This window comes from Suricata suricatta, chromosome 1, assembly GCF_006229205.1.
Source record: "Suricata suricatta isolate VVHF042 chromosome 1, meerkat_22Aug2017_6uvM2_HiC, whole genome shotgun sequence".
Lineage (NCBI taxonomy): Eukaryota > Metazoa > Chordata > Mammalia > Carnivora > Herpestidae > Suricata > Suricata suricatta.
The window spans coordinates 50,301,598-50,373,686 of NC_043700.1; the positions used below are offsets into that span (position 1 = coordinate 50,301,598).

Here is a 72,089-nt window from a genome sequence, read left to right on the forward strand (position 1 = left end):
ACATTGGTTGAATTTTGCTGTTTAATGTGATGTTGTTCTTTCTGTATCCCCAGCATGTAACAGAGTGCCTGGCACATGGTACAGAATCAGTAAATATTTATTGAGTGACTATCAGTGAATGATGTGGGCCTGGAAGGTTCAGTAGGATATTGACTTAATTTGCCAGGTTTGAAGTCAGAGGCTCAGGGAATACCCCTCAGAGGTTATAGAAGGGCCTGGGCCTGTAGAGGTAGAAGCCATTCACCTGCTGAGCCCCTGGAAAAGAGGACTAGGTATATACTCAACAGACATGAAAACATCGGTCTTCACAAAAGTTTGCGCTGAAAGTTGATTGCAGCATTATCTATGGAAAAGTCCAGTGTCTGTCCACTGGTGAACAAAATGTCATACACCTGTACAAAGGAACATTTTTCATTCACAAAAAGGAATGAAATACTTGTGCATGCTACAACGTCCATAAACTTTTAAAACACTTACGCTAGGTGAAAGAAACCAGTCACAAAGGCCACATATTTTTTAATTCTATTTATATGAAATGTCCAGAATGGGCAGCTCTATATATAGAGTAGAAAGATTAGTGACTGAAGCTGAAATAGGAGATTTGGGAGGTGAAAGATAAGGTATAGGATTTCTTTTCAGAGTCATAAAAATGTTCTAAAATTGTGATGATGGTTTTATATTTATACTTTTATTATGTATATATAGTATTTATATTTTTAAAGTTTATTTATTTTGAGAAAAAGAGAGAGTGGAGGAGGGACAAAGAGAGCGACTGTCAGTGTGGAGCCCAATATTGGGCTCAAGCTCACAAACCATGAGATCATGCCCTGAGCTAAAGTCAGAAGCTTAACCAACGGAGCCATCCAGGTGTCCTCCCCGCTTTAAAAAAATTTTATTTATTTATTTTGAGGGTGAGGAGGGGCAGAGAGAAAAGGAGAGAGAATCCCAAACAGGCTCTGCTCTCACAGCAGACATGGGGCCTCTGCGCTGACATGAGGCCTCTGTCTCACAAACTGTGAGATCATGACTTTAGCTGAAATCAAGAGTTGGATGCTTTAGGAGCACATGTACCCCAATGTTTATAGCAGGGCTTTCTACAATAGCCAAATTATGGAAAGAGCCTAAATGCCCATCAATTGACAAACGGATAAGGAAGAGATGGTTTATCTATACAATGGGATACTACATGGCAGTGAGAAAGAATGAAATCTGGCCATTCATAGCAACGTGGATGGAACTGGAGGGTGTTATGCTAAATGAAATAAGTCAGTCAAAGAAGGACAGATACCATATGTTTTCACTCATATGTGGATCTTGAGAAACCTAACAGAAGACCATGGGGGAAGGGAGGGGGGAAAATAGTTACAGAGAGAGAGGGAGGCAAATCACAAGAGACTTTTAAATACAGAGAACAAACTGAGGGTTGATGGGGGGTGGGGGAGAGGGTGATAGGCATTGAGGAGGGCACTTGCTGGGCTGAGCACTGCGGGTTGTATGGAAGCCAATTTGACAATAAATTATATTCATAAAAAAAAAAGTTGGATGCTTAACTGACTGAGCCACTTAGGTGCCCACTTTGGGCTGTCCTTTAAGGAGTCCTTTTTCTGAAGAAATGCCTGATTTGTTTTCATTTTATTTGTAAATGCTTGTACATTGGTTTCCTCTGGCGTCTCTCTGTCAGCTTCTAAATCCCAGGGAGTTGGACCCTGTAGTTGAAAATTTTTTCACAAATGGTCTCTTGCTATTGAGTGGGTTCTTTAGTTGTTGACAGTGGTTTCTGATGGTACTGTAAGCAGAAAGAGTTAGGGTTCCCCAGAAAAAGAAAGACAGACAGAGCTCTCTTGACATAAGAAAGATCATTTTAGGCCTCCAGCTGACTGGTGAAAGAATGTGAGAACAAACAGCCACTGGCAGGTCAGCAGGTAGCCTAATCATATTCAAAAGTGAAAATTGACCTGACACACTGGTGAGTTATCTTCACAGGATCTAAACCCCTTTGAGCACTCAAATACCAGACTAACTAGAGTCAGAGAGCTGATCATGCTGACCCTTACTGGCCCTCGTGACTTTGATCTGGACTCCTTCACTTTAAGATGACTTTTGCCCCAACCTCGTGCCGTATTCCTATTGCACAAGCCCGTTCATGAATCTGTATGCACACTTAACTTAAAACTTCTCCAGTCCCGGGGGGGGGGGGGGGAAGGGGGGGAGGCCTGGATTGTTCAGTTGGTTAAGCCTCTGACTTTGGCTCAGGTCACAGTCTCAAGGTTTGTGAGTTCGAGCCCCGCGTCAGACTGTGTTCTGAGCGCTCGGAACCTGGAGCCTGCTTTGGATTCTCTCTCTGTCTCTCTGTCTCTCTCTCAAAAATAAACAAACCTTTAAAAAATTTTTTTTAAACTCCAAACACTTCTCCCATTCTATTGTTGGGGAAGACACTGATTTGGGAAAGATCCTAGGTGTTCTTCTGTACTTGTTGCAAGCAAAACCCTTCCTTTTCCTATTCTTTGGCTTGGTTGTTCCTTTAGGCTCAACATCCACAAAGGAGAGAACCCAGTGTCAGGTAACAGCGTTAGCAGTGGTCATGTCAGGTCCTTCTCCCAGTGTTGGCTCAGCAGTGATGAGTGAATCCCCCTCCCCCCATCTTTCCTTTCCTCCCAGTTAGTGCTCAAACCTGTTAACTCAAATTTGCCTGTAGGCTTCGAGTTGCAAGAGTCTTCCAAGAGCAGACCAACCTTCCTACCCAAACTTACTTGAAAAGACAGGAGCTGGACAAGAAGGTCATAGGCCCAAGGCAAAAGGGGGACAGCATAGAAGTCTTTTCACAATCCCCAAAGGAATAGGATTGTACTTTACACAACAGAACAAGTTAACTTTCTTTTTAACAATCGATTTGGCCAAACCAGAGGAAAGGAGAATAAAAAACAATAATTGATTTCCTATTCTGTAATACATTTTATCATATAATACATGTCTTTTAAAGAATATTCTCAACAACTCTGTGATGGAAGGATAAGTTTTTACAGATGAAGAAAAGGGGACTAAAGACATCTTGAGACAATTTACTGGGGACAGAGCAGCGTTTATAACAGGACTTTGTGAATCTGCGGCCACAGCCTTTCTCCTGCCTCAACAGGCAATAAGAGGGGCCACAACTTACACACCTATGAGCCACAGGCTGTGATGGGATTTTAGGAAGGGACAAAGAGTGCCTTTTTTTCTGGCCAAGGTGCTGTGTCCTCAGGAAATTGTTGCTAAAATGCAAATAGGTAAGCTGGAGAAATAAGTGTCCGTGACACATTTTCTACTGAGAATTACTTTCCCTTTGTTGGGGCTCTGCCGTGTGCCAAGTGTCCCTCTGCTGGGGAACTTCCTGCCCCATCAGCTTCAGGCTCTAGTCCTATTAAGACCACTTGGAAGGCACTGCCTTCCCTCAGGATCCCCACGCTTTGGCATTTCCGTCTCAGGGGTGGGGTCTCAACACAGAGTGGGTGTCGTGGAAGCTGAGGCCACCTTGTTGAGAATGTCACCATAGCGTGGATTCTCACGGGTGGTCTGACAGGTTATAAAGAGTGTTCTGTCAGTCCTTCAGCTCCAAGCCTGTGACTCTATAGCCCCTGCATCAATCATTTCCACTCAGAGGTGGATGGAGTTTGGAATCTGCCATGTAGAGCTGTATGACTTTAGATAAGTGACCCTGAGCCTCTGAACCTTGGATTCTTCATCTGTGCTGGGAGCTGCACCAGCCTTGCTGGATGACACGGTCACAGTAAGGAAATGGCAAACGTTGCATGGCTCCTGCCATGAGACGCAGAAACTGGCATCTCCTTCTGCTACTACTGCTCATGTGAAATTAAGCCTGTTGCTATTGATTAGGCTTCACAATGTTCCAAGTCATACGGATATTCCCCACACAGATACCTCATGGGAAGAAGCATACTCCCACCTCTATAAAGAGGAATTTAAACAAAGCACTGCAGATGTTTGTCTAAAGGCTCTTCTATAGAGCTTCACAAACTTAAGATAAATAATAAAGGTGGTTAAAGAACACAAGAATAATATTTACTCTGGCCCAGAGAAAAAGAGCCTAATTTAGGAATCAGAAACAAACCAGAGCCAGGCATAAGTTACTGTGCATACATATGCTAATTTGGTGCCCATTGTGAGGATGGGTAAGAGTAGTTACAACTTGAACTCATATGCAAAGGCCCGCTTGTCTAGGGCGCCTATGGTGCTTACACCTTCAACATCAAAAGAACAAGATTGAGAAATGGTTTACTTACTAACCATCACAAATACATTCTTCCTCTTGTGAGCCAAATAGAATGCCTCCTAGCCCTGTTTATGCCTGAATCTTAGCGTTACTGGTATAAAATGTGTTTGCTATCTGCTTCTCACTGAAAACATCCTGCTATCTTCCTAGTTGTAAGATTTACTACTGGTTCAAACAAGTATGTATGTTATCTGGTTTTCATTGAAAATATCCTGTTATCCTATGATGTGTAAATTACCTCATTGTAATTAGAGTGGTTCTGCAAAAATGCCTCTGTAAAACCTGTTTCTGCACACCTTTAAAAGTGTCTTTATCACTGAGAATTATTTGTAAAAATTCCACTTTTTGATGTCATAAATCTATAAATAAAGGCACAAAACCTGGCAAGATAGAGATGCCAGAGGGATGCCAGACTGGTGACCAACCAGGAAAGAAAGAAACTCCGGGCTCTCTCGCCTCCAATTTTTCACCATTTTCGCTGCCGCCGCCGCCTCCTTCAAGGGACCCTGGACCAGCTGGAGCGGGACTCCGGAACATCTGGCTAATGAAGATGTTTATATTTACCTCATCCCATTGTGAGGACCAAATGGACAGGGCTCCATGCATTCCATTTCCTCTCCATTTGTACCCCAAATCCCAGCAATGACATATTTCCTCAAATCTGGGAGCTCCCCAGGGACATCATTGGCTCCCAGTGGATCAACCAGCCCATTTTGTAGGATATTATTTAAGCAAGGCGGAACTTTAACTGGGAGTAGAGCTGCAAGCAGAACAATGTAGCCCCAGAGGTTCCTTCTCTCAGGGATTAGGGAAGCAGAAGACTTTCGAAAGTTCTTTCTAGGCCTTTTATGAGCTTGAGAGCTTGATTTCCTAAGACCTCTAGCAGGTGGAAGGAAGCCAGTGTTTGGAGAATGATTTTGTTCCCCCCTTATTCTCTGTTCCCAAGTCATCCAAACCTACAGGGCCAGAAGCATCAGCTTCCAACATGAACCAGAATCTTCTGAGCTTCCTGGAGGGCTCTGACTAATGGGAAAAGGTTGACAATATTCCTTTGCACAGAGATCTCCCTTTTAAAACCTTCTTGTTTCTAACCAAGCTGGGAAAAAAAAGAGCCAGTTCTACAATTATTCCATTTCTCCCAGCCACTGAATAGGTGGCTATGAGGAATAAATACAAATTGGATCCTGTAGAGTACACCAACCACAGTGCCCACAGATACAGGCTCAGGGATGGCAAGCCCCTCCCATTTCCTAATGTCTAGAGCCATGTATAGAAAGGTCTAGTTTTATTAAAACACTGACAACGCCAAATGTTGGCAATGATGTGGAGCAATGGGGTAATTGGATATTGTTAGTGGGAAAGTAAAAGGATGCAGGCACCTTGGTTTAAGAAACATTCAGACACTTTTTTTAAAAACAAAACTAAACATACCCTTACCCTAGGACCCAACAATTCCATTTTTATGTATTTATTCAAGAGAAATGAAGACACAGGGCAACAAAAAGGCTATACAAGAGTGTTTATAGAGCCTTTATTCATAATAGCCCAAAACTGGAAACAGGCCAAGTGTGCATCTATAAGAGAATTTATCAACAAGCCCCCGTATATTTAACAATACTTCTCAAGCAGAAAAAGAGGTCAACTTACTGCTACACTCAATCACAGGATCAGTCTCAAAAACATTATGCTGAGTGACAGAAACTGTAAGCAAAAGAATGCATACTGTATAATTCCTTTTATTTATTTTTATACTTTTAAAAAATATAGTTTATTGTCAAGTTGATTTCCATATAACACCCAGTGCTCTTCCCCACAAGTGCCCTCCTCCATATCCATCGCCCCCTTCCCCTTTCCCCCTCCCCCTTCAGCCCTCAGTTCGTTTTCGTTTTCGTTATTCAAGAGTCTCTTGTGATTTGCCTCCCTCCCTCTCCCTACCTCTTTTTCCTCCTTCCCCTCCCCCTGGTCCTCTGTATAATTCCTTTTAAATGAAGTTATAAGGCAAGCAAAACCAATCTATAGTGGAATGAACATTACAATAGTAGTTGCCTCTGGGGATAGTGAGAGTGGAATTGGCTGAGAAGAGGCTTGACCACTTTGTGGAGCGATGGTTAATTTCTACATGGTGAGAAGGGTTTGGGTTATACAGCTATGTGAGCAAGACTGACGCCATCTTGGACAAATCTGCCACCTTCATGACCGTGAAACCTTCTTGACGTCACCCCCATCCCATTTTTTCTTTTTGTTTAAACACACCTTTAAGCACACCCTCAGGGCATGATATCCAACATCTTCCCCGAGAGAAGACTGACAGACACCTATTTCTAAACATCCTCTTTTTGAGGGGTCCCTAATGAAGGACTCCCAGCTTCTAAGGGCTATAAAAAGTAGGTTTTCAGGGAGGTGGGGTTGCAGAAATCTACTAGGCTTGCATCCACGCCTTAGTCTTTCCTAAGTTCTCTAAATAAATCATTTCTTGCCTCGATGAATTTGTCAGCCTTTTTCCTTGGTCATAGGGATCCTTTGGCCTTTGGAAGTCTTTTGCATATACCACCCTTTCACAGAACAGCAGATGTATATTCTTGTCAACCCTGGGGGAAAATACACTTCAACTTTGTGAATTTCCTCATTGTTGATACATTTTACGTGAAAAGAAAGCATTGTAAACAAATGCTGGATTCTAGTTAGTGATGTGGATGCTGAAAGGGAAGTCACAGATAACTGCAACTTACTCTGAAATGCATTTAAGATGATGGACGGATGCAGAAGTTGAAGGAGGGGAGGGAAAATGGGCAAATGTGCAATAAAGCAAATGCAGTAAAATATTCATGGTTGTATACTGGGTATACATATCAGTGTTCATCATAAAATTCACTGAAAATCCTTCTAGGTTCGTTGTCTTTGAAATTTTTCTTAATATCACATTGGAATAAAGTTCTGGTCTTAGAACTATATGAAACAAAACATAGGATAAGTTGAAAACAACACCACAAAAACTATACTTAAAAGGTGGGTTGAAATATATCTTTTTTTTTCTTTGCTCACACAATCCCTGGTGTCTCTTTTTGTGTCCTAATATCCTTTTCTTATAAGGACAACAGACAGATTGGATTAGGGCTTCCCCTAAGAGAATCGTTTAACATAATCACCTCTTTAAAGCCCCTGTCTCCAAACACAGTCACATTCTGAGGTCCTGGGGATTAGGACTTCAACATATGAATTTTGGAGGGATATAGTTTAGCCAATCACACTGTCTTAGAGGACAGGGCTACTTTGGACTTTCCCAGAAAAGACCTCAGAAAAAAACCTGGGGACATTCCTGACTGAACAGTGTTGTGAGCAGAAAGCAATGAGGGAGCAAAGGCCAGCCATTCTCAACAAATGTTGACAGTTTCCTATGGGACAGGAGCCACACTGACTACTGAAAGTTAAAAGGAAACTGCTATAGAACATCATGGATTAGGTAGCACAAGTGTTGGTAATCAAAATAAATTTCCTTGAAGACAAACGCCACAGCAAACGAGCTTTCCTATATTCCTTCTAAAAGTAGCCTATGATTGGGAAACCTGGGTGGCTGAGTCAGCTAAGTGTCTGACCTCAGCTGAGGTCATGATCTCTTAGTTCATGAGTTCAAGGCCCATATAGGGCTTTGTGCTGACAGCCCAGAGCCTGTTTCTGATTCTGCATCTCTATCTCTCTGTTCCTCCCCTGCTTATGCTCTGTCTGTCCGTCTGCCTCTCTCTAAAAAATAGATTAAAAACCTTAAGTATCAATGCACCTGGTGGCTCAGTTGGTTAAGTGTCCAGCTTTGGCTTCGGCTCAGGTCATGATCTTGTGGTTCGTGGGTTCGAGCCTGGCGTCAGGCTCTGTGCTGACGGCTAGCTCAGAGCCTGGAGCCTGCTTCAAATTCTGTATCTCCCTCTGTCTCTGACCCTCTGACCCTCCTCTGCTCTCACTGTCTCTCTCTGTCTCTCAAAAAATAAAAACATAAAAAAACTAAAGTATCATATGATTTCACTCAGATGTAGAATTTAAGAAACAAAACATGGTAACATACAGGAAAGGAAGGAAAAATAAGATAAAAAAGAAAGGGAGCAAGCCATGAGAGACTTTTAAATACAGAGAACAAACAGAAGGTTGCTGGAGGGGTGTTGGGAGGACGGATGGGCTAAATGAGCAAGGTGTATTAAGGAGGGCACTTGTTGGGATGAACACTGGGTGTTATATGTAACTGATGAATCACTTAATCCTACTTCTCAAATCATTATTACACTATATGTTACCAAACTTGGATTTAAATAAAATTTAAAAATGAAAAAAAAGTATCATTATTACACTATATGTTACCAAACTTGGATTTAAATAAAATTTAAAAATGAAAAAAAAAGTATCTTTGTCTTAGCAAAAACCAGTTTCCTGGTTTACAGTCAGAGGTGGTATTCAGGTTTTTTACCTTGCAAACAAATATCTTCATCATTTTCATGTAAAATACTGGTTTGGTTACCTTGGTGTTTAGAAGTCACTTTATATAATTAGGAAGGACTACTGGGAACATATTAGTCAGGGTAAGTAATATGAGCTTCTATAACAAATAGACCTACCCTAATAATAGTTCATTTCTTTCTTTCTTTCCTCTGTCTTCCTTTCTCTTCCTTCCTTCCTTTTTCTTTCCTTCTTCCTTCCTTTTTCTTTCTTTCTTTCTTTCTTTGTTCTTTCTTTCTTTCTTTCTTTCAACAACAGTTCATTTCCTATTAAAGCTGGAGGCCAGTGATGGTTGGTTGGGGGAAGGTGTGCTCCTTCATGATGTCCCTGAGAGACCAGGCTACTCCCTTCTTGTTGCAGGGCCATCTCCTACACATGGACTCTGAGGTCTCTTCCAAAGAAAGGGAGAAAATGGGGGGAATGTCCATGTCCTTGGCACCACCCTAGCTTCTGAGCAGTATACTGTGCTTTCAAATACATGCCACTGAAGAGAACTCTCCTGGAAGCAGGACTGGGAAACATGGTCTAGCTGTGTGCCCAGGAAGAAGAAATGGTTTAGGTGAACTCCAGGTAGTGTCTGCCATGAATTCATAATCCTGATTCCACCACTTCCCAGTTGGTGGCCTTGGCCTTGGACAAGTTGACTAAATTCTCCAGGTTCCTTTTCCCTCATCTGTAGAATGGCAGTGATGATACAGATGGTCTCGGGATTGTTAGGAGATCAAGGGAATGTCTTAGCTCAGGCTGCATAAGCAAACACCATAGACAGGCTGTCTTAGAGAACAGGACTTTATTCCCCACAGTTCTGAAGGCTGAACGCCCAAGCTCAAGGTGCCTGCAGAGCTGGCATCTGGTGAGGGCTTTCTCTTTGAGTTGCAAATGTTTCTGTGTTCTTGCTGTGTCCTCACATGGCCTTTCCTCCATGAGGACAGGCATAGACAGACAGGAGGCCACCTCACTAGTGTCTCTTCTTATTCTTATGAAGAACCTAATTACTTCCCAAAGGCCCCATCTCCAAATACTGTGCCACTGGGGATTAGACATTTGAAACTGGGGAAGTGGGGGGGGGGGGGAAATTCCATCCATGGCAGGAAGTTAGTACCTATTCAGCACTGGGTGCCCAGCACAGAGCAAGCTCAGTAAACAGTCTGCTCCAAATCAAAGTACTAGCAATACACGGAAGCATGTTTGTACTCATATGGCTTCTTACAGTTTACAACATATTCTCACCCTCACTCAACCTTTTCTACTTGGAGCCTCTTAGCAGCCCTGTGAGGTAGGCTTTTTCCAGATGACAAAACCAAGGAGAGGCTTGGCGATTTTCCAAAGTCACATGCACATAAGCAGCTAAGCCTCCTGACTCAGTCCAGTGTTCTTCCTGTCTCGTTTTCTGAGATCATAGTCATCATCTTCGGTGCCACAAGGTTCCCTGGACCTACTCCAAGGCTGCTGAGAAGCTTGCAAAGAGAGTCTGAGGTAGAATTGATGAGTCTACTTTGGGTCTCATACTTTGGGCTCTCATGGAATGTTTCAGGGTATTTTTGTCTTAGGTGCTAAATTTCTCCAAGGGGCAGACTTACTTACTTAGCTTTCTGTGAAAAGGCAGCGCCATGCCACCAGCAGTGAATACTCCCTGTCCAATAGGAGGAGTGACAATAGGGAAGTACCCCAATTTAGGGTTTCTCAATCATTGGCCATAATCCAAATGAAGGAAAGGTGAAGAGTAAACTCTTCCCAGTTAAATGCATAATCATTGCTCTGGCTCATTTTGATATCACCGAGATGGGCGATGCAGAATGGTCTAATTTCTCTATCATTTAGAAACATTGGCTCATTTGCTATCAATAGCCAGTAAGTTATTTTCAAAAATTAACTAATCTCTGAAGAGTGCATTTATTTTTCGTAAATTCTGCTTTTGCTTGAGAATGTCTTCAGATTTTAGAACTCCACGGTAAGACATGAAATCCTTTGTTTCCTCCAGATGTTTATCTGTATGAGCTTCTCATCCTTGTTTGTTTATCTAGAGTTATGTGTGGATGAGGAGACCTCCTCTAATTGATGTGCGTGGTTGTGATTAAACATAGAGGGCATTTTTCAATGGTTAGTCATCTCATTTGTGCGAGTGAAGGGAAGTAGTAGATCAGTCATCAGAGGATCAGGTGGGGGAGTTGGTGAATTTAGTACCAAGGGCTGAGAAGGGGCTGGACATCCAATGAGGGCAGGGTACAGCCTTAATCTGAACTCTGTTTACTGCCATTCACTCAGCCAAACATGGCCTTCAGTCCTGGAAAGGAGCTTCCTGGAAGGTCGGCCGAGCTTATGCGCTGTGAATCTATAAAAGAAAGGAAGCTCCTGCCAACAGAAAAGAGTTGACATGTAGGAGGCAGGGTTCTAACATGGCCAGACCTATCATCAGAGGGTGCTCGTAGCACTGAGCCAGACGTGGGTCAGGTAGCCTAGGGCAAGAGGATAGTTTTTGCTCAAGCCTGAAGGCAACCTTCATGGTGAACCAGCATATCAGCTGAAGACCACGGGACAGGAGGGGGACCATGGTCTGTGTAGCTAAGATTAACTGAGTTAGTCAGAGCAAAACTACCTGTGCTCTATCAAATTGTTTTCTATTTTTGTGCTTTTGCTTTAGGTTTTCAACTGGGGGTTTTCCCTTTCTTTAGAACCAGGCAATATGAAGGGAAACATCCTCCTTTGGATGTTTAACGCTGTCCCTTTCATGTTTGCATATTTGTGGGTGGGGGAAGCGCATTGGGGGAGGGGGGTGTGCTTGCTTTCTGAGGACATCAAACTCCATCCCATGGTTGATTTTTGTACACATCTCCACAAATCCTGGGGAGTTTAGTAGAGCCTAGAGCCTTCTGGAGATTTGGGAGTGGGCAGTGAGGTGGGCCAGAGGCAGCCAAGAGGTGGAGAAGGGTTTTACTTTGCAGAAGTGAGGCACCTAGGTGGCTCAGTGGCTTAAGCATCCAGCTTCAGCTCAGGTCATGATCTCATGGTTTGTGGGTTTGAGCCCCATGTCGGGCTCTGTGCTGACAGCTTGGAGACTGGAGCCTGCTTTGGATTCTGTGTCTCCCTCTCTCTCTGCCCCTCCGGCATTCTTGTTCTCTCTCTCTCTCTCTCAAAAATAAACATTACTTTGCCGAAGTGCATCCAGAACATGAGGCATCTCCTTTCAGATAATGTTCTTTAGTGGCCCCACCTGTGCTGGATTCCATTTAGTCTCGACCTCTCCATCTTTTTGGCCCTCTCGCTGCTTTACATGTCTCTGCCCTTTTCTTTCAGTGACCAAACAACCCATTTCTTTCCTGTATCCTTGGGCACAGCAGCTTCCCCATTCTCTGAAGTCTCTCAAGGCTTATCTATCTCCACCTGCCCTCAGGAGGGCCTGCACCAGTTAGAGCTCTGGGACCAGTCTTATGCTCTCTTTTCAATTTCATTTCTCAGTGAAAGTTCCTTTAGGAAATTCCAAACTTGCTCAGTTGAACTACGTGGGTCAGGGCATGACTGCAGGCGGGATTGTACGTGCCTGGAAACCCAGTGTTGCACTGATCTCCCAGTTCTGGGGTGTGGCTGCGGAGGGGACCGAGAGGACCAGCTGGCTAGCAGGTCGCCTGGCCACTGGGTTGGGGGTAGGGATGTGGCTCCTTCCCAGGTGCTATAATGGCTTTGTCGGTGCTCCAGACGCTCTCCTGGGAGAGGGAGCATGTTCTAGACACACCTACCCAGCCAACAAACTTGCCCTGACGTTTTTTTTGGTTACTTTTGGAGCCATTTTGGATTCACAACTGTATTCAGAGAAGGGAGAGACATTTCCAATATACCCCCTGCTGCCCCCATGCACAGCCTCCCCTCTATCAATACCTCCCCCAGAGTGGCACAGTTGTTGCAATTGATGACTCTACGTTGACACATCATTATCACCCAGATTCCAGGGTTAACATTCGAGTTTGCTCCTGACTCTGTACACTCTAGGGGTCTGGGCAAATTTACAATGACATGTATCCACCATACACAGAGGAGTTTCACTGCCCTAGAAAAACTCTGTGCTCCATCTGTTCGTGCCTCCCTCACTTTTGACCCAAAGTTTTCATCTTAAAAATGCATGTAAGGGCGCCTGGGTGGCCCATTCGCTTAAGTGGCTGACTTCTCCAGTCATAATCTCACAGTCCGTGGGTTCGAGCCCCGTGTTGAGCTCTGTCCCAACAGCCCAGGGCCTGGAACCTGCTTCAGATTCTGTGTCTCCCTCTCTCTCTGCCCTTCCCCTGCTCACTCACTGTCTCTCAAAATAAAATAAAGATAAAAATTTAAAAAAAGAAAAAAATGAATGTACAGTTTGACTTTCATTTGTAATTTCATATTCATGTTTATATTATAAAAATATGTATTCTTCAGGTTTGTGCTGTTTATTGTATATTTACCTGGCTACTATAAGCCAGGCACTGTACTCAGCATTGAGAATCAAGTGGCAAGCATGATTTATGCTTAACTTAGGATCTGAGTGGAGAGACAGATGAGTCAGCCCACCAACAAAAACCACCACGGCTGTGGTTTTTATCTAGAGGCTGCAAACCTGTGGGATCTGATGAGCCAGGTTGCCAACTGCAACTCTTTTCCAGTGATTTTCTGTAGCTATTCCAACAGGTGGCTCACAGAAAGCACTTAGCAGAGGTCAGCTGAATGACTGAGTAAAGGGATAAATGTATGGATTATAAAGGTTGACTCTGATTCTCATCTAGGAGTGTGATGGTTAATTTTATGTGTTAATTGGATGGTCCTGATGGATGTCCAGGTAGCTGGTGAAACATAATTTCTGGGTGCGTCTGTGAGGGTGTTCCTGGAGAAGGTTAGCATTTGATTCAGTTGACTGAGTAGAGATCAGCCCTCTTCAGTGCAAGGGGACATCATCTAGTCCCCTGGGGGCCCAAATAGAAAAAGGCAAAGGATCAATATTTTCTTTCTTGTTGAGCCGGCATAACCATCTTCTGCCCTCAGATATCAGAGCTACTGGTTCTTACTCTTTGGAGTTCCGGATTTATACCAGTGGCTCCTTTGCTGGGCCTTTGGCCACAGACCAGGAATTATACCCCGGGCTCCCCTGGTTCTCAGACTTTTGCACACGGACTGAATTATTCCACAGGATTTCCTGGTGGTCCAGATTATAGCAGATTGTGAGACATTTTGGCCTTTATAACTACATGAACCAACTCAGAATAAATCTCTGTTTTATCTCTCTCTCTAGATATATATATACATAGATATATTATCTATAGATCTATGTATATATATCTATAGAACTATGTGTATATCTATACATAGATGTATATAACATACATACATATATGTATATCTATATATACATATATCAATATATAGATATATATGTAATATCTATATACATAGATCTATATACAGATATATATTATATATATACACATATATGTGTGTGTGTACATATATATATATATATATATATATATCCTATTGGTGTGTTTCTCTGGAGAGCCCTGACTAATAATAAGAAGCTTGGTACAGCCAGACTGGGATAGAGATGAAATCCAAGGAATGAAATCCAAAAACTCAGGTGCTTTGATGATATTCTGAGATATATTTTTCTTACTCTCCTGAGATAATTTAGCTTAAGCCTTTAATTGGGGTTTGAGGAGGATGAGATATAGAGAAATAACACAGACATGAAACTATCCGAGCTAGAACAGGTAAGAATCTGAGTTCCTGGAAGGCACTGTGAATGTGAATGCACTGCCCATGCTGTCCATCCTTCCAGACACACACAGATCACAGCACCACTGGACACGGATGTCAACAAACAGGACATTGGCATTCATCTGATAGGGATCAGCATCATGCTGGTGTCTCCAGAGCCAGAGTTAACACACACCAAGATTATAGTGTGGATGCTAGCTGCTTCCCCGCCCTCATGGCCGCCTCCTGCAGTGTGGGTCAAGGGCATGGGGTAGAGAGACACAGGGTGCTAGAAGCTAAGGACATGGCTGGATGGGAACGTGCTATGTGTTAACCCTGGGTTCCCACTTTATTAGGTGGACTGATGAGACAGTCTCCTGTCTCTTGTGGTGAGGCTACAAGAAGAGGCTTCTGTGGGCTTTGGAGCATGTCTTCTTAGGGGTCATGGGACCAGCACTAGTGGGTGCATAAGTGTGTCTCCATGTGTCCTTTGGTTTCTGTTAGCATGAGGCAGGGTGGTGGAGAGGAAGGACAAGTGTTTGGGAGCTGTAACTTGGGCTTCGTGCCTTTTTAGTTGGTGCCTCCTTGAGCAAGTTACTCAGCTTTCTAAGCCTCAGCCTCATCCTCTGTGCCCTCTGTGACAGGGCATAGTATTCACCTCCTAATACAAATGGCAAGTGTCTAGCATAGTGCTTGGCAGGTGGAAGTTGTAGGTGATGGTCATCAACCTGAGTACTAGGGAAGGTGCCTGACTCTGCTATCCGTCAGAGAAGGGGGCTGTGATCAGGGTGTGTAGAATAAAATCTATTTGAGAGAGTGCAAAGGGCACTTCCCCTCTCCCAACTGCTTCCTGTCAGCTCCTGTTGGACATCACGTGGCTCGAATACCATGAGAGGAGCCGACGGAACTTCTCCTGTCAGGTTGTCATCAGCTCTGCTGGTCCAGATGACCTTGCTGTGGGTGGTGGCAAATCTCCCAGGAGATTAAGTTGAGTAGAGCCCAATCTCCCTATGGTACCAGCAAGAAATCCTTTCCACTGGAGCATCTTACACCGATTGGTCTGGTCAGGACCAGTTGTAGAGTATTTTCAGTAAAACATTAATTTTACTAGACCACGTGATGTGGTAGAAAGAATGTGGGTTTCACAGCCCACAAACCTGATACAAAATTCTGGCTCTGCCACTCACCCACTGCAAGAATTGGGGAAAATTAACTGACTTCCATGAGCCTCGATTTCTTCTGCAAAATAGGAAAAATAATTGGAGTAGTTATAAGGATGAAATGAAATATCCCAGGTACAATGGTTTGCTAGGGCTACCATAACAATATACTAAGGTTGGGGGGCTTAAAGAACAGAAATTACTTTTCTCATAGTTCTGGAAGCTAGAAGTCTGAGATCAAGATGCCTGCAGGTTTGGTGTTCCTGAGTTCTCCCTCCTTGGCTTGTGATGGCTACCCTCTCTCTCTGTCCACTTACGGTCTTGAGCACCACTGATGTTTCTCAGTGTTCCAATTTCTTGGGCTTATGAGGACATTGGCCATCTTGGATCATGGCTCACTTTAATGACCTCATTTTAACTAAATCACCTCCTTAAAGGCCCTATCTCCAAATACAGTCACATTCTGAGGTACTGAGGCTCAGGGTTTCCATATATGAATTTTGTGGGGACACATTCGGCCCTTAACACCAGGTGAAGCTTCTAGCTAAGTAGTGGCTCTCCTAGATGCTCCCTGTGATGAGACTCGGCATCTCTTTTCCCAGCTCCCATTCTGGAAGGTTTCTGTGGTTTGGGAGTTGGCAATTATGCAGGGGTTGATAGTATATTTTTCACAGAGTTCAGTAGTAAAAGCTAATTAATGGCAGGAAGAGAATCACAAAAAGCCTGCTCAGCATTGCTCTCTAAGCAAAGAGTCTACCCTCAGGTACTTTTCTTGGGATAGTGTTACTGAGAAATCATTTCCTAGTTCTGGAATATGCAGAAGATGTTGCGACCAGGTCAAAAGCATGCTGTGGTCACCACCCACCTCTTGTGCCTTTCGTGACGGGCTGTTCCCTGTAGGAGTGAAAAAAGGGTGTTTAGTGGATATTTATATGCCCATGTAAGTAAAGCCTCTTTGGTGAGAAGGTCTCTTTCAGTAGCATTATTATTTATTTGTTATAGTCCTTGAAAGAATCTAAGTAATCTTAAACCTGAAAGGCACTTCAAGGGGCACCTGTGTGACTCAGTCAGTTAAGCGTCCAACTTCAGCTTAGGTCATGATCTTGTGGTTCATGGGTTCGAGTCTCACATTGGGCTCTGTGCTGACAGCCCAGAGGCTGAAGCCTGCTTCAGATTCTGTGTCTCCCTCTCTCTCTGCTCCTGTCCTGCTTGCATTCTAGCGCTCTCTCTCTCTCTCTCTCTCTCTCATAAATGAATAGATGTTAAAAAAAAAAAAAAGAAAGGCACTTCAAACGATTGTATATACCAGGTGCCATACTGGATATTGGGGATAAGACTGGGCCTTGACAGGCTCTCTGCTCTCAAAAAGATCAACTGTTTTTTCTTTTCTTTCTTTCTTTCTTCCTTCCTTCCTTCCTTCCTTCCTTCCTTCCTTCCTTCCTTTCTTTTTTCTTTCTTTCTTTCTCTCTCTCTGTCTCTCTCTTTCTCTCTCTCTCTCTCTTTCTTTCTTTCTTTCTTTCTTTCTTTGAGAGAGAGCATGCAAGACGAACAGAGAGAGAGGGAGAGAGAGAAAGAGAGAGAGAGAATCCCAAGCAGGCTCCCCATTGTCAGTGTAGAGCCCGATGCAAGGCAGGGACTCACAAACCCTGAGATCATGACCTGAACTGAAACCAACAGTCAGTCACTTAAGCACCTGAGCCACCTATATGCCCCAAAGAGATCAACTGTATCCGCATATAGCGTGTCAAAAGTTTACATAGCACTTTCCGTACATAAGGAGAACCCAGGCCAGTGATCACTGGCCCAGTGCTTGCTTGCACACTTGAGATGCTGGAATCCTTGCAACCTCACAAATCCTCTCTGATTTTGGAATTTCCTGATATGGAGTTGGATCTCTGCCCTACCTTCCCTACTCCTCAGCTTCAAATATCACTTTCTGCCCAGGCGAGGCTGCCATATCCTTTGGTGTAGAGCCAAATGGCTTTAGTTCCATTAGCTCATGCTCTTGGGACACAGTGCCCAGACCTGATATCATTCTGGCTGGGTCTCTTACCATTTGCCACTATCTTCCTAAAAGCGGAGCCTCTGGAATGGACCCAATCCCGGAGGAGGACAGCAGCTGGAGGTGGGGGGAGGGTAGCGCTCCCCACTCACTAAGTGCTACTTCCTCTGGAAGAAGTGAAGTTATAGATAGTTTCTCTAAGGGCAAGAGTCTTTTTTCTCAATTTTCTAATGTTCAGACTTCATTTAAATCACCTGAGTTCTCTCTTCTGCACATTAGGGTAGCATAACAAAACCACCTGTCTTTCATCTTCGTTATTATAATGAATAATAATATTCATTTATTTATAAAAATGTTGACCAGCTGGTGCAAGTTTGGGGTCACAAAACTCCCATCCTAAATATTTGATGAATTTCTGTGGTCTGAGCTGCAAAGAGGATGACAGGAATTCCTTTGTCTTTCCAGAATCGTCCCAGGTTGCTGTGAGCTCAAGGACAAATCAGTCTCTTTTGCTCAGTTTCAGTCATTGAAGGAAATTCTTATCTCTGGATTCAAGGTGAAAAGGACCTTGGAATTCTCAAAGACAGATTTTAAGGTATACATGATATATACATAACTAAGAGATATAAATGGTAACAATAATCAATATGTACTTTCAGTGTGTAATGTCATTCATCCTTTATGTCAACCTTAGAAGACCTCTTAATAAATGAGAAAACTGAGGCACAGGGATTGAGGTAATATTTCCATGCGTCCATAAAGCCAGGATACAGACTGAGTTCATCTGGCCAGGATTCAGCAAATCAGTCAGGAGCAGTAATCAAGACTAACCGAGGGGAGTTCAAGGGGACAGAAAGCAGAGGGACCCCAGTGCCCACTCCAGGGAGGGGGTGGTATTCCAACTGGGGAACCAAGGAGCTGCACTTCAGTGCGCGCGCGTGCGCACACACACACACACACACACACACACACACACACACACACACACACAAAGTCAGGCAAAGGATGGAGAGAAAAAGGTATAATTGGAATTCTGACTTGGAGAATCAGCGAAGGCTTCACCAAAGAGACCTCTGAGTTCAGACCTCTAAAGACAGTAGAATTTCAACAGGAGGAAGAGTGGGAAGCAAATGCCTCAGACTCTTCTAAGTGAGGAATCAGCATGAACATTTGGGGAGGAGGGACACGGCAGGGCACGTCCCTGAAGATGGCTGGATGTGACCAGAATGCTGGACTTGGGTGAGGGGGTTGAGTACCAGGAAGGAGTAAGAATAGACTCTGCAGCCTTGTGACGTTTGTTTTTGCGGTGCCCTTTGCTTTAAATGCTCTCCCTCCCTCCTTTTCCACCTTGGAGTTCCAGGCTAAGAATCAATGCATCTTTGCCCTGAAGTGTTTATTGATCATGGTGGAGGGAAGTGCACTCTCCCTCTCCCGAAGCTTCTAGAGTCAGTTCTCAGTTCTCTGTAGTCACCTTGCCAACAGCCTTGTGGTTATTTGGTGGTAAGCACCCCGGGGGAGCCCCAGGAGGGGGAGGTGGTGATCTGCTCAGCTCGCCCGTTTTCAAGACCTTGTTTCTGGCCCTGCACATGGGCATCTCAGCACTCATGGAGGCCTCCATCCTCAGTCCCTGTCTTCCCAGAAGCCTCCTGCTAAATTCATACCCGGTTTTGTCCCCTCAGCCCCTCAGCCAATCCCAAGAGAACTTGACACTCACTGGGCAATAAATTCAGTATACTCTGGGAAGCAGGTGGAACCTAGCTGGGGCCATTGTCCAGTCTTGACCCCTCACCAATGTTTACATTTCCATCTCGGAAAATATGCCAGGCAGAGAAAGGAGAAAGTTTTGAACCCGCAGAACCTTCTGAGACTATAAAGTAAGTTTGCTTTATAATGTTTTAATTTGCATTAAAAAAATCAAAGCACTGCCCCTCATTATTATAAATGAAGTGAGTGAATTGTGATAGCAAGTCTTGTGAGCCCACGTTCTGCTCTAGAGAAAGGGAAGAGGAGGCTTAACGCTACTATATGGTGGCTTCTCCAGATATGGCTGCAGGACCCATCGAAGGTCTTGTGGCTAAGGGCGGGCCGCCCACGGTGAGGAAATAAAAGAACACAAAATGTTTTGTCTAGTCTCTGTCTCTTACTGTCTAGAAACTTCTTGTTTTCTACAATAAAAAATATCAAGTTGAACCTAATCTAGAGAAGTCAGTTATGCCTCATTTACCCCTGAGACTGGAGCCCTCTTCAAGTCCAAGTTTCCAGCCCATCTGACAAGTGCAAGGTGTATATTGCTAACCTTGGACTTCAGAGGCCTCCTCATGTTTGGTTTGTGTTCTCCCCTTGGAGGATCATGTCCTTTCCTGAAGATGAAAGGAGGAAGAGTGAAGTGTGTCCATTTTTTTCTGAGTCGGCCGTCATAATTGATCCCAAGCCTTCATCATTTCTCTTCTCTCTTCTCTCTTCTAGTTAAGCTGAAAGGGCTCCTTCTGTGGACTTAGGGTGCTCCCCTACCCCATTTGGGGCCATACCCTGCCTGCCCTGTTCTCACAAGTCTGTGCCGCATCTGTATGTTTCTCAGGCCTCCAGAACACACTGAACAGCTGTGTAGGTTGCTCACTGCACAACCCTATGGGGCACCATTCACAGAAGCAATGAGGTGAATTGTACAGTGGGCCCCCTCCATCCTTCATACACTGTCCTTGTCATGTCAGAGATCATCAGAGCCTTCCTTGAGTTGGCAGCTCTGAGTTCCTTTCCCCATTTTTGAGAGTCCTGCACAGAGAAATATTTCTCTATTATCTTGGAAAAAAGTTTATTAAGATGAGTGGTGATTATTGTGTGTCTCAGTATTAGGGAGAAGCTTGGGAAATGGAGAGGAGAGGGACTAATAGAACACTTAGGCCTTACATAAAGGTATAAATTCTATTCAGTTCTAGTGGATTCTTGTCATGCAGGAGATGCCAACAGAATGTTGCTCTATCTTCTGGTTTATTTGATAGAAGTAGAAATCTGGGTTCTCAGGGGAACCCAACTGGTTCAGTCGGTAGAGGCTAGGACTCTTGAACTCTGAGTCATGAGTTCAAGCCCCACATTGGGTGTAGACATTACTTAAAATAAATAAAATTTTAAAAATCTGGATTTTTAATATTTCCTTTTTAATTTTTTTCTATTATTTATTTATTTTTTGAGAGACAGAGAGAGACAGCAAGAGCAGGAGAAGGTTAGAGAAAGAGGGAGACACAGAATCTGAAACAGTCTCTAGACTCTGAGCTGTCAGCACAGAGCCCAACATGGGGCTTGAACCCACGAATGGTGAGATCATGACCTGAGCCAAACCGTGAGATCATGACCTGAGCCGAAGCCAGACGCTTAACGGACTGAGCCACCCAGGCACCCCTTTATTTACTTTTTAAATAGAAGATTTTTATTTTCTGTACAAAGAGCTATTAGCATTGAGGTAGAAATCTGGGAGGACCCCTTCAAGGTAGTTCACTTAACCCAACTTAATGGAGCCTCTATTCTTCACGTACTGCCATAAACACTGGGGGCACACATAGAGGCTGTATTTCTGATCAGACCGTGCTGGTGTGAGCAGAGGAGGCACGAACGAGAACCCTAGAGCAAATTTTTCTCGGATGGCTACAGCAGAGCTGCAGGTGACCCCACCTCCTTTTCTTGAAGGCAACCAGGCAAAAGGGGAAGAGCTCCCAAAGGTGCCGGGAGGAGAGACCGTTTACCCAGAATGTGGTGCTGACGCCTGAGGCGTGGGCTGTGTGCTAACTCCTTTGTGCATGAGAGTGAAAGAAATCGGAATTTTTAGATGAATCCTCCAGTTTTTGAAACGCTAGCTTGAATGAGGAACAAATACCAGATGGGACCAAACAAAAATGATTGTGAACTGTTTTTGTCCCACAGGCTGCAGATAGTAGTGATTTCTGCTTTGCATGGATCCCAAAAGGCAAACTTGTGGCAGAGAAAGAAAACTGTTATCAGAGGTTCTGCCTCAGGTTCTGGGGACTTTCTTCTGGGCAGCATTTTGCAGTTTTGAAGGCTCTCTGTCTATGGGATTTGCAAGATTTTTGTACGATGTTGGCACCTCACTCACTCCCCTTGGTTCCATAATTTCCTGATGAACACGTCTTTGTCCTTATGATAAGGCGGGGACGTTTGATCTCCAGGGATGGACCCCCACCCCTTCCCGTCTCAAGGCCTCTTTGGAATGCTTTAAACTAAAGAGTACTAAAGAGTTAATATCTAGTACAGCAGGAAACTTCCAGGCACCATGCTGGTCACTAAATACTTTGAATATTATCCACATGGTTTCTATTTTATTTTATTTTTTATGTTTTATTTATTTTAGAGAGAGAGAGAGACCAAGAGCATGAGCAGGGGAGGGTCAGAGAGAGAGGGAGACACAGAATCCGAAGCAGGCTCCAGGCTCTGAGCTGTCAGCACAGGGCCTCACGCAGGGCTCAAACCCACCAACCCGGAGATCATGACTTGGCAGAAGTCTGAAGACCAACCGAATGAGCCTCCCAGGCGCCCCTGGTTTCTATTTTTAGACTGATAAAGAAAATCTAGAGATCTTCTGTTTGGCCCATAACTTCCTGCCTGGTGAATGGTAGAACTAGGTCATCAATTAGGTCTGTAGGTCTCTCTTGATGAGAGCACATGATTTTCAGAACAGCTTTACGTTTGAAATTTCAAAGACCAGTGTAGTCCCTGGTCCTCACAAAGGCAAAGGAACGCTGTCTGAAGGAAAGGACACAGGTAGGAAAGAGTGTGGTGTGCATATGAGAAGGGCCACCAGGAGAGTAGGACCGTGGTGAATCACATGCCTCTGGGAGTCCCTCCCTCTTCCTCAGGGGGCCCCCGGAATGAACGTGGAGCTGACCCGGACCACACATACGGCCTGCACCTTGAAGCTAGTCGCCCAGCTGAATCTTCTGGATCACCCACTCTAGATCTGCCAAATTAGCCCGCCTGAAAACCAGTTAGCAGGAGACCAAATAGTCGTGACAAGTTGCCCAGGTTTGGGGTGGTTTGTTATGCCGCATCATTGTGGCTGTGTAACATACAGAAAATGTGACTCACACAGAAGTTGGTTGATATTTTGACATGAGTCAGACATAAATTTGGCTTGGTTTCTGCATGTGCGATTCTGACCAAGTTACTTAACTTCTCACTACTACAGCCTAGAGCTTATTTTTGCGAAGATTGAATGAGACAACGTGTGTCATTTGCTTAGAGTATGATGTGGCATGTGATAGGTTCTGAATATCCTCATTAATAATAATGCCAATTAGTGTTTTTTTTTTTTTTAGGAAAAACGTACTCCCATAAGCCTAACAAAGATTCTCACCTTGCACCTTTCTTTCCACTCTTGCCCACATGAATACATATTCTAGATCCTCGCAGTCATAATGTATGTAGCCACCTCTGCTGTGGTGATAAACACTTCCATTTGTTTCTCTATAGCTTTCACAATCTGACTTTTTTACTGTTTACAGAAGACATGTGGAGAAAGACCATAAATTTTTCATGAATTTATAATATTTATAGTTTAAAAAATATTGCCAAGGCCACCATAAACACTAATTCAAACATTTTATTGGGCACCTGCTATGTGCCAGACACTGTTCTAGGAGCTGGCGGTGCAGGAGTAAGTAAAAGCAGACCAAAATCTCAAGCCCACAAAACTCATGCTGCAGTAGTAGAAGACAGAAAGTAAAACATACGAATAAATCATACTATATATTGTATCACTTGATGATAAGTGATAGAGAAAAATAAAGCAGAGAAGGTGGATAGGATGTACCAGTGGAGTGGAGGGCGTGGTTTGCAATTTTAGATTGGAAGGCGTGGGAATGTTGCCCACCCAACCAGAGGGTGAGGAGGTGAGCAGTTGAGCTGTCCAGATATTTGGGGGAAAGCATTTTTCCTTAAGACTTTATTTTTAAGTAATCTCTATGCCCAATGTGGGGCTCCAACTTACAACCCCCAGATCAAGAGTCTCATGCTCTATGAGCCAGCCAGGAGCCCCAGGGAAGAGCGTTTTTGACAGAGATTTAGTGAGGGCAAATGTCATGAATGCCCTAAGTGTTTGAAGAACAGTCAGGAGGCCTATGTGAGCAAAGTGGAATGTATGAGATGGGACATGGTAGGAGATAAAGTCAGGAAAATAAAATGGAGTCAGAATGTGTAGGGCCTTGGGTTTTTTCCTTTTTAAGGTATCTCTCTCTTGTTAGACAGAGAGCTGTGCAACCAGCACCACCATCCATCTCCAGAACTTTCAGTCATCCCAACTGAAACCCCGTACTCATGAAACACTACCTCCCCCTCCGCCCTGGCCCAGGTCCTGGCAGCTCCCATTCTATTTCCTGCACCTTGGTTTTTACTTGGAGGGTTATGCAAACTACTGGTGGGTTTTGAAAACAGAAGTGCTACGATTTGACTTAGGTTTCAACAGGCACTTTTGGCTGCTGTGTCAAGTGTGTTGAAGGGGAGAAGGGGCAAAAGCAGGGGGACTAGTTAATTGTGAGAAGACGGTGCCTTGAACCAGGGTGGTTGCAGAGGAAATGGTGAGAGTGGAAATATTCTCAAGCAGAGCCACAAGTCTTTGGATGGATTTCATACAGGCTATGAGAGAAAAAAGAGAAATCACAGATGACTACAAGATTTTTTGGCTTAAGCAACTGGAAGATGCTATAAAATTAGGTGGGGAAGACATCAGAGGAGGAAGTCTTGGAGGTGGGGTAGGGGGGAAGCTCAGGAGCTTGGTTTTGGACACGTCCAGAATGAGATACCTTATTAAATGTTGAAGCTGAGGTGTTGAATAGAGAGCTGGGTCTGGAGTTCACAGCCACCAAAGTGAGGATCCAGATTTACAGGTGAGCAGTGTATAGATCGTGCCTAGTGTGATAGACTGATTGAATTTACCAAAGTAGAGTAATGGCCAAAAACATAAGTCCTGGGAGTGAACTGGAAGATTCTCCAAGATTAGGAAGTCAGGAATACAGTGAGGAATCCAGAGGAAAAATGAAGAGAGCAGCTAGGGAAGGACAACCAGGTCTGTGTATCTTTGTGGAATTCCAGTGAAGAATGTGCTCCAAGGAGCTCTCCACAATCAGTGGTGGTTTGTTCTTGATCAGACTTGTCCACAAGCCTGCTGAGTATGAGGGCCACCGGTAGGCCAAGGAGTGGAGTTTATGAGTCAGCATTTAGGAAAGGGGATTGAGGAGCATTTCAGGAAGGACCAGGGTGTGGGGTTAGAGGGCTCTGAGGAGTGAGGGGCATCTGTGAGTTAGGGGAAAACAGCTGCCCAGGAGCGTTCACTGCTGAGGTTGAGCCCCCAGAGTGTCAAGACATGGGAATGCAGCAACTCCCCAGGTCCCTAGACCCTCATAAGAAGGGTCTCCCGTGAGCTCTGAGGCTGCTGGTGGCACTATCTTCAGTCAAATGTACTCAGTGGCTACCCATCTGATGGTGAGAGCCAAGGAGAGTAAGAGCTGTTAAAATAAGGTCAGATCTATGCTACGGGGTTAATTTTGTCCCTCCTCAACCCTAGTTTCCCTAAGGCCCAGTATCTGAGTATGACTATATTTGGAGATAAGTTCTTTAAAGAGGTGATTGAGTTAAAATGAAGCCTCAGGGCATCCGGGTGGCTCAGTTGGTTAAGCATCTGACTCTTGATTTCAGTTCAGGTCATGATGTCATGGTCATGAGATCGAGCCCTGTACCAGGCTCTGCACTGGGCATGGAGCCTGCTTAAGATTCTCTCTCTCCCTCTTCCTCTGCACTTCTCTTGCTCATGTGTTCTCTGTCTCTCACAAAATGAATGAATGAATAAATAAAATGAAGCCATTAGGGTTCTGACTGGTTCTGGCCAGTCTACCTGGTGTCTTTATAAGAGGAAATGCAGATACCAGACAGACACACATGGAGGAGTACATATGAGGATGCAGTGAGGTGACAATCTGCAAACCAAAAAGAAGTCTCAGAAGAAACCAACACTTCCAGCACCTTGATCTTAAACTTCCAGCCTCCAAAAGCATAAGAAAATAAAATTTCCTTGTTTAAAGTCATCTAATTTGTAGAGGAGCCCATAAGGCAAGAAACTGAAGGTCACTTCCAGTCAAAAGCCAGCTAAGAACAGAGGCCTTCAGTCCAGTCCAACATCCCAAAAGGAACTGAAGCCTGCTGACAACCATATCAGTTAGCTTAGATGTGGATTCTTCCTTAGCAGAGCCTTCAGATAAGAACACAGTCTTGGCCAACACCTTGAGTTCAGCTTTGCGAAAGACCTTGAAGCATGAGACAGCAAAGCTGAGTCCATATTCAGCCCACAGAAACTGTGTGATAATAGCTGTATGCTGAAGTGTTAAGTGTGTGCTAATCTCTTACTCAGTGGTAGGGAAATAATAGAATCTTGGAAAGGTCCTTAAGATATAGACTGCACCCAAGATATACTCTTGGACCCAAGTAGCGTTGGCCTGAGATGGCCTCCTTGAATGTAATCAGAAATTTGAGTCGGCTAGGATAAATCACCTTACCACTGACCCCCTTAAATTCATTATAATGAAATGAGAAGTTTGCACAGATCTCCAATATCTCTTTGAGTGCAAACTTTCTACAACATGGATTAAAAGCCCACAGCCAGTACATGAGGATTGGATGGCTCATGGCAGCCCCTTTTGTCTTATTTATTTATAAAACTTATTTATTTTGAGACACACACACACACACACACACACACACACACAGAACACAGGAAAGGGACAGAGAGAGAGAGAGAATGGGAGAGAGAGAATCCCAAGCAGGCTCCACACTGCCAGCACAGAGTCTGACATGGGGCTTGAACTCACGAACTGTGAGATCATGACCCCAGCTGAAGTCAAGAGTTGGATGACTAATTGACTGAGCCACCCATGTGCCCCCTGAATAAAACTTTTCTGATAGTTGACCAAAATTTACCTTCAGTCCAGGAGTTTAACCTATCACTAAAGGAAGGCGAGAGATCGTTTAAAGTACCAATTTGAGTGTTTATGTTTTATCGCAATCCTGTTACGTTTTTGTGATGGAATATGCACACAACATTCGGCTTTTATGATAGCACATGTTGCACCTTGTGCAGCAACTAAAATATCTAATGCCGTTTTGAGAGTCTTAATTTAAGGCCTTAATTGTGTAGCAAGGGGTGTTAGCCATCATGTGCTATCTTGGCTAGCAAGCAATCAGGTAGTTAGTAAATGGCACTTCTATGGAAACAAAAGAAAAACTATAGGTTAATGGTTAGAGCAAGTTACAAACCCAGCGTCTGAGTCTCCAGTGCTGCCAGTGAGAAGAGTTTTAGATGCCAGGCTCACACGGGGCGGGAACAGCCCTCAGGTGTCAGATGGGTTTTTCTGGTTTGTGATTCAAATATCTCTGATGATCATTCTGAATGGCCCCTTGTAAGGAGGAATTGCCAGTATAAGCTGGGGAAACAAGAGTGGAAAAGAGAGGTACAACCACCATTTTCGTTTGGAGTTTGAGGTCTTCCGCAGGCTCCCAGGAACGAGAAGGCACGTTAGCTGGCACACCAGATTCCTGTGAGGAAGGTGATGTGGGAAAGAAAAGCAAAAGAAAAAATAAAATTTCCTTGTACTTCCAGCCCATTGGCAGGTCGTTGAGACAGGCAGAGTGACCTTCCCCTGGAACTCAGCTGCCTTGATGTTGACACTTCTGCTAAGGGCAAAAGGCAGTCTTAGTTTAACATTATCCCGACTTCCAGGATCCTGTAAGTCTACTCTAACATGTAGAAATTTCTTTGGAAACCTCCTTTATCTCTACCTCCCAAGATATATGCTAGCAATCATCCCCCAAGCATATGGCCCACTGATACACATAGGAAGAGTGTCATGATTAAATTTTTACTAATAGTAATAAATCACCTGTTCCTAACAATAGCTAGCCCCCTTGGGGTTTCTAAAACACCTTGGAGGTTTTTGCTGTCCCTAACCCCCTCCCAACTTGACAGTGTATAATCAGTCACTGGTCACAACCCCAGTGCAGCTGCTTCTGTCCATGGGTCCCATCCCGGTGCTATAGTAAAACCACCATTTTGCACCAAGGACACCTCAAGAATTGTCTCTTGACCATTTGCTCCAAACTCCAATATTTCCACATCAGAAGGTACAGGTTTAATTCTTGATGAGTCCATGAGGAAGGTTCTAATTTTATGGCTGTGGGAGGACATAATGTGACCTGGTAGGGGACTTTTCATTTGGAGTAAATCCCCCGCTGTATTAGAGTTTCAATCCTTTAAATAAACCATGTCTCCTGGGTCTCTATGCGGTGGGTTGCTAGTAACTGTCAGGTCAGGTTTAGGGAGGCTACAGTTTGCATATTCATTTAGAGGTTTATGAATGAAATGGGCCTCAAGTGAATAATCTAATAATATTAGACATATTAGAATATATCTAATAAAGATATAGTCTTTATCTATTGGTAGGTCTACAGTGAGGAAAGGCTTTTTATATACAATTGTTAAGAGATACATCCCATTTTCCAGTTGCTCAAATAATCACATGCTCATGGAGTCTTGTTAGTATCTTTGCAGAATAACAAGCAAGATTATGTATACATGAGCTATTTTTCTGAAATTTACCTCAAGTTGCCCAGCATCAATTTTTCTAGGGCTTTTAGGAAAAAGGCAGTTTTGATTTTTAACAGCTTTAAGTCAAGTGAATGGAAGAAGATTGGAAACCTTAGTTGGAGAACCGCAGTCAAACATTTGAGGAAACCAGAAGCATTTAGGATCTGTCCTAGTTTATAATAAGTAGTATTCAAGTTTAATAAGCACAAAGATGTGTTACTGAAACAGAATTTTCCCCTATGATTGCCCTCATTCCAGACTTAACCAAATCAAGACAAATTTGTTTGTAAAACAAGTCCGGTTTTAACAAACTTGGCTTAATTATTTACATAAACTCATCAAAAATAGTGATTGATCAGGGGCGCATGGGTGGCTCAGTCGGTTAAGTGTCTGACTTTAGCTCAGGTCATGATCTCGCAGCTCGGGGGTTTGAGCTCAGGCTCTGTGCTGACAGCTCAGAGCCTGGAGCCTGCTTCGGATTCTGTGTCTCCCTCTCTCTGCTCCTTCTCACTCACACTCTGTCTCTGTCTCTGTCTCCCTCTCAAAAATAAATAAACCACTGGAAAAAAAAAAAGAAAAAGAATAGTGATTGATCATATAGATCCTTTAAAATCTGCTTTGCTGGAATTTTTATAAGGAATTTCAACTGAACTTTTAAGTAGCCTCTCTAGGCCAGAAGCCAAGCAATTACTTGCCGGCAGACATGCCTGCAATACCTGTAGAATTGGGGGAATTCCTCTTCTTGAGGTTCCCAAATACCCTTAGGTTCCTGCACCTACAGGGAAGTGACATTCTTTACTCACCTGGTAAGGCTGCTGGGAACACTGTGAGCAAGGTATCCGGCCAGCATTTCCAAGGGGCTCTCGGCTTCATACTTCAGGAAGTCAACTTCAGTTCCTTAAAGCTGTGTGGTCATATCTGAGTTTATACATATATGTCTCTCGAATATAACATTCCAGTCAAAGCCTTGGTAAAATGGCCAATGTTTCCAATGGTGTCCTGTTGCAAGAAGAACAGATTCTTATAGAACTTATGCATGCAACTGTGATTGCCATGAAAGAAGGAATATTCACTGAGAGTTTTTGAATTTCAGAGGGTTCAGTAGAGAGAAAAGTCAAGTGTTTCAATTTGTTTACTAGTGTATATTTCTGTAAGTCCTAGATACCTTAATGTATCCAACAAGAATCACAAAACCATAATCATCTTCCTTAAGTTATTTATCCCATGTTACTAATTCTTATTCAGTTTGGAGGCAACTTTTGAGTTAGTTCTGGAAAATTTTACCAATTTTAAAGAAATCAAAAACCTGTATTTGTCAAAAGCCTTTTTAATGAATCTCTTTGAAGATGAAAGGATAGTTCATAGCTTTTACCCAAACATAACCTAAGGTTGAACTGTGCTTTTCAAGGAACTTAACATGCCAAATAAACAAGCCTAATTGGTCAAAAAGACTTTCTTTACAATTTAGATCTCCAGGAAGTTGGTTAAAAAAACTTCAAAAAGTTATAAAGCACATGCCTGAATAGGATTACAGATCATTAATCTATATTATTATTTAGAGGCTCTTGGGTGGCTCAGTCAGTTAAGCATCAGACTCTTGATATCAGGTCATGATCTCACGGTTCATGGGATGGAGGCCAGAGTCAGGCTCTATGCTGATGGCCTGCTTGGGATTCTCTGTCTGCCCCTCTCCCCACTGTCTCTGTCTGACTCTCTTCCAAAGTAAATACATAAACATTTAAGAAGGAAACAATTATTTACTTAACCAAGGTGACAATAAGAGATTCCAAAGGCAAATATGTAGGGTTATACGGTAGTTAGCAAAACTTAGCTCCTTCAATATTGAGAAGTAATCAAAGACTCGATAAAGATAAAACATAGAAACTGGTCTCCTGGGCAGATAAAGAGAAAACAACCTTGTTTATATTTTCTTATCAAGAGCACACCAACAATCTGAGAAAACTGTGTCTTCTAAACAGAAAGCAGACTTCCAATCTTATACCAGTGTACTTTTAAAATCCATTCATTTCAGGGTGCCTGGGTGGCTCAGTAGGTTAAGTGACTGACTTTGGCTCGGGTCTGATCTCATGGCTTGTAGGTTTGCACCCTGTGTCGGCCTCTGTGCTGACTTAGAGCCTGGAGTCTGCTTCGAATTCTATGTCTGTCTCTCTCTCTGCCCCTGAGCTGCTCATGCTCTGTCTCTTTCTCTCTTAAATATAAATAAATATTAAAAAAATTAAAATCCATTCATTTTGACCTTAGTCCATCCTGACCACACATAAAATTCTTTTCCAAAGATCTCCTTCATAACCTTCCGTAACTTTCCTTTGCATTCAGGTTTTGTCCCATGCCACTTCTTCCAAATAACCAGGTTCATTTTCGGACAAAATACTTTCTTTTACCTTCAACAAAAATATATTCTTATTCCTTAGATTTTTCTTACACGTCTCTTATCTTTCTACATGTTGAATTGCTTCCCTCTTATTTCTATCAGTCTTAATTACATTTAGCAGAATTTTAACTCTTAGAAACCCTAGTTTCACCTCCAGTGAAAGTAAGTGTTCCCTAAGTAGCAATCAATTGTGAACTGTTATACCCAAATTCTTTAGATCTGAAATTTATAGATATATTTCATAATTTAAAAAACATGTTTTTCCATTGTGCCATATTTCAGTAAAGCACAAAGCATGTTCACCAATAGACTTGAACATCCTTAGGTTCTCTGCAGTGAGAAGTCAAAAGCAGAGGTGCTGGGTGGCTTAGTTTGTTAAGTGTGTGACACTTGATCTCAGCCCAGGTCTTGATCTCAGGATTATGAGTTCAAGCTCCATCTTGGGCTCTGTGCTGAGCATTGAAGCCTACTTAAAAAAAGTCAAAAGCAGACAAACCTTATGTTTAGTGATCAATGCTTTAGCACTATTTTATTTGGAAAAGTATGAGATGTCCGACGAATTCGATCCCAATTTATCATCCAAGCAAAATTCTAAAGTTTTATAAAGGTTACCAAAGACTATCTTAACAATTACCCATGAAAACTTTGAGACAGACAAAAGTAACAATCATTTTAAGTCATCCTTTTGCTAACAAATCACAACAGAGATAACACGAGCTTATGTGACCCTCAGCAAATCTTGGTAGAATAAAAGTTTCATATTTAATGCCAACAATTCTAAAGTCGCATCTGTCTTAATTAAACTAACAAACTTAAGTTAGTTTAAATATGACTATGTTCACCTGGGTCCACCTAAAAGTCAATCAATTTCTTTCCCAGTTTCAATTTTACCCAGGACACTGGTAATAAGATCTGAAGTGGGTGGTGTTAAGTCTTAGGGGGTGCTCTTTACCCCCTGACAGTGAGGGTTGGAGGAGGAGCAGAGGGGCCAGAGGCACCAAGGATGGAATAGGATCCAGCTACACAGGCCTCACCCACAGTGGTGCAGAAACAGGAAGAGGGGAAGGGGAAGGCAGAAGCAGCCAGGTGCCACCAGAAGGCAGGGAAACAGGGTTCCTGGTTCTAAACCTCATCAGCTTGGAGGTGCTTGGGTGGCTCAGTTGGTTAAGTGTCTGACTCTTGGTTTGGGCTCAGGTCATGATCTCACAGTTCCTGAGTTCAAGCCACACATCGGGCTCTATGCTGACAGTGTGGAGCCTGGTTGGGATTCTCTCTCTCTCTCTCTCTCTCTCTCTCTCTCTCTCTCTGCCCTTCCCCTGCTCACACTCTTTCTCTTAAAAATAAATATATAGAAAAAAATCTTAAAAAAATAAGCCTCAATAGCTCGGAGAGATGAGCAGATGCCATGTTTTTTCCATTGAAGTGGAAATACGCAGTCCATGTCAGGCTGGAGAAGACAGGGAACTTTTCTGAAACAAAAAGAGTTTCATCACCTGTTTGGGAATATTTCTAAAAGTCCCGTCCCAAGGTGGATTTACCAAAGACAGTTGGCTCCAATTATAGCCATTAGCTTGAGAAATGAATGAGGGAGACGCCCCACATCCATTTGCAGGAGGAACTGTGACAGAGACCGTTAGTGTCCCCTTTGTCAGGGATGGCCTGTGTTTCCTCCAGCATCCTGGATTTATTCAGAGGAGGCCTGTTTAGACAATTATCATCCAATATATCAGGAGGGAGTTTACTGGCCTGGGTAAGTGGCCAAATGCATTCTGTCTAGAGGCCCCTAGGTCTGGGTTCTGATTTAGAGAAGGCCTGACCTAGAGTACCTCCATCCATTCGCTGTTTCCTGTAGAAGAGATCTAACTGATAGATCTTACTAAGGCCAAGCAGTGCTACAGGACGTCAGGCCTTTCTTAAATTTTTCAATCTGAATTGTTTCCAGTGGGTTAAAAGGCATCCCAAAGGAGAGTCCTGGGAACTAAAGAAGCCTAGAGAAGGTCCATTACCAAAAGTCCCCCTCGATGCCTGGGTGGCCTCCCACACAGGATATATCAGAGGTTCCGAATGTCAGCAAGTGACCAGAAGCATCCCTCAAAGATATCACTGTTAATCACTGTCCTGCATAAAGTCCCTGTAGGAGGGATTGTGGTGTCCCCCCCCCCCCACCACTCCACTATCCTGCTTCTCCATTGTATTCTAGACTACGTATAGATGCCAGTGTATGGATCGAGATGCCTTGCCTTGCAATGAAGGCAGTAAGAACCCACTGTTTTAAAACCATGGAAAACAATAGAAGAGTTTTACAAGGGGAAATTACCCAATTTTGTAACTTAAGTAGTCAGTAGGGGACACTGATGGAAAACAGCAAAGATAGAAATCCACCATGATCTAAGTAACATTCCAGCGCATGCCACTTCTCTAGGAAACAGTCCCTGCTTGGGATTTAATTCAATCGGGTGCTGGTTTCAGCCGGCTCCCGGTGGAGTTCTCATGGCCAGAAGCAGCTAGACCAGAGATGTGGAGGGGATCACGTTAGATCGATGAGGAAGAAACCTCACATTGGAGTCTTAAGATCAGCAGCCTTCTTGGTGACTTTGGCTGTCCCATGGCCCAAGTCACACAACTTTGTATAAGGACAGAAACGAAGAGAAGGCATCAAGTTTCTTGGTCTTATTACCATTCCAGCCAAGGTACTGACTTCCAGCCAAAAGGCAGGCTTTCTCTTCCTTAAAGAGTAACCACAGGTTAGAGGACGGAGGCTGAGCAATCGACATGAAAGTGTTCCAGTAAGATCATACTCCTTAAAAAAACCCTCTTTTTTAATGTTTATTTTTGAGAGAGAAAGAGGGAGAGAGTCAGAGCATGAGCATCAGAGGGGCAGAGAGAGAGGGAGACATGGACTCGGAAGCAGGCTCCAAAGGCTGTGAGCTGTCAGCAGGGGGCCCAACATGGAGCTCGAACTCACAGAGCATGAGATCATGACCTGAGCCAAAGTTGGACTCACTTAACCGACTGAGCCACCCAGGTGCCCCAAGACATACTCCTTGAAAAGCCCTTGAAATGAAAGCAAACGGAGAGGAGACGAACTACTCACCAAGTTTACCCCGAGGCTCAGAGTTCAGATGAGAAGACTCAGACCCATGTATGGGGGGCCAAAATGCAGTGGTTTGAAGTGTTGGGTTTGGCGCCATCGGCCAAGAAAGAATTCTTGTGATAGTTTCTGTGCAAAAAGATGTTTTTAGATAGCATGGGGACATGATCCCTGGGCAGAAAGAGCAGTTACTGGGGTCGTGAGGAGTGACTGATCGTATACTTGGGAGTTGGGCGAGGTAAGGACCAGGGGGAGGTTCCAAAACATTTTTCATATGCTAAAGAAGACCCCCAGGATCCTGGAGGCCTAGCTATTGTCAGGCTAAGGTTGTTTTCCTCTCTAGCAAAGACAGTCAGAGTTCCTGGAGGAATGTCCTTCTCTGCCAGCCTCAGGTATCTGTCAATGGGCTGCAAGTTATAAGGAAATTAAATTTTATCTACATTTCTTTTGCCTTTGTTCTCTACATCATCTTACACCCAAGATGGGTGTGGGCAACTTACAACCCAGAGATCAAGAGTCACATGCTTCACCAACCGAGCCAGCCAGGTGCACCTATTTTACCTTGAAAAAGATAGCATTGTGGATTATGCACCTGTAAATAATCACTATTTGGCTCTCCTTATTTTGAGGTTTATTAAAACGGCTGTACGTTCTTGCTTTGTGACATGCTTTTTTGATCCAGAATTAAATACGTATCATCTATACATATTGATTTATATAGTTATGCTTCATTCAGTTTCCCTGATGTATATAGCTTGGTCTTCAGATGTATTCATTCATAACTCTGTCTAGATAAAGGAGGAGGGGGGAAAGTCCATTTTGAGGCAAAATGTTCAGAGAGCAAAACTTTCACAAATAGGACTTTGGAGGTATGATTTGAGCAAGTCATGGCGGTTATTTTTTTTCTCTTTCTCTTCACTGTGCGTTAATTCCTCGCCTGCTGTCAGGCGTGATTTATGTCAGGCACCCCCAGGCCAGTTCCTATTCTGGGAGGTGGCGAGGGCAGGATGACGGTGAGGGGAGGGCACAGTCCTTGACAGAGACACCTGACAGCTCAGCACAAGGCGCAGACTTCCCAACACAGCAGAATTCTGCTGGTTTCTTGGAAGTCTTTATGCAGGATCTTTCATTTTTGGCATTTTTGCTTCCTCTCTGGGTCCACGCAGTGACCTCAGTGTCTCCTGACTGTGGAGTCACATGCCTTTCTCTACTTTGGAGTTTGAGCTTTATAAAGCCTCAACTCTTTGGCAATAGATAGCTTGTGGGCCTGATGTCAGCAGACGGCAAAATCTTTCTATGTATTTCCATCCACATCCACACGACACCAATGACTTCTGGCGGGCCCCAGATCTGACCCTCTGATAGAGGAAGCCCAGTAAGCAGATTCTCCTAAGAGAGGCTCTTAAATGCTAATAACAGCATATGTGAAGTACCCAACAATTTAAATTTTTTAAAATGTTTTTTTATTTATTTTTGAGAGAGAGAGAGAGAGAGACAGTACGAGCAGGGGAGGGTCAGAGAGAGAGAGGGAGACAAAGAATCTAAAGCAGGCTCCAGGCTCTGTCTGAGCTGTCAGCACAGAGCCCGAGGTGGGGCTTGAACCCACAAACTGTGAGATCTTGACCTGAGCCGAAGCTGGATGCTTAACTGACTGAGCCACCCAGGCGCTCCAATACTCAACGGTTTATAAAGCCTCTTCAAATACACATTCCCGTTTGACGTGGCAACAACGCCAGAGGTGGGCATTTCAAGTCTATCGGACAGAGAAGATCCATTGATAAGTGAGAAAATGGGGAATAGTGTGGTTAAAGAAGGCAGTGGTCATGGATTATGTTTCTTCCCCGAGCCCACTGCTCTACTGGGTACTTTATGCACATTTGATCCTTTAAACAAACTTGGGAGGCAAGTAGTATTTTCATAGTATTTAAAAAAAAATATGCCTATTTGCGCTTCACTCCCATTCATATGTTGAAGCTCTAACTCCCAAGGAGGATGTTATTAGGAGGTGGGATCTTTGGGAGGTAACTAGGTTTATAGGAGGTTATGAGATGGGGCCCCGATGGGATTGGTTTCTTCTACCACGTGAGGGGAGAACAAGAAAAGACTCTCTGCAAGCCAGGAAACAGGCTCCGACGACACACTGGATCTGCTGGCACCTCGCTTGGACTTTCAGCCTCTAGAATGATGAGAAATTAACGTTTGTTGCTTAGGCCACCTAGTCTGTGGTATTCTTGTCATAATAGCCTGAACAGACTAGGACAACAACTAGGCTCAAAGAACAAAGTGACACAGCATTAATGGGAAAGCAGGAACTGAAGTTCAGCTCTGTTTCTTGTTTAGTGCTTTTGCCCATCACTGCTCATGTTATTCTTTGCAGAGCAACTGATTAACCCAGGACGTAGCAGTTTAAAACAACAGCAATCATTTATGAATTCAGAGTTCCTATGGATTAAGAATTTGGGAGTTGTTGTAGCTGGGCTGCTCTCACCTAGAGTCTCGTAGAATCCCAGTTATGATGTCGCCTGGGGGCTGCTGTCACCTGAAGACTTGACAAGATCTGGAGGATCTCCAGCCTTCCAGGCTAACTCACATGGCTGGCAAGTTGGTGCTGGCGAGTGGCCGGTGGCCTAGTTTCTCTGCCTCTGTGCTACTTGAGTGTCCCCACTTTCTTGAGAGACCCATAAAAGAGTCGACAGAGCCTCAGTGTCCTTTACCACTTTACCTCAGAAACCACAACTGTCATTTCTGTAATATCCTATTGGTTGCAAAGGCCAGCTGTATTCGATGTGGAAGGGGACTACAAAAGGGTGCGCATACTGGGAGGCAGGAATTATTGGGAGCCATCTTGGGGCCTGGGTACAATGCTATGATGTTGCCTGGCAACATGGAATGTTGATGTTGGTTAAAACCCAATATGGAGATAACATTTCCATAAACTGAGTTCCAGAATCTGACAGTTTGAAGATTTTAGGTTTCCATGATTTTATAATAAAAAGCCCCTAAGGGGGCTTTTGCTCTGTGATAATGTAAACATGGGAAAGGATTAATGTAAACATAGATAGCATTTGGGGGGCGGGGGTATTTGATGAATTAAAACTTTTAAATATTCGGTATATGTTTTTTAAAAAAGAACATTTCCAGGGAGCCTAGGTGGCTGTTGGTTGAGGGTCCAACTTCGGCTCAGGTCATGATCTCACGGTTTGTGGGTTCAAGCCCTGTGTCAGGCTCTGTGCTAACAGCTCAGAGTCTGGAGCCTTCTTCAGATTCTGTGTCTCTCTCTGCTTCTCCCCTGCTTATGCTTTCTCTCTCTCTCAAAAATAAATAAAGACTAAAAAAAAATACAAAAAATAAAAAAGAACATATCCCGATATACTCAAGTTAACATTATCACACTTTCAAAAACAATAATCCTTAATATTGCCTAATCCTCAATCCAAGTGGTCTCCCAAATGTCCTTTTCAGTTAGTTTTACAGAAGCATACATTGCACTTGGTTTTTATGCCCCGTGAGTTTCTTTTATTCAAAAGTAGGTCCTTTTATCATGACCCTGACTTGAGAAGTTCCCCAGCCAATAGTTCTGCAGAATGTCCCTCTTTCTGGGCTTGTCTAATTGCTTCCTTGCTGTGAAGCTTCGCTTTTTGCTCTGTCCTCTAAATTTTCCATAACTGAAAGTTAGGTCTAAAGCTTTGATAGATTTGTTAACTCTCTTAACTAGAATACATCCTAGGAGACAGATCTGATGTTTGTACACGTCAGGAGACACGTTAAATCTTCCCGCTCCTCCTTTGGTGTTTGCGATGTAATCTAATAAATATATATTTGGTCTGTGATAAAACAAGGAATACATGTTTGGTCTTCTTCCTGGCTCCTGGCCCAAGAACTTCTTAAACCCTTAGAGTTCCCTGAGTGGTATGGGTAAGAGGAGTGTCTTTTGTTATTAATAAAAAAGCCCCTTTCAACTTTACCTGGGTTTATACTAATGAGGTGACTCTTGGTAGACCCCTCGATAGCTGCAGGACAGGGGCTGGTTTCCATGGAATCAACCATGCGATTAGAGAGTTGAAACTTTCTGCCCCCTTCCCTGGCCTCCAGGGGTGTGAAGAGCTTCCGGGTCGAGGAAGACATCCGGGAGCTTAGAGGGTGATGCACCCCACCCCCAATGGGTCAGAGGCTCCTGTACAAGCGATCCCTCTGGTCCTCACCTATGCACCTCTTCACTTGGCTTTTCATCTGTATTCTTTGCAATTCTTTTACACTAAACCAGTAAACATAAGTCCATCTTTTTCTGAGTTTTGTGAGCCATTCCCAGAGAATTACTGCACCTGAGAAGGGGGTTTGTGGGCATCCCTGAGGTTTAGCTGGTTGGTCAGAAGTGCGGGAGACTTGGACTTACAACTGGGGTCTTAAGTGGGGACAGTGTAACTTACTGGGTCTGGGCTCACTCTGGGGAGTTAGGTCAGTATCGAATTAAATCATAGGACACCCAGCCAGTGTTTGCAGAGAACTGGAGACTTGGTTGGTGTGGGGAATCCTCTTTCTTCCCACCTTTGGTGTCAGAAGAGCTGTGAGCAGAGAAACCGTTTTCCTAAAGTATGCACAAGAACCCCAGGGTTAGGGGCTGACAGCCTGGTCACTGCTGGGCAGTGGTGCTGTGTCCCACATGGCTCGGCAGTAATGTTACTTTGTTACATTACGAAGTCCAGTTCCCCACTTAGAACTCACTCCACAGTCTCAATATTAAGGAATAAACCTCGATGGAATTGGTAGTTTTATTAACATTGGGAAATAATGATTTTTTTCCAATTCAATTAATCCTTTTATGTTTTTAAGCTGGCATTTTCCTGGAAGTTAGAACTTTCATCAACTGAAATACAGTTCTTACTAGAAAGGTAGAACCAATGCTAATTTCTTCCCTTTAAATGACCAGTTTTCAAAGTAAAGGGTTGGTTTTATAGTCCCCTCAAATCATAACATATGAATGTTTTTTGTAATTGTTTTGGATTTCTCTTCTTGGGTTATCATCGTGGATTTGTGGATTTTTATTGATTCATGTGCTTCAAGCAACTGGATTCATAGCTTTTTGATGTTCTGATGCATTAAAATTTTTTTAAATGTTCTTTATTTATTTTTGAGAGACAGAGAGAAACAGCGCAAGCAGTGGAGGGTCAGAGAGAGAGGGAGACCCAGAATCGGAAGAAGGCTCCAGGCTCTGAGCTGTCAGCACAGAGCCCAAGGTGGGGCTCGAACCCACAAACCCTGAGATCATGACCTGAGCTGAAGCCGGACTCTCAACAGACTGAGCCACCCAGGCGCCCCTGATGCATTTTTAAACAATTATTTAGAAGTAAATGTATGGAAGCTACACATACATATATACAGTGTACAATTTTGATGTGTTTTGACATGTTCCCATATCAATGAAACCATCACCAAATGAAGATAATGAATACTTCCATCGTTTCTCAAAGTTTCACTACGGCTTTTGTGATCCATCCCCACTCCCACCCTTGTCCCCAGGAAGCCACTGTTATACCGTCGTTACTACTTGTTTTCACTTCTAAGAATTTTATTTTTATTTTATTTTTTAAGATTACTTATTTATTTTGAGAGAGAGCAAGTTTCCACATGAGCAGGGAAAGGGCAGATAGAGAGAGAGAAGGTGAGAGGGAGAGAGGGAGAGAGAGAATCTCAAGCAAGTTCCTTGCTGTCAGCGCAGAGCATGGCACAGTTTGGAACTCATGAACTGTGAGATCATGACCTGAGCCGAAATCAAGAGTTCAACCCTTAACTGACTGAGCCACCCAGGCACCACTCATTTCTGAGAACTTTAAATAATTCAAACCACACAGTGCCTTCTAGTTTATGTCTGGCTTCTTTCATTCAATGTGTTGATTTTGACAATCATCCATATTGTTATGTGTGTATCAATAATTTGTTCCTTTTTAATGTTTTATCTATTTATTTTGGGAGAGAAAAAGAGTAGGGGAAGGGCAGAGAAATTCCCAGGCAGGTTCCTTGCTGTCAGCATGGAGCCTGAGGCAGGGCTTGAACCTGTGAACTGTGAGATCATGACCTGAGCCAAAAGCAAGAGTTGCATGCTTAACCAACTGAGCCACCCAGGCTCCCCAAGTTTGTTCCTTTTTGAAAATTAAAAAAATTTTAAACAGTGGGGCACTTGTGTGGCTCAGTGAGTTGAGTGTCTGACTCTTGATTTCAGTTCAGGTCATGCTCTCACAGTTTGTGAGTCTCAGTCCTGCCTCAGGCTCCACACAGACAATGTGGAGCCTGCTTGGGATGCTTTGTCTCCCTCTCTCTCTGCCCCTTTCCTGCTCATTCTCTCTCTCTATATATAAACAAATAAACTAAAAAACACGCCCAGCCTTACTAAGGTATAATTGACATACAACAAACTGCATGTATTTAACATGAAAACTTCGATAAATTTTGAACATGAATATATACCACAAAACCATCACTATAATTAAGATGATGAAAACACATATCACTCCCTAAAGCTTTCTTGTGCCCCTTGGAAATCTCTCCCTTCTGCTTTTCTCTGTCTCCATCTCCAAACAACCATGGATTTTGCTTTCTCTACAGATTTGACTATATTTTCTAGAATTGTATATAAGTGGAATCCTAGAGTATGTGTTCTTTTTTTTGGAGATTCATCTATGTAGGTGCATTTATCAATAGTTCACTTTTTTTAAAATTGTGGCATAGCAGTTCATTGAATAGATAGACCATAATTTGTTCATTCATTCACCTATCAGTGAAAATTTGGGTTGTTTCCATTTTGGGGGCTCATAAAGAAGGCTGCCACGAACACTTGAGTACAGTCCCTGTGTGAATGTACGTTTTCATTTCTCTTGGGTAAATACCTTAAAGTGGAATGGCTAGGTCATCTGTAGGTGATTTTTAAAGAAAACTGTCAAAACCGGTTTTTGAAGGGGCCACACCATATTACTTCCCCCGGCGGTGTCCGAGAACCCCAGCTGTGCCCCATCCTCACAAGCACTTGGTGTGGACTGCCTTTTTGTGTAATTATTCCAGCGGGTGTGCAGGGGTATCTCATTGTGGTTTCAATTTGCATTTTCTTGATGACTAATGATGGGGAGTATCTTTTCCTGTGCTTATTGGCCATTCATTCATCTTCTTGCTCACTTTTGAAATTGAGCTGTTCATCTTCTGAGTGTACAAAATGCAAAATACATAGAGTTATAAACACGTAAGGCATTTGTGCAGGGACAGTGGGTTCTGCCTATAGCTTGCCGCTCCTGTCGTGACCAGGAAGCCGGAAGGGAATTGTAAGGTCCTGGGCAAATACAGTGAAGAGGGTCACACAGCAGAGGAGGGCAGGCGGAAGTGAGGGAAAGGTGCAGTTGGCACCTCTGAAATGGGGCCCGTATGCCTGGGAGCATCACTGCGTCTGCCATGTCTTTCTACTATTTGGTCTCAGCCCCCCTATGGCTCCAGGTCAAAAATCCTTCATACCATAAATTACCGGGGAATTTGGCTGCAAAGCGTAAACACCATAGATTAATCCCATCTCCAAACCGACGTTTGTGTGAAGTAGAAGCAGCCGGGAATGCAGGTTTGGTCATCTTTGCTCTGCTGCCTCTGAGAGGTTTTACAGATCACTGGGCAATGGCTTTGCCAATAACAATGATTAGGATGGGGACTCTGCCCTTTTCTACCCTCACTGTGCATGTAACAGTTTTAAAAGTATACCCTTGCCTAGTATCCTTCTTCCCTTCATGATGGGCAGGGCATTGGTCAGTGTGCCCATTTCACAGTGAAACTAACTGATGTCCTGCCATGAGGGGAGTAGTGGAGCCAGGACTCCTTCCCCAGTCCAGAGACCTGGGCGGAGGCTTTCCCAGGGCAGTGTCTAGCACCACCTGGTTGTGACCTCTCACATGTTTACCAGCTCTGAAATCACAGAAATGGCCTGTTTCATACCAAAAATTCAATTGAGTACATTTCAAAGATTTAATTGCTTTTATTAAACAATCCATGAATCGAGCAGCATGCCATCTAGCAGGTAGAGGTCCTCGGAGGAGGGGTACAAAATGTAAGATTTTTATAGAAGGAGGGCAGGGCAAAATTATGAGAAAGAAGGTTATCCAGGCAAGGCTGCTTTCCCGGAGGGAAAAAAGCAAGCAACCTCATCATGCAGATTACCTCATCTTTCTCTGGGGGAAACAGAGGGCCCGTGTGGTGGGCTCATTGGCGCTGATTGGAAAATTCCTAACTGACTGGTTAGGACTGCCTTTCTGGGTATTGCCGCTGCAATTCCGGTTTGGGAACTTGGTTGGAGGGACACCATTTGGAGCATGTGGTTTTCTTTTGAACAGACCTATCTTCTTTTCTCTTTTCCCTGTCGATTGCCCCGCCTCCTGTTTTGATTTATTGCACAATCGTGCACTGTTCACAGAGCAAACAGCAGAAAGAGCAGCACCTGTGCTTACCGCACTTAGTAACCAGAGAAACTTGAGTGAGTCCCGTTACCTCCAGGGACCAGTTTACTCCCCTATAAAATGACAGTAGATTCGAAAATCCTCTTCTGGAGCTCCACTCCGAAATCGGCCAAGGGCTGGCGGCCCGGGTCGGTGTTTGTTCCTAACTCAGGCCCGCAGGTGGCCCCTGGAAATCACAGAGCCTTGGTTTTCCCTGACCCAGCCCGGGCCAAGCTCCGCGGGGACCAAGTCTCATCTCAGACATCCTTCCCCTGGGCTGCGCAGCCCGGCGGCGCCCTCCATTCTTGCCGACAGCGCCGCCCAGCGGCCAGCCTGGTGAACAAGCCCCCTCCCCTGGAGTCGGTGAAAGATGTTCGGGTGCAGAGAGGGTGGGCAGAGCCCAGCGTGGGTCTTGTTCCGATCCTGTGGAAACCACCCCGGGCAGGACGCGGTCTTCTCCCCACAAGGGCTGGATGGCGACACATAGGCTAGTCGGAGCCACCTCCGTGGCTTCTGCTATTGTGACGTAAGCTCCCCCCTCACCCCCCTTTCTTGTATTCCTGGGAGTGAGAGCTGTGCACAGGGCTGTGCCTGGAGGAAGCCGCGTCCTGAGGTCTGTTTTGGGACTCTCTTGCCCGTGCCTATTTACAGACTGGGTGGTGCGTGCAGGTTTCCATCTTCCCCTTTCCCTCAGGTCTTGATTGGAATTCCTCCTTCCCCGCAGTTTCCTCCTAGCTCTTTTTCCTTAAGCTGCTTCGTTTTTTGGACACCCAGGTGTCTGGCCTCTGAATGACCCAAGAATGAGGTCAGGAGACTTGGGATTCAGATGCAGCTGTGCCACACATCTTCTCACCATTAACATCAGAGCCTTCTTGGGGTGCCTGGGTGGATCCGTGAGTGAAGTGTCGGACTCTTGATTTTGGCACAGGTCACGATCTCATAGTTCATGAATTCCAGATCCACCTCGGGCTCTGCAGAGCTTGGGAGTCTTTCTCTCTCCCTCTCTCTCTGCCCCTCTCCCGCTCGCACAGGTGCTTACTCTCTCTCAAAAATAAATAAACTTAAAAAATAAAATAAAGTCAGAGCTTTCTTGATTGGCTTGTACACTCCAGACCCTGCTATGGAGCCCCTGAGCCTGTGGGTCAGAGGACAAAAGACTCCGCCTGCAGGTCTAGACCCCAGCGTCTGGCCTCAGCCTGTTCTTCCAGCCTACCCAGGCAGATGGGCTCGCTGTGGCCACAAACCATCGCATGATTGTGAATGGTGGTGCCATTCTCTTGGCCTGGGAGGCGTGGACCCCAGCTACAAGCTCTGCTTGTTCCCCCCGCCATCCGGGACATCCAACAAGAGTCTGCCACCCCAGCTCCAGCACCAAAAGCTAAGGTTGGGTTGTGGATGCAGTCGGTGAATGATCTTAATGGTTTCTAACTGTTGCAGGATTCTCGCACAGAGTCCTGACACCGAGGCTTTTCTTTCCAGGAGGCAACTTTTATTCAGCTGGCGCCACTCAGTTGGATTCGTACCCAAAGAACTGAGCGGCCCACATCACATGAAACAGTTTGTTTCATACATTTTCTATTTTGTTGTCTCCCATATATGGTAACACACATAAACACGCAGTCTAATTGAGTTGTCTCAGTTTACAAGGTCATGGGAGCTGTAGGCGCACCTGGGCGCACATCCAGGTGACCTTGAAGTCTTCTCTCCTCTTTTTCTCTCTCCTTAGGGAGAGGTCCCTACCACATAACCAGAAGGGCCATATATTTATGCTGTCTTGCATAGAAACAGTTTAAAGAAAAAGAATCATCTGTGATCCTACATAATTACTGTTTGTTTAAACTTAATTTTAATTAATATATGCCTCTAGACATAATTTTTTTCTGCAAATACATGTATTTTACAAACACAAGATTGTATTTATTAAACATCATTTAATGTGCAAAAGGGATGCTTCTGCAGCTAGTTATTGAGCTCCGAGAAAGCAGAAACCCCTGCCCACCTTTCAGATCCCGGCCATGTCACTCCTCCCTGCGGGGCTCTGATTGTCTGAAGCAATGGTGACCACTTATCTCGGTGTTCATGATACCTCGACCATACTTCTATATCAGTACTTATTATCTTGTATTTGACGCTTGGTTTATGCATCTGACTTCCCCAACTTGACTGGAAGTCTTTGAGGCTGAGGGCCCTTCTGATAGATCTTTTGTGTTCTTAACTTTTAGAAAGAAATTATTCCGACAATTGTTAAAATGGGAAGGAAGACACGATTCAAGAGTATTTCAGTGGGGGTCAGGACTCTGGCGGTGGGGGAGAGAGATGGGGCTAAACTCTGAATACAACAAGGACACGTGGGGATTCATCACCAAGGAGCAGGGTGGGGTGAGTGGACGGAAAATTACTAAGAAGAAACATCAGGGTAAGGGGATTCTTGCTGAGCTGACCTAACAGGATTCTTACTGAAGGCGCGCCAAGGACTTAGACATCAGTGGTGCCATTTGAGGAACTTGATCAGATATTCAAGGTGATCAGATGTAAAAGGTGGGGAATTCTTGCTAAACTGACTTAGCAGGATTCTTGCTAAAACTGAGCTACGTAGTCTGAAGACAGGCCGGGGGCCGAGGTCCAGGCCTCACTGAAAGGAGTACTCGGAGGACCTGACTGAAGTTCGGAAAAGAAAGGGTTTCTGTCTAGTACATATTCACTGAGTGCATATATACTGAGGTATATGTCAAGCACATCATTGAAGTAACACCAGTGTATCTTTCCAGCTCTCCTCTAAAAAAGTAAAATTCTTAGTTTCCTCTATAGGGTTTGTTGGTTTGGGAAGAAGGAGTTTGGCACCGTGAACCATATCATCCTTGGTGCTGGCAACACTCTGTAGAACAAAGAAGCTTTGTGAAGACCAGGGACCCTCCGCCCCGCGCCTGGCTTCTATTCTGGCATCTCGACGCCCCCAGATCCAGTATTTACTCAACAGATATTTATCAAGCACCTACTATGTGACAGATACTGTTGTAAGTGCAGAGAATATAGCAATAATCAAATTGCCTTCTTTAGGGCTTGCAATTGACTGAAAGGAATCAGGCAGTAAGTTAAACAAATAAGGAAAATACATAGTGTATCGGATGGAGAAAAATTACACAGGGAAGGGACAGTCCCATCCTTAGACCTGGGCAAGAGGGAGCCCTACTCTAAACTCCACACTTTAGAGGCCTACCCTGGTCCTCTTCCGGGGTGATGAGTTTACCAAGCCAAGGGGCTCTGCTCCTGGGAGCCAGAACCTCCTTTCAAGACCATTCTCTGGTTACCTCGGACCTCAAACTTCCTGCTCAAATGGCACTGAGGCCACGTTCAGGGTTTGCATGGATTCATCTTGGGTCTGATCTTAGAGAGTGGAGTGGAACACAGGTGTGTGTCCCCATAAGCCTGAGGGACGTAGCTGGAATGTTCACATGTATGTGTGTTGGTAGGCAAAGGGTGGTGGGAGGAGAAAGGGGGCAGGCCATATTTTGGGGACCGTCAGTTTCACTCTTGCTCTAGGCTCCACGGATATTAAGGGCAGACCTGAGAGGATTAAGGATAAGAACTTTTTCTTGGGTGGGTAGGCTGTCACTGCAACTTTCAACAGGATGGATCAGCTTGTGGAGAAGCTGACATTTTACTAAAGACCAGAGAAAGGTGAGGAAAGGAGTGATGTGAAGATCTGTGGGATAGAATTCCATTCAGGGTTAAAGGTAAGTGCAAAGGCCCTGTGGCAGGAATGTGCCTGGCATGTTCAGGAAAAGTAAGCCTAGCTGTTCCCCAGGCACCTCAGCCCCTGGGGACCTGCCAGATTTGTGTTTGTGTAAAACATAAAAGAAAGAGGTCCTCCATAGATGTCGTGTTGAATGAATGAATGAATGAATGGGCCAGCCTTCATGAGGAGCCTCTCCCAACAGCACCCGATGCATCTTCCTGTCCTGTCCTGTGCCAAAGGGTGTTTCTGGGCCAGCTCTCATACTCTCATGACCAGAGATGACGACTATTCAGGCCAGGGTTTTCCGAAATCTGCTGTTCTTAAATGTTTTTTTTCCCAGTTCCTCCCAGACTCTCTGTTTATTACTTCACCTTCCTGTTTTCCTCTCCCAGCTGGCACCCTTGATCCCCCTTGGTGTCCCCATAAGTCTGCCTGTCCTCAGGGACACCAGTGTCTGAGATGTGGCTGCAGACACGAAACTGGGTTTGTGTGTGTGTGGGGCCCACAGATGGTGGAGGTGGTGTGTGGCCACGCCCCCCCTGGCTGAGGGGACAGGGTTAGGGCCTGAGGAAGGAAAGACTCAGAGGTTGGAGACTTGACCTGGATTTAGCCCAAGGGAAAAAGTATGGGTATTTACATGATAAGAGGAAAAGAAAAAAAGACACCTTATTTTTAGGGACAGATGCTGAGGTTTTAACCTAACATAGAGCCTGGGTCTCAGATTTTCAGGTGGTGGCTTCTGAGCTTTGCTGCCACTGCTCTGAGCTTCTGTCCCCAGTTCCTTCTGACGGACCTGCTCCTGGTGGGGGGAGGACTGGTGGTCTCCCTTTCAAAAACAGGAAGATGCTCCCGCTCCCCCAGGTCTTCCCTCTCCCCTGCTTCCCTTTGCACAGACTGTTCCTCTGAGCCTGCCCTTCCCTCCCTCCTCTGTTCAGGCCCCGCCTACCCGTGGAGGGTTCTGCCCAGGCCTTCCTCCTCTGGGCAGCCAGTCCTGGCGAGTGAGGCTGTGTGGGCGGCCCCCCTCTCCCCCCATACTCTCCGAGACCCCACACTTTTTTGTGTTGCTTCCTTGATCACTCCTGGCCTGGCCCCCAAAAGCTCCTGAACTTTCCTTGGTGGCAGAGGCCATTCTGATTCTATGTCCCCAGAGCCAGAATGGGCTGGACACGAGCAGTAGGTGTTCAGACTGTTAGTTTAGTGAATGAATGGGTAGAACGTGAACCCTTGGAATATGCTCACTGGAAATTTAGTATGTCTGAGGAGACATCTAATGATGAAAGAGGGTGCCATGGGAGGGGACACTTATTGGGGGTCCAGTATTTTTCATGCAGTCTCTGGAGGCCAAGGAGGGTATGGCTGCGGCCTGGGTTGGCAGGGAGCAGTCGGGGAGCTGGGGAGATGCTTGAACTGTTTGTGAAATGCTTCAGATACAGAGAGTTCAAATTTACCATCTAGTCCGAGGTCCAGTCCACTTGGGAAGTAGGTGGGGCAAGGACAGTGTGCTCATTACAGATGGAGAAACTGAGGCTCAGAGAGGTGACTTAACTTGCTCTGAAGGCAGGGCCAGTCTCGAGTTTCCCTGGGCCCTGTCTGTGCCTTCTCAGTAGCTTCTTGTCCCTCTGTACAGCCTCCTCCCAGAGACAAATATCGACCCAGATGGTGTGGGAGACCCCCAGGGCTGTGTCCGCTGGTGCCTTCCATAAGGAGTGGTGCTTCCGGGCTTAGACCCGGTGCTGTCTGTGGTCTCTTGCAGCTCTGGGGTCAAACCTCTGGCCTCTTCAGGGCACTTGTAAAAAGCACTCTTCATTTTTGCCCTTGAAAGTTCCCCTTTGAAGGGGTCTGTGTGACAGAGCTGGCTGGGGGCTGCCAGGAGGTGGTGTCGGAAAGCAGTGGAGTTTAGTTCCCATCCCCCACTGCTCCTCCATCTCCTGGGGCCCACGTTTGACAGGTTCTCTGGGTTTTTAAGTCACTCATCTCTCCAGCCTCACCATCACTTGGGGGAGGGATAGAAGACGTTCGTAAAATGAGACAATAAAATTGAGTTGACTAACTTGCAGGCTGCATTTTATTCAGCATTTTCTCATACATTTTGAGTAGATGTTGTTATTCCCTCTTTGCAGGTATGAGGCATGATTAATAATTATAATTAGACACTTATGAAGTACCCAATACTCTATCTGGGTTATTTCTGTAATAACGATGGCTTTTATTTATTGAATACATAGCATGTGCAGATACTATTCTAAGCTCTGTACATCCATGAACTCATTGGATCTCCACAAAAACCCTGAGCGGTAGCCCACAGGAGAAAACGAGGGCCAAGAGAGGGTTAACAAGCCCCCTACGGCCAGAGCAGGGAAATTAGCAGATCTGTGGTTCTAACCGGGTAGTTTGGCTCATACTGAAAAACTCAGCCCAAGGCACACAGTTACTCACTTTATAGCTGGGACTGGAACCCAGGCAGTCGGACTTTGGCGCCATTAGCAGAATCAGGGCTGGGCACAGACCCCCTCCTCCAGGTGCAAATGCTACAGCTTCTTTCTCTACCCCATGCTCTGGGCCGTGCCAAGCAGTTTACCCGCGTGGTCTTGGGAAGCAAGGACGCTGCTTTCCCACACCTGGCTTCCACGAGGAGAGCTTGCCCCTCAGCGCCCCTGGGCCTGGCCATGGGCCAGGATGGGACAGGCCAGACCACCTCATCTGGAGTTCCATTAACAGACCAACAGAGCAGGATCTCCCACTTTACTTGCTTATTTCTTAAAAATGTTCATAGCACAGACAGGAAAGTTCTGTGTATGGAGTGTGTCCCGGAGCCCTCCTCATTTATGTAGTACCTGCAGGCAAGGGGGATATTGAGGGCATTTTACATTCAGGATGGGACAAAATAAAAAACGGCCTGCATGGCACTGGGGCTTGGTCTTAGGGGTCTGTTGTTGTGCCAGATGTTACTCCTATGATTGCTGAATTGTGTGGGGTTCAAGAACTTTCTGAGGAAAATATCAGAGATACATATTGGCATGGCCAAGGGGGCTCTGGGAAGTATAGGAGAACAGCTATTTTACAGACTGTGTTGGGCATATTTTAGTATTTCAGGCCTGGCTAGCACACTGGTTAAATGTTAAGTTGCACAAGCCCCTTGAAGATATTTATTGCCTCAGCTTATAGAGAGGAAACTAAGGTGCTAAGAACTTAAGAGATTTGTTCTAGATCACTCAACCACTATGTGGTAGAGCCAGGATTCTCACCGTTTGGCTGACTTTGAAGCGTGGTGTTTTCTAGGTGGAGAGGAGATGTCACACTGAGCACTTCCTGGGGCTGTGCCTGTGTCCACTCGTGAGACCTGCTGAGGGGATGTTGCAGGAGACGGCTTCTGAGAAGGTCCATGTTGGTCCCTGCCTCCTGGCACTCACCCCTCTGCAATTCCCGATCTGAATAACGTGCTTCTCACTAATTGAGCCCCTCAACATGGGGAGATGTCGCTTCTGTGATTAGATCACAAAAGATTTTGACTGCTGTCTTGCTGGCTGACTTTCCCTTGTTGGCTTTGATGAAACAAGTTTGGAAGGCCCACATGACAAGGAAGTGAGGTCCCTCATTAGCCAACAGTACATTAGGAAATGAGGCCTTTAGTCCATTATCTGGAAGGAACTGAATTCTTCCAAAACGCACACAAGTGAGCTGCTCCAGTTGGGCCTTCAGATGAGTCCCCAGCCCAAGCTGACATCTGGATGGCAGCATTCTGAGAGAACATGAAGCAGAGGACTCAGATAAACTGTCCCTGGATTCCAAACAACAGAAACTGTAAGATCATAAATATATGTTATTTACATCCTTAAGGTGGTAATAATTTGTTATGTGGAAATAAGTAACCAATATAGATGAACATCAAATAACATAAAAAAAAAACTATGGGAATTATATTATCCAGCTGAGTTAAAGATTAAAACACAATACTTTTAATTTTAAACATCACAAAAACTGTCCTTACAAAGCTGCAAACAGTTATCTGTCTTTATTCCTGTGGGACAGAATGTTCTGTGGCTGAGGGAAACCACCAAACCACTCGTAAAATAAATGTTAAATAAGCTCAAGAGATCAGGCCATGGAAGGTTAGGTTATTTTGACCAAATAGCTCCCAGAGAAAACAAGACATCATAAAATTAAAAAAAAAAAAAGAAGTTAAAAGTATTTAAGTATGGATATACCAGTATCATATTATCTGGTCAAAACGGGTGTAAACAAGTACCTGGAGATGTAGGCAGAATCTAGAAACCACTTCTACTTTGAGAGCATTTACTAATCCTGGCAAATTTGGGTTTTCCTTTGACAACCTCATGGATTGGATGGTAAGGGACAGACATAAAAGTCCAAGAGCACATAAGTTGAAAAGTCAAGCAGAAATTTCTCCCACAATATGTTGGCATCACAGAGGGCTACATCCCTAGAATAAGGGCCAACCAGCTATGCACCTGTCCTGCTGGGGGTTAGCAATCGCGGTTCTCATTGTCTGGGTAGGCCAAGGAACCTTAAGCTTTGAACTTGGTTTAAGGCAGCTCTGGAGATACACACTCAATAGCAGCAGGCAAAATCCTCCTTGGAGAAACGTGTCTTTATTCTGGATCTGAAATTGTTGGTTTGAATATTTTCCTCAAGTATAAGGAGTAGCTCATAATAAGAGATAACCTAGGATCAAAAGAAAACAAGGTACCATGAAGAGAACAAGCAGAAAGAACAGACAATAGATGCAGATTCACAAATACTTAGATTATTGGAATAATCAAATAGAGATCCCCCTTTGTCTGATTATTTCAAGAATATCCCTGCAAAAAAGTGTACTTACTATGCTTAAGGAAACACAAGAAAATCTTGAAAATATCTGTAGGGGGGGCGCCTGGGTGGCTCAGTCGGTTAAGTGTCCGGGTTCGGCTCAAGTCATGATCTCACGATTCATGGGTTCGAGCCCCACATCAGGCTCTCTGCTGATGTCTAGCTCAGAGCCTGGAGCCTGCTTCAGATTCTGTGTCTCGCTCTCTCTCTGACCCTCCCCTGCTCACACTGTCTCTCTCTGTCTTTCAAAAATAAATAAAAAACATTTTAAAAAATTAAAAAAAAGAAAATATCTGTAGGATATTTTCCAAAGTGACATGACAGGTCTTAAAAGAAACCAAATGAAACCTTAAGAAATAAAATGTATAATAACCCCAAATTAAAAAGTTCAATGGCTGGCTTTAATAGCAGCTTAGATACAACTAAAGGAAGAATTAGTAAATAGGAATTTGGCCAGAAGAAGGTCTCCTAGACTGCAACACAGAGAGACAATACAATAGAAAATGGAGAAGAAAGGACACAAAATATAGAAGATAGAATGAGAAAGTCTATATATGTTTAGTCAGAGTCCTAGAGGAGATGCAAGACACTAGAATAGAGACAATATTTGAAGGAAAATAGCTATAGATTTTCAGGAATTTTGATAAAAGGCCCCAATCCACAGGTTCAAGTATAATAGGATAAGTCCCTACATGAATAAGAAACACTAGGCATGTCTTAGTAAAACTGCAGAAAACCAAAGACAAAGAAAAGAATCTTAAAAGTTGCTGGGGGTGAGTGTGGATGACACTACCAATAATAGTAGAATCTAGAAGGCAATCAAGCGTTTTCCATGTGCTGAAAGAAAATAAACAGTAGTCTGGAGTTCTATGAAGTGAAATATCTTTTTAAGAAATAACAAAATAAAAATATTTTCAGATAATAGAACCAGAAGGAATTTTCCAGTATTAGAGCCATGTATAAGAATTATGCAGGACGTGCTTTAGGCAGATAGTAAAACAATTCCAGATGGAAGGACTGAAATTCAGGAATAAAGATCAAATAAAATGAGTAAATATATGGATATAGTTAAATTTTGTACCCTACATGGTATGAAACAACAACATTAATAATTTGTGGGCTTTAAAAGAGAAACAGGAAAAATTGAAATATACTGCAGTAGCATAGAAGCTGTAGGGTAAATGGAATTAAAGTGCTAGAAATCATTATATAATCTCCGAGTAAGATAAATATTTATTCAACCTTAGACTTTGAAAAGAAGTTAACTTTGCATGGTGTGATTTCTGGGGTAGTTATGATAAAAATAGGGCTTATGACTTCCAAGGTAGGAGACGGATAAAAGAGCATGATGAAATCTGTCAAGTGAAGTGAAGGCAAGAGGAGAAAGCAAAACAAACCCAGAGCAACCAGGCCAAAGAATGTTGCAAAAGTGGTAGCCTTAACTCAAATGTGTCATTAATTACATAAAATATAAATGAACTAAGTGCTCTGTGAACAAAGATATCTATCTATCTATCTATCTATCTATCTATCTATCTATCTGTCTATCTAGGGAGAGAGAATTCCAAGCAGGTTCGTGAACCATGAGATTATGACCTGAGCTAAATCAAGAGGCAGTCGCTTACAGACTGAGTCACCCAAGCACCCCATCGACAAAGCTTTTAAGACTTTGTCTATGTAAACTGTCCAAGGTCCTCTACGGGGTGGAGTCAGGGCCAGCAACTGGGTGACCTGCTTCCTGGTCCTGTGTTCTGTCAACCCTACCCAATCCAATTCAATACGGCCCATTTAGTTTGAGCCACCAAGTGTTTATCAGGTGATGTTAGATTTTGCAATGGATAGACAACAAGGTTTCTGTTTCTGCAGCATTTTCCTGAACGAAGAGAAAGTATGTCTTAGCATGAATTCTAGGATACAGACTTCTCTAGGCATTTATGGAGACACCATATCTTCACGGTGGAGGCAGTGGGGTTAGTGACAGTTTTGAGGCTGTGTCTGAGAAGGGCCTTGCCTGTGTGCCTGAGTGTCCATTCTAAGAGTATCACATGAAGTCAGAGGGGAGGGAGGGAGGAGGTGCTTTTCTGAATGGAAATTCATCAATGTATTTCTGTCTGCGGCAGTTATCAGTGTTGCTATTTCCGTGAGTCATGGTGGAGCCTTCACCGGGCTCACGCCAGACGCTGGGGGTGGGGACACGGGGCAGTGATATGGCAGGGGTCCTCTCCTTCGTCAGAAAACATGAGCTCACGCCAAGGTTTGCACAGGTCACCGAGATAGCACTGGCTCTCTGGAGACAGGCGTGACCCTCAGGTCGGCTCCTAGTCATTGAACTAAGTGGGCTCAGATAAGGGCCGGATAATGGTAGCCAAACTCCCACGGCCTCCCCCAGAACCCTGAGGCCAGAGAGAGGGCAGGTCAGGGAGGGGCCAGTGGGAGGAACCTGCACTGGAAGCCTGCTCTGAGCCCCTAGAGCCTGCTACAGGGGGACCCAGACCTTCTCTCATGGCCCACACTGGTGGTCCAGGCCCTGGCCCCCAGACCAGAGTTGTTAGGACAAACAGACGTCTAGTGGAGGACTCTGGCCACCATTAACTCCTGGAAAAATACCAAACTGGTAGCACTTCCTTCTCTGGACTTTTTCTCATTTCATCAAATTTGCTGTCTGTTGGCAAATATTAGTGAGTGGGGAAATAGGAGATGTGTGCTTTCCGGGCCAGTTACGGCTCCGCCAGGGCTAGTCTGCCCCGTGCTCTCAGGAGAGGCCAAGGCCCGATCACAGTCCAAGCAGTTTCTCTACCTCTGTGCTCTCTGACCCTGAATTTGCCACCTATGAGGTTTGATCTCACTAAGACTTCCTGGGACTTAAAACGAGCCACACCCACTTAAAAAATGAATAATGTCATCTGTGTGTAATCAAGACTGGATGTTGGTTATGGCCCTGGGGCTTGCCAACCCCTGAGGGCTGCTAGAACCTTGAGGGGAGAGTAGGAGGCGGATTTAGAACTGGGAGGACTTCCCTTTGAGGGATTGTCCTCCAGGGTTGGCAAACAGCAGGCGTGCACACTGCCAGTTCCCCCTCTCTCGCTTGTGGATTGTGGAATCTCTTTTTTCTGCCCAGAGTGGCCCCCAGGGAGCCACTATCAAAGGACCAGAGTCAGCATGTGAGATGCTATGATTTGCTGTCTCTGAAACCATCCACCTCCTATATTCCACATAGGAGAGCACTGACGCCCAGGGAGGAGGTCGGCCTGTGAGGTGGGCACAGCGGCTTAGCTGAGGCGCTGGGACTAGAATGCAGATCTCCTTCTCTCTGCTCAGGCCTTTTCCATATACTGCTCTTAGGAGCCTTCCCTCTAAGGAAAAGACTGAAAGAAATCATCTAAAGTATCACGGCTTACAGTACTGCCTGTAAGTTTTGAAAAATAATGTTCTGGTATCTTGCATGTAGACAAACTGCAAATAAGAGTTAAAGCTTCCGTAGAAGGAAACTCCCAGTCACTGAGAACAGAAAAGCAAAAGAAAGAAAACAAAACATCAAAACAACAGTAACATAACCCCCCTCCCAAAAACCCCAATATCCCTCTCGGACTGGAACATGAGTGACATCTACTGGGCAGATGCTGCAAGTGCATGGGGTAACCAGTCATCTCTTCCACGCAATTGATATAAACATTTTAAAGGCATGCAATTCTATGTGTTACTTATGACTATATGCACGTGTATAAAAAGTATAAAATATGCTTGCAAGTGATAAACGTAACTACAAGTTAGTAGTTAACTTCTGGGGAGGGGAGGGATGGAGAGCATGATAAAGGTTTTAGCTCCATCTGTAATGATTATTTTTTCTTTTAAAGAGATTCTGAAGCTAATATGACAAAGTATTAACACTTTGAATCTTGGAGGGAGGTAATATTGGAGTCTGGTTTTCTGCACTTATCTCATTGTTTAAAATAGTTTATAATAATAGTCATAAGTATACTTACATAATATTTACTAAATAGCATATATTTATTATCCTATATGTTAGTTATATAGTATAAATTATATGTTCATTATATATTGTATAATTACATTTATGTAAAGACAATAAAAAATAAGAATGTAAAATTTGGGGTCCAGATTCTTATCCTTGATATCAGGCAGCATTTATTTAATAACGAAAGTTATTAGGGCCTCGGGGTGGCTCAGTCGGTTGAGCGTCTGACTTCAGCTCAAGTCATGATCTCCGTGGTCTGTGAGCTCCAGCCCCGCATCGGGCTCTGTGCTGACAGCTCAGAGCTTGGAGCCTGCCTCAGATTCTGTGTCTCCCTCTCTCTCTGCCCCACCCCCACTCATGCACGCTCTCTCTTTTTCCCTCAAAAAATGAATAAACCTTTAAAAATTAAAAACAAAAGTTATTAATTCTTGCTAGCTGCCCTTATGTCATTAATAGGTTTACTGGAGTGGATGCCAGTAACCGAACAAAATCCAAAGACTCCCATGTGGGCTGAAGAGGAGTGGTGCTTTTCAACCCCGGTGCCAGGATGAGGCTGATACATACCTGCATTTGCCCGTGTGCACTGGGCAGCCTCGGCTTTTTGTTGTTGTTGAGAAATGGTCCATTCCCCATAAGAACAACCTCAATGTTAATCACACTGAATCTGGGCTTTGCAAGGAAGGTTTTGGGTAGGAGGCTGATAGCTCAAGTTGACAATCAATATTATTTCCAGGTTAAGTTTGTAGCCTAAAAAAGATCATAGACGACAATTTAGGAAATTAACCTAATTAGGCCTATAACCCAAAATCTGCTTAACAAAGATAGGGCTTACCCTATTTTGACAATTCAGGTTGACCTTCATGTTTTAAAAAATATATCCAGGTACCTCTTATGTGATTATTTATGTAATATATTTTTATTTAAATTAACTTGCTTTTGGTTACCCAGAGCTTTGAATGTGATTGGTCTGGGTTGTGTCCTGGGATTTTAAAAAACTGTCCCCACTTGGTTCTAATAGGAGTCGAGGCTGAGAATCGCTTCTTCAAAGCAAGAAAGAGCAATCCTGGGGTGCCGGGATGAAGAGGGAATTGAAAACAAGAGCAGTTAGTATGAAAGCTGATACTGCGGGTTGGGTGGAGTCTGGGCGTGGAGGACGCTGAGCAGGAAATGGGTCCTTTTGGCGAGAGGCTTGGTTTTAACACTCTCACAGGGACCTGTGGTGAGGCCCTAGGCCCGTAAAGAAGGGAAGTTGGATTTGACATCCCTGCATAAGTCCTGGACCTTGAAAAGCTGCGTGCCCAGTGCAAGGGGAGGGAGACATTGCTTGCCTAGGGCTCTATGCAGGAAAAACATCTCTCAGGATATCCCCAAAGTCCAGCTGAGAAATTCACTTAAAATTTGGTCCCAAACAACCCAATTGTCCATCGATGGGTAAACAATGGGTAAACAAAATGTGGCATATACATATAATGGAATATTATTTGGCTGTAAAAAGAATGTAATTCTTTTTATTTATTTTCAGGATTGGGATATAATTTACATATAACATTGCATTCATTTTAGGTGTACAAGGAATGAAGTTTGGACACAGGTTACATCATGGACGAACCTTGAAGGTATTATGCTGAATGAAACATGCCATTCACAAAAGGACAGATGTATGATTCCATTTGTTTGAGCTACCAAGAATAGTCAAATTCATGGAGAAATAGTCGAATTCATAGAATGGTGGTTACGTGGGGGCTGGGGGAGGGGGGGGAGCCAGTTTTAATCAGGGCAGAGTTTCCCTTTGGAATGAACACAGCAATGTTGAATGGACTTAATGCCACTAAACTAAATACTTAACAATGATTAAAAATGGCGACTTTTATGTTATGTATATTTTACCATAATAAAAAAAAATTGGCCCCAAGTTTATGATGCCCCTGGAATGTTTGGCAGAATCAAATACAATACTGCTTGGAGGAATGATCCTCTTCCCACTTGTCCATGTCCTCCTGTGGAGCGTTGAGGGAGGGTGGTGGGGGGGGTGAATGCTCACTGAACATTGGTTCATAGGAATACATGCACAAACATATGGGAAAACAGCTTATAATGAAAGAGAGTCCACAGACATGAGCACCTCTCCAGTCATTGTCTTCAGACACTGCGGCAACCTGAAAGAAAATAAGCAAATCCGTTAGAGAGGAAAGAAGAACTAGAAATCGTAAGGACATAACATATCATGGTAAAAATAGCAGTTTAGATATGGCTAACGAGAAAATTAGCAAATGAGAATGCAGACCGGCAGAAAGTGCTACAAACGCGGCCCAGAACAAAAGAGATGGAGAACATAAGAGTGAGGTTAGGAGACACGAAAGATGGAACAAGAAGTTGCACCATAAACCAGAAGGTGGTGTTGGTGGGGCCCTGTGCTAATCCTCTCAGTCCACCTGACTTAATGTAGTAGTGGTGGATAATTCCATGCAAAATGCCAACATTTCTTTGTACCCACGTGCTACAGTGTCTCTCTGTTCTGACTCTGGACTTTCACCAACACTGCAAAAGCCAGTTCAGCTTACCTGTAAACACAGTTCGGAAGACTGGAGATGTTAAAACTCCCAGCAGCAGCCCGCAGCCAGTGGAGGAGAGAAGTAAGGGAATAACATGTCTCAATTCAATTACCCTTTGTGAAAGAATCTGAGGCGTACATTGTAAACTTCTCCAAGACTTCGCCACAGGACTGAGTTCCAGTTAGTCACAGTGGTAATCAGCTCACTGCTGCAAACTTTATGTAATTTCCTATTCTGCTTTCCAGTCCTCACTACCACTGGTCATTGGGATCCCTTCCTGAATAAAACACTTGTACTTAAATTCTTCTTTCAGATACTCCTTTCAGGGAACTAAAACTAAGGCAAACGGAGGGAATACAAAGGATGCGTCATTTGAAGAGGTCGTATTTGCAGGGATAACATTTGGGAATTTTCCAGAAGTCATGAAAGACAAATATTCTTAGAGTCAATAAACACAGTCTTAAACAGGATTAGATTAGATTGTCTGATCTATTCCAAAGTACATTATAAGACATCAAAGATAAGGACATTTATTTCTAAAGCAACGAGAGAAAAGATGGATTAATGTACCAAGTTATGGCAATGATTCTGAGAATAGATTTCCAACAGCTCCCAAAGCCAGAAGACACTGGAATCGGTGGCTGAAGGACAGTAACTGGAAACCCAGAATTTTATACCCAGCCAACTATGACTTGAGGCACTGCTTTGGACCTGAGGTGAAGAAGTAGAGATGATTTCTTTATTAGGTTTGCTTGGCCTTGGCACCTCCCGTGTGAGTAGAGGTTCCATCTTGGGCAAAAAGATTGGGAAGAGGGTCGGCAGTGCCTGAGAGCTTCAGTCTTCATCCTTTGGTTCGAGGCTCCCTGGCTCCCATCCCCCAGGTAGTGAGATTTTGGATGACGGCACAGCGTGTGTGAATATGCTGGCTTACAAGCTTTGCCTTCATTTCTCCTTGGGTGGCGGAGCGAACGTCTTACCTGCTGTCTACAGACTGAAGTCCCCCCACTGCCCCCACTGCCTGGACAGAGGAGGAGAATTAATTGTTGCACAGCTGGGATTTGTGTTCTTCCTCTCCAGTCTGTTTCTGTACTGATAAAATGAAGGGAAGAAAAGACTGGCCCATACTAAACCATTTGCTGACTCTTAACTCTATGGAAGAAACTTTCAGCCGCCCTCTCTGGGTTCTCTGCCGTGGTAGCTACTTTCCAGAGCAACACAGGGAAAAACATCCCCTCCTGTGCCACTTCCACTAGGCAGGCAGGGGTGTAGTGGTGACCAAGGTGCCTTTCCTCCAGCACATCCCTCCTGCCCTACTCCCTCCTCCACCTCAGCAGGAGGATGAGGGCCAGGCTGAACCACACATTTGCCACAGAAAACAAGGTGTTTGGATTCTTTCCTGCTTCTGTTTAGATCATTGGGTCTATGGTGGGTAGATTCCATACTGCTGATTTCTTTTTTTCTTATCTTTTTAAAATGCATTTAAAATTTTTTATTATTCATTTTGAAAGAGAGAGAGGGAGAGAGAGAATCCCAAGCAAGCTTCACACTGTTAGTGCAGAGCCCGGCATGGGGCTCAATCCCACAAAACGTGAGATCATGACCTGAGTTGAAACCAAGAGCCAGATGCTTAATTGACTGAAACACCCAGGCACCCTTAGTATTGCTGATTTCTTTAAAAAAGTAAAAAGTACTTATCATTACACAAAGTGTACGGAAACATACTTCCTTTGTAGGACAATTCAGTTAAAGCTTATTTCATTCTAGCTATCTTTACTTAGAGAGAGAGAGAGAGAGAGAGAGAGAGAGAGAGAGAGAGAGCAAGCGCAGGGGACAGGCAGAGAGAGAGAGGGAGAGAGAGAATCCCAAACAAGCTCTGCACTGTCAGCACAGAGCCCAATGAGGGGCTCAAACCCACCAACCATGAAATCATGACCTGAGCCAAAATCAAGAGTTGACTGAGTCACCCAGCCACCCCAATTTTTTAGAAGAACCACTGTGGTCATTTGGTATGTATGCCTTCTAGGCCCTTCTTTCTTTCTTTCTTTCATTCTCTTCCTCTATAAAATATATGAATATATAAAAAAACGTGAATATACATAATGAATATATACAATGAATATATATAATTAATATAAAATACATATACAAGATATAGCTACATATCTATATCTCTTTAGAAATATATACATTTCTTTTTTGTTCATTATATAGTATAATCCATATAAATTCTGCAATTTATCTTTATTTTAAACTTACATACTTGAGGGAGTCTTTTGGTATAAAGATTTTCTTATTCTTTCTGACTGGTACTTAGCATTCCACAGAATTGACATACCCACTATAATATGTGTAGCCACTCCCTTGTCAACTGACATATAGGCTGTTTATAATGTTTGCTACTACAATAATTCAGCAATGAACTTTTTTGTACATCTCTTTTATTTTTTTTTCTTAATTTTTGAGAGAGAGAGAGAGAAAGAGAGACAGACAGAGAGAGAGAGAGAGACAGAGAGAGAGAGACAGAGAGAGAGGGAGAACATGAGTGGGGAAGGGGCACAGAGAGGGAGACACAGAATCCAAAGCAGGCTCCAGGCTCTGAGCTGGCAGCACAGAGCCTGACATGGGGCTCGAACTCGTGAACAGTGAGCTCATGACCTGAGCCGGTCAAATGCTCGACCAGCTGAGCCGCTCAGGCGCTCCATGTACATCTCTGTGTACATATGCAAGTATTGCTCTTGGGTAGATATGGAAGGTAGACTCAGCAGTGGCAGGAAGACACATTTAACTTTTCAACATTTTAACATTTGGAGATTGCTCTCCAAGAGGGCTATATATCAATCCACAAGTTACATAATCAATGCATGAAAATACCGATTTTTTTCAGTCTTTCACCAAGACCAGTTGTTTTCAATCTTTTAAATGTTTCGCCGGCTGCCATTTTTCTCCACCTCTCGCCTCCCTTTGCGACAACTACTTCTCCACAGTATCAGACACAGATGTGCCTCGTAGACACGTGCTTTGTGTTCAAGTCATAAAATTACACAAACATGATCCATATGGCCAGAAGTCATGGAGTGAAAAACACTCCAATAGACACACTGGAGTTTGCAAAAACACATGTCTTCACATACAAACACAGTCTTCTTTCCAGTCAAGATAAGAATATTGGTGGGAAAAGTGCTGCTGGACTATCTCACTTCCCGGTGTGGGTGTCCCAGATAAGTGGCCTCCCAGATCTGGACAATAAAACACAGCTTGACAGCTTCTCCACAGCCCTCCCCGCCCTCGGAGAAGCCTCAGCCTCCGAGGCCGTGTCTGGGGCCGAGTCCAGGACAGGGACGGGGGAACGGCTCTGAGCCTATCCGAGGGGTAGATGGTGACAGTGACCTAGGAGAAGGGGTCAAGCCCACGATGGCAGGGGTGCTGGGGATGCACTGGTGCCCAGAATCACCGACGATGGAGGCAGCGAATCAGAGTAATCTGAGCACCCACGGGGGCCCGCGCTATCGCTGTGGCCTGGAAGGGAGGATGGAAATGGGGCTTAGCTTGAGGCAGATGTACACCTTTTCCACCCAAGGCACCCTGGGTGGGATGCCTGATAACCAGCTTCTGCCAATGACCCCTTTCCCACACGTCTTGGGTTTACACTGTGGCATCTTCTGCCGTAGTCAGTGCTGGGCACTCTGCTGGTCCCAAAGAATACGAAAAACAGTAAGTTTTCATTTCTTCCCTTGAGGACCTCATGGTCTAGTGAAGTGTCCCAGACCCCTCTGGCCTTGTAATTATAATTCTAGACCACGTCTCCTCACCAGGAGTCATAGAATTAGTATAGTGTGTTCTTGTGTTCCTCACTGCCATATCTAACGTTCATGGCCGAGGCTGCTGTTGGTGTACATTTTGAGTCACTTCTGTATGCCATGTGGAGGCATGAAGACAGGCACGTGGGAGACCAGTGATGGAAGGGGGGCACCTGTTCCCTCAAGATGGTGGGCAGCTCCATGCTGACCTGAAACCAGAGGAGTAGACTGCTCTATGTCCCCAGCTTCAGGGCTGGGGAGGAGAGGCCTACAGGGCCTTTGAGACTCTGGGTACCTGGAGACCTTGGGCTGCCCAGGGTGTGAGGGTGGCTCATACCAGTGATCTCATTGGTCCTCATAACCTGGGAGGGATGGGAGCAAGGCTTCTCCTACCCGTTACAAGGGAGGAGCTGAAGCCTAGAAAGCTTAAATGACTCACCCAGGTTGTACAGCCAGGAAGTGAAGAACCCAGGTCTCTGGACTCCAGGAAAGTGGGCTCAGGTACGGACCATGTCCATGGGAACTCGACAAGGTGGCACCACATGAGAGAGCCCCTTGGATGGAGGAGACCAGATGTTCTCCAGGGCATTCTTGTGGGGCCCAGGCCCTGTGTGCGTCCTAAGGAAGGGGTAGGCAGGGCAGGTCACATTTATGCCTTAGTCAGCCTCCAACATGAATGAGCATCTGGGTGCAATACGCAATACGGTTAAAAAGAGGAAAAGAAACATTAAGGGTGGACTTGACGGGTAACTTGTCTAGAAGGAGGTTAGGATTGGGTGTGTGTACAGAGGCCTAATACTTCCAGCACTGGTTGATGAAGCTACTGGATTTTTCCACAAAAACAGTCTGAGTCTTTGTTCTCCAGTCAGATAGAGACCCAAGCCCTCAGACTCTTTTACTCTCGTATTTACTGAACACTGATATTCTAAGCACACTAACAGCCATGGACCTGGGGCCTTGTGCTCAGACATGAGGGGCCACAGCTCAGGAGTGTCGCGCCAGAGGCTTTCTGGACAAGGAAGAGTCAGAGAGGTGGGTCTGAGGCTGAATTCTGTAAAGGAATTCAAGTTAAACATCAGATGTTGGGAAAATCGAATGCAAACAATGAGGCTGAAAGCAGGAAACTGAAGCGCAGAGCAGGGGATCTGGAGTTGAACCAAGAAGAGGAATGGGCTAGGTGTGAGGTTGAAATGAGAGGCAAGGGTCAGGGAGACTAGCTGGAATATTGTTGGATCCCAGTTTGGTAGTGCTCTGTACCTTGGGGGCGCCTGGGTGGCTCAGTGGGTTAAGCATCAGACTAGATCTCAGCTCAGGTCTTGATCTCAGGGTTGTTGAGTTCAAGCCCCATGTTGGGCTCCATGCCTGGCATTTAGCCAACTTAAAAAAAAGTCTTTTGAACCTTGGAGTCCAAAGGCCCTGTAAAAATTTGTTTCAGTTTTCACTGCAGCCAGCAAAGTGACGCTTCTTGTTGACCAGCACTTTTGATAATACTCATCATTATAATTAAAAAATGTATCTCAATGAAGGCTGTGGTCCTGGAGATTCTTACCATCTGGGGGAATTTAGGGGCCTGGGTATCCCCAGAGCACAGTGCCCAGCACGGGGCAGACCCTCGGTAGGCATTAGCAGAATGCTCTCCATGGTTATCACCCTATCAGGTGGCCTATCGGGCCGTCTGGAGAGATAATCTGGAGGCCAGCCCTCTGTGCCCCTGCCCAGCTGTCCCTCAAGGGGGTAGGGGGAGCAAGCCTTCTCTCGGAGTAGCTGGAAGGACACGGGGCCTGCTCTCCAGAACCGGAACCGGAAGGTCCAGGTCCTATTCTGAGCAAGCCATGTGATGGTAAGCCCTCCTCTTTCTCAGTGTTCCAAACCCAAGAGGGAGACATGAAAACCACCCTTCTAACATTGGGAGCTATGGGGGTGGGGGCGGGGGGAGATGAGGTTTGCTAAAGTCAGCAAATGGAAAGATAAAGCCTTGTAAAAGTGCAGAAAGCTATTAGAGGTATTTTTAGGGAGAGGGTAATAATGTGGAATCTGGCAGCACAGGGGCCGAGAACTACTGTCCTAGGCTCTTCTTGCTCCCTGAACCCTTGTCCCACATCCAAACTCTCAGAGGCAGGTGCAGGGTTTATCCTGGAGGTGGCTCCTGGCCAGGAAGAGACACTCGGAGTCTGCACACATGTTGAAGAGAGTAAACAGTCTTGGCGTTTCCAGAAAGGCATAGGAAGTGAGTGGAATGAGAGAGAGACAGGGCCTGGGGCGGGGGTGGGGTTGGTGCAGTATTTATCTGGGAGCCTCCGGGATGGCACGTTCCCCACTCATCGGCACTCTCCCCTCCGAGGTGGGGAAGAGGCACGAAGCAACTGTCCCCTGATGTGTGACAAATGTCTACCTGACCAAGTCCACTTTTCCATCTAGCAATTCCCGAAGTCAGGAGATTGAGATGGTTGTCAGAAATCACAATGTGTCCTGATCTGGAAAGAGAGGGTGGAGCCCAGGAGAGCACCTTGCCCACGTGGGTCCTGCGATTCACTAAGAGGGAGCCCGGGACTCCCGAGACAGGTCACAGAGCCCCCATTTATGTACCTAAGAGGTTGCTGGGGACTGAAGGAGCGAGGCAGAAGCTGACCATCACATCAGACACCACCGACACCAGACACACTCTAGTAATAAAAAAACTCCACGTGTACTGAATGCTTGCTACACGCCAAGCAAGCACAAAGTACTAATTTATTAACTTATTTGATCCTTACAACAGTGGTCAGGGAGAGTAGCAATTATATACCCATTTTACAGATGAGGCAGCTATGGTCAGAGAGGTAATTTACTTTGCTGCAGATGACATGGCTGTGGGAAGCCAGCAGCTCAGCTCCAGTGCCAGTCCTAGTGGTGACCACACGAGGCTCACCCGGGAAAGGGGAAGCTACCAGCACCCAAGCACCAGCCGGTGAGGCACTGGACCTGTGATGCCGGCACTGAAGCCCCCAGCACGGTGACAAGAGCCGGAGGACACAGCCATTTCCCTGGGGCCAGCCAGGTCTCCCCTGAGCTCCAGAGGTTCACGTGGCCCTGGGGCAGGAGAGTGGACACTGAAACTGGACTGTGACTGAGGCTTTAATTCCTGAGCTGAATGAGCCCCGCACAGAGCCTGATGAGGGGCCGGATCCCAGAAACCGCGAGATCATGACCCGAGACCAGACAAAGAGTCAGAAACTGAGCCACCCAGGCGCCCAGAACGGAACGTTTATGTGGAGGGACAAGGGGGGACCCCCTGCCCGTCTGTGCCTGGCTAAGTGGTGGCTGGCTGCCGTGCAGCTGCTTGTCCCCAAGTGTGGCACAGAAGAGGGTGGAGGCTGGGCCGGGAGAGGGGCCTGCACGAAGGGGGACTGCTGGCCAGGGCTGCAGGGACGCTTTAGAATGAAGTCTAGGCTCTTCTGATCTGAAAAGCTGCGGCTGACACTCCGCAGAGCTCCGGCCTGTGCCAAAGTCGCCAGAGCTCAGGCTGTCCTGTGCCTCCAGGCTCCCTCCCCTCTCGGGTCCCAGGGAGGCTGCCTTGCAGATAGGAGCTGGGTCTTGCAGATGAAGTCATCTGTTTTGGTGCCAGGGAAGGGAAGGGCCGAGGGGAGCAGGCGGAGGGGCCACCGGCCAGTGCTCTGTCTGCCTTTCCCAGGCTGGCGCCACAGCTTGGAGAGCCTGAGTCTTATCTGGGAAGTGCCCATTATGGGGGGCGTGGGGCTGGTGGGTGGAAATAGGGTCCCCCTCCCTCCTGGAGGGCAGAGCACTGGTGAGGAGCATCTGTGCATTGTTAGAAAATCTGGAAGAGAAAATGAGAATTTGGTTAAAATGTCAGAGATTGGGGAATTTGTTAAGTCTCTTGCAAACTTTGTCTGGCTGATACTCTGAAGGATTTAATCCGTCATCTGATCAGAGCACTCCTCTTGACCCTCTGCCATTCTATAGAAGGAAAAAGTAACGGAAAGGACATTCCAAACTGTAACCGCTTCGCCCTGCTCTCCAGGCACGTGTGCTTTTTGTCACTTAGAAGGAGCCCCATGTGGTGTGTGGGGTTCGTCTCTGGACTTCAGCAAAGCTTGGGTTTCAGATTCATTTTTATGAAGAGAGATGTGGGCATGCTTCCTAATGTCACATACATTTAAAGACTGTTTTTGGGGGCGCCTGGGTGGCTTAGTTGGTTACATGTCCGACTGCGGCTCAGGTCATGATCTCACGGTTCGTGGGTTTGAGCCCCCTGTTGGGCTCTGAGCTGACAGCCCAGAGCCTGGACATACCTTCCAATTCTGTGACTACTCCCTTTTTCTCTGACCCTCCCCTGCTCACACTGTCTCTCTCTCTTTCAAAAATAAATTTAAAAAAACATTAAAAAATTAAAACATGTTTTTGATGTTTATTTTTGAGAGAGAGAGAGAGAGAGAGGCAGAGCATGAGCTGGGGAGGGGCAGAGAGAGGCAGACACAGAATCCAAAGCGGGCTCCAAGCTCTGAGCTATCAGCACAGAGCCCAAAGTGGGGCTCGAACTTATGAACCACGAGATCATGATCTGAGCCAAAGTTGGATGCTCAACCGACTGAGCCACCCAGGTGCCCCGTCACGTGCACTTTTTGAACTTAAAGTTTAGCGCAGAGTTCACAAATCTGACACGTACAGATGGACGCACGCTTGTGAATGGATACACCCTTGTAACCAACACTCAGCTCCAGACACAGACCTGTCCAGGGGCTCCTCCCCAGTCGTCCTCCGCCCCAACTGCGACCAGGACCTCCGCCCTAGTTTGCTGTGTCCTTGAAATTCCTGTAAATGGGCTCATGAAACACTGATCTTTTGTATCTGGTTCCCTTCCCGTCATTACGCCTGGAAGACTCACTCTGTATTGTGTGAGTAGCAATAGTTCTTTCTTTTGCTTTTTCTAAAAACAATTTTAGAGCAGTGTTAGCTTAACAGCAAAATTGAGTGGAAGGTACAGAGAGTTCCCAAGTACTCTGTCCCCACACTCCCAGCCTCCCTAGTGACCAACACCTTCCCCTCGCTGCCCTCCCCCTCCAGCCTGACACATTTGTTACGATTGATGAGCCCACTTTGATACATCGTCACCCTGAGTCCCTGGTTTACAGTTTACTCTTGGGTATTGTGCATTCTATGGATGTAGGTAAATATATAAAGACATGTATCTGTCATTACAGTATTTTTTAAAGTTTCTTTATTTTCAGAGACAGCGTGAGTAGGGGAGGGCAGAGAGAGGGAGAAAGAGAGACAATCCCAAGCACGCTCTGCACTGCCATCTCAGAGCCTGATGCGGGGCTTGAACCCAGGAAGCCACGAGATCATAACCTGAGCCGAAATCAAGAGCAGGACTTGACTGACTGAGCCCCCCAAGAGCCCCTGTCGTTACAGTACTGTACAGAGAGTTTTCCACCTTCATTCTTCTTAGTGCTGCGGATCTTCCGTGGTGAAAACATCCCGGTGTTCCACCACTATTATCTACTTCATTGTTGATGGGCACGCTCAGGTTAAGAATCAAGCTTCTCTGAACATTCCTGTACGTGTGTTCTGGTGGTGGTTTGCCCTCATTTCTGTCGTGTGTGTGTGTGTGTGTGTGTGTGTGTGCCTTAGAGTCGGATTCTACTGTACTCTGTTACTCTATTAGAGTAATCAGTCCTGGTGTTAGTAGATACTGCCAGTTTTCTACTATGTATAGAAAACTTAAGCTTATTGTCAGTCTTTTAAGTTTTATCCGTGCTGGTGGAGTTGTCTTGGTATGACCCTGTGGTCTTAATTTGCCTTTCCTTGACCACTAATGACTTTGGGCATCTTTTCAGGCGCCTCTCAGCCATCAGACTTGCTCATTTTCTGGGGTCATTTTTTAAATTTAGGAATTGATTTAATTTTTCTTGGATATCAATATTTACAAAAGCATTAATTTATTTATTTAAAACATTTTTAAGTTTATTTTAAGTAAGTGAGAGAGAGAGAGAGAGAGAGTGTGTGTGTGTGTGTGTGTGTGTGTGTGTGTCTGTGCGCACGCACGTGTGTAAGGGAGGGCAGAAAGACAGGAGAGAGAAGCCCAAGCAGGCTCCACACTCAGCACAAAGCCCAATTCGGGGCTCAAGTCTCTTAAACAGCAAGATCATGACCTGAGCCGAAATCAGAATCAGATGCTTAACTGGCTGAGTCCCCCAGGTGCCCCTACAAAGGTATTTATTAGGTAGATTGGACAATAGTTGTTTTAACACCCAAAAGCTTCGCTATTCATGTAGCAACATTTGAAGCAGACGTTTGGACCCTTAAAGGAGAAAGAAGGGAGGAGCTAGACTGAAAGGCAGGCTGCCTTCCTCATCCAGCACAGGACTCCAAGCTCAGATCCAGAGGCCAGCGGCAGGATGGAGGAGGAGGAAGGGAAGGAGCGGGATTCTTTGGGTGGGGGAGGAATTCTCAGATATGGCTGCATTTTAAAGGTAGCTCAGTTCTCTTGGGTGAAGAAAATTTCCAAGGCTAGAGATAGGCTATGTTTTTGACACAAATGGCAGACGTTTTCCCCAGAGGTAACAGGGTTGCTTTGTGTCGAGAAGGCGGGTCTGGAGTCATCATTGAGAGCTGGGTGGATTCTCATTGGTGTCCATTTCCTATTTAATATTTTAATTAAAAAAAAAATAGTTCCTAGCAGGAACTGCAGCACGAGGGTAGCAGGAAGGCAAGAGGGGTTGCAGCTGCTGGCCGGTCCGGACCAATCCTACCTGCTCTCCTAGAGGGAAGGGGTGGTCCTGAAGGGACCGTGCTGGATGTCACCCCTTTACCTGGATTAAACAACAAAGTATTGCAAGGTACGATTCGCGGTGTGATAGTAGCGAAGCCCAGAATGGGTGTAAGACCAGACCCACCAGGAATCAGAGTGGTCAAAATCCAAAAGACCATCTGAGCCCCAGGGTCCTGGCTCCATGGCAGAGTTCAAGATGAGTCTTAGGGAACAGAAAGGCTGGAGACTAGCTCTGGATGGAGGTGGGTAAGGGTAGGGGGAGCCTTGGAAAGTGGAGACAAAGAACAGCAAGGAATCTTCGCCGGCTTAATTGCAGCCTGTGCGTAGCGGAGCAAAAGGGAAATTGAGTCCAGCACTGGCCCAATCTCTTGGAATGCATTGAAAGTCCATCTTGGGCTTCCTGCCAGATAAAACATCTTCATCTTCTGAGGAGTAGACTATGACATGTGAATGTTCAAAGTGAGAGAGTCAGAACTAGAAGGAAAATTAAGGAAAGCAAAAAACAAGCCCAGAACGCAGAGCAGTTAAGGCCATGAGCTCACATCTTCTGCTATGGTCTGAGTGTCCCCCCAGATTCACATGTTGAGATCCTAAGCCCTGAAGGTGATGGTGGTAGAAGGTGGAGGTCTTTGGGAGGTGCATGGTCTGACGGTGGAGCCCTCATGAGGGATCGGTATCCTTATATACAAGACCCCAGAGACCTCCCTCTTCCTTCCGCCATGTGGGGGCGGTGGCACAGCAAGGAGGCACGGACTGTGAAGCGACACTCAGTCTGCCAGCGCTTAGCTTTTGGACGTTCCAGCCCCCAGAACTGTGAGCAGTAAATTTCCGCTGTTAACGGGCTACCCAGTCTGCAGTATTTTGTTACAGTAGCCGGAACAGACTGACACCTGCCTCCTGGGGTGCGTGTCTTGTTCCGCTCAGCCGGGCTGAACCCGAGACCCTGGGAGCCCAGCCAGGGGCCTCCTTGCTGCAATCCCGTCCGGGCACAGAGGTGGGGCAGGGCCCCAGGGGGCTGGTTGTGTGCCCTGTGGGGACGACTCATTCAGTGCGGGCTGCCCAGCCTGGCCCGTCCTTGACGGAGTAGGAGGTGGTGTTCTTTGTGCCCAAGCACTGGCTGACTCGCCAAGGTGTGGCTGGCAAAGGATGGGCGGGCAGTGCGCCAGGGAGCGGCTCTCGAACTGTCTTCACATTTTCCAGCTGCCTTTGTTGGTCGTAGCTGACACGCGCTTTAAGGGCCTCCGGACCGCCGGTGGGGATTGTTCTCGCATTAGAGCGTCAGCATTATTTTGAAACACACATTTAACAAGTCAGAGCATCATTCTTTTGGAATGTTTCACGCAGATTCAAAAATCTATTCTCACTGTTACAAACCAGTTAAACATTGTATTTGGCAACTAAAGAAAAAGAGCTGATAGCTTCTTTGTGTACAATTTTGATTTATGCACAATTCTGAGGGAGTGTAAACACGGTTTAAATTGATGGCTTATTACCGCCTGTGTGAACAAGGTTTCTCATGGATGGCGACCTTAAGAAAACTCGAGGGTCTTAGGGCACCTGGGTGGCTCAGTTGGTTAAGCTTCGGACTTCGGCTCAGATCTCACCTTTCGTGGTTCGTGGGTTCGAGCCCTGCTTTAGGCTCTGTGCTGACAGCTAGCTCTGAGCCTGGAGGCTGGCTTCGGATTCTGTGTCTTCCTCTGTCTCCGACCCTCCTCTGCTCATGCTGTCTCTCTGTCTCTCTCAAAAATAAAAATATTTAAAAAATTAAAAAAAATTTTTTTAGTCTATCAGGAAGTGTCCGTGACTGTTTGAAATATAAAAACAGACATGAAAAATATATATTCAGAGAAGTAATTTCAAAAGTCTTATTAAAATTTTAAAAGTTTTTAACTGGAAACTTTAGCTTCTAAAAATTTCATATTTATTATGTTTTCTAGTTATATTCCCAGTTTCTACCTAGTGTTTTGACTTTTGCAGGCAGAAATTATTTAATGCAGTTAATATACTATTTTTACTATGTCTAAGTTGGTGTTGCTTTAACAAGATCCTGTATGCTGGGCTGCTTAAACAACAGAAGTTTATTTCTCCCAGTCCTGGACCCTGGCAAGTCCAAGGTCAGGAGCAGAGGTGGTGTCCGATGAGGGACCCGTGTGTGGGTTTGCAGACAGCTGTAACCTCACAGGCAGAAGCAAGCTATCTGCCGACGTTCATAAAGGCACTGATCCCACTCATGGGGGCCCCACCCTTAGGACCTAATCACCCCCACAGGCCTCACCTCCAGGTACCATCCCCCTTGGGGTTAGGATTTTAACATATGAAATTGAGGGGAGGATACAAACATTCAGTTCATAATAGTACTGGAGCTTTATTACAGGTAGACAGGTTATAAAATAATTATTGTTATGGATCTCTCTCTCTCACTCTCTCTGTCTCTCTCGCTACAGCAAGAGAGAGTGCACACTTGTGGGAAAGAGATGGGGAGAGGGAGAGAGAATTTCTCCCCAAGCCCAGCAGGGAACCAGACTCTCGGCTCAGTCCCACGTGCATGAGATCATGACCTGAGCTGAAATTAAGAGCCAGACGCTTAACCGACTGACCCACCCAGGCAGCCCTGATTTCTCTTATTATCTTTAAAAGTTTGATACATTTGGAATTTATCCAAGTACAGTTATGAAGTAAGGATCGAAACGTATAAATTTTTTGTGGGTCTCTAGTTTTCCGAACACTGTTGAATAATCTTTGATTCGATGGTTTTTTTTTTTTAACCACTTCTAAATGCTCATTTTTATTGGGTTTGTATCTTAACTTTAGTGAACTAAAGTCTAGTCATTTGTTTTGTTATCACACTGTTTTAATTATTGAGACTGATACATAGGTTTTAACATCCAGAAAGGCTGCTTGTCAATACTCTTCACCTTTACAATTTCTGATGAGATTCTTACTTTTAAATGTTTTCCTATGAGACTTACAACTAGCTTCTCTGATTCTAAACTTTTGATAGTTTTTAGAAGGTCACATTCAATTTATAGGTTAAATCAGAGAGAATTGCCATGTTTGTCCTATTTGAAACCTCTTATTTAAGAACATGGTGAATCTTCGCATTTGTTCAAGTCTTCTGGACCGATCCCTCCACAAAGGTTTAAAGTGCACTCGACCCTGCCCCCCATCCCGAACAACACAGATTTGACCCACGTGGGCCCACCTATGTGTAGTTTTTTTTGTTAAATAAAGAGCTGTAAATATATTTTCTCTTATCATTTTCTTTTTTAATTTTAAAATGTTTATTTACTTATTGAGAGAGAGAGAGAGAAAGAGAGAGAATGTGGGAGGCACAGAGAGAGAGAGAGGGAGAGAGAGAGAATCCCAAGCAGGCTCCACACTGTAAGCACAGAGCCCGATGCAGAACTCAAACCCATGAACTGTGAGATCATACGTAACCTGAGCTGAAACCAAGAGTCAGATGTCCAACCGAGTCACCACCCAGATACTCCTCTCTTATCATTTTCTTTTCTTTTCTTTTCTAAAAATGTTTACTTATTTTTGAGAGAGAGAGAGACAGAGTATGAAGAGAAGGAGAAACAGAATCTGAAGCAGGCTCCAGGCTCTGAGCTGTCTGCACAGAGCCCGATTCAGGGCTTGAACCCACAGACTGTGAGATCATGACCTGAGCCGAAATCATACGCTTAACTGACTGAGCCACCCAGACGCCCCTCTTATCATTTTCTTAACAATATCTTTTCTCTAGTTTACTTTATTCTGAGAATAAAGCTTTGGGGCCACAGTAGGCTATTTGTAGTTAAGTTTTTGGGAAGTCAAAACTTCTACTCAGATTTTTGACTGCCTGGTGGAGGGCACCCCTACCTCCCCCCACACCTCCCCTGTTGCTCAAGGGTCAATTGTAACTTCATGTAAGTATTTGCACATTCCTAATTAAGTTTACTTCTACATATTTTACTTCTTGTTTGCTATTTTAAGTAGAGTCTTTTCTTTCATTTTATCTTCTAGCTAGTTGTTGCTTGTACTGGAAAACTTAAAAAAAGATAAACATCTGACTAGATTGCTTTGAAGATTAGAAATATAATGAAGGGGGCGCCTGGGTGGTGCAGTTATTTAAGCATCTGACTTTGGCTCAAGTCATGATCTCGCAGTTTATGAGTTCGAGCACTGCATCGGGCTCTGTGCTGACAGCTCAGAGCCCGGAGCCTGCTTCAGATTCTGTGTCTCCCTCTTT

The 72,089-nt window shown here is 44.8% G+C and overlaps 1 long non-coding RNA gene across 1 annotated transcript; it reads right to left on the reverse strand.

Annotated features, from left to right (window-relative positions):
• Positions 1-15,520: 15,520 nt before the first annotated feature.
• Positions 15,521-36,567, reverse strand: LOC115298410. The gene is made up of 5 exons (XR_003911741.1): positions 36,231-36,567; positions 29,063-29,258; positions 26,933-27,099; positions 16,487-16,515; positions 15,521-15,700 (listed from the first exon to the last, which is right to left on the reverse strand). It is a non-coding gene; the product is annotated as an uncharacterized LOC115298410 (long non-coding RNA).
• Positions 36,568-72,089: the final 35,522 nt, after the last annotated feature.